At 38.3% G+C, this 72089-nt stretch overlaps 3 protein-coding genes across 6 annotated transcripts; 2 read left to right on the top strand and 1 right to left on the bottom strand.

Moving 5' to 3' along the window:
- LOC109242727 (rho GDP-dissociation inhibitor 1-like) lies at window positions 35079-39003 on the top strand. Its single transcript, XM_019409580.1, has 5 exons — window positions 35079-35719; window positions 36256-36322; window positions 37103-37321; window positions 37420-37544; window positions 38580-39003. The coding sequence occupies exons 1-5, from the start codon at window positions 35483-35485 to the stop codon at window positions 38655-38657; spliced, it is 726 nt and encodes a 241-aa protein (XP_019265125.1). The 5' UTR covers window positions 35079-35482; the 3' UTR covers window positions 38658-39003.
- Window positions 40596-46207, bottom strand: LOC109242702 (BAG family molecular chaperone regulator 5, mitochondrial). Of its 4 annotated transcripts, XR_002070429.1 has the most exons (4): window positions 45899-46207; window positions 43771-44135; window positions 41053-41124; window positions 40596-40976 (listed from the first exon to the last, which is right to left on the bottom strand). XR_002070429.1 is itself a non-coding variant. In XM_019409554.1 (3 exons), the coding sequence occupies exons 1-2, from the start codon at window positions 46166-46168 to the stop codon at window positions 43791-43793; spliced, it is 615 nt and encodes a 204-aa protein (XP_019265099.1). In that variant the 5' UTR covers window positions 46169-46207; the 3' UTR covers window positions 42957-43040; window positions 43771-43790. The 4 variants fall into 4 exon arrangements, 3 of the variants coding, with proteins under 3 accessions (XP_019265099.1, XP_019265093.1, XP_019265104.1); XM_019409554.1 differs by lacking the exons at window positions 40596-40976; window positions 41053-41124 and adding an exon at window positions 42957-43040; XM_019409548.1 differs by lacking the exons at window positions 40596-40976; window positions 41053-41124 and having other exon boundaries at window positions 43608-44135; window positions 45899-46206.
- On the top strand, window positions 41543-43046 carry LOC109242719. Its single transcript, XM_019409569.1, has one exon. It carries the CDS (start codon window positions 42712-42714, stop codon window positions 43024-43026), a length of 315 nt encoding a protein of 104 aa, XP_019265114.1. The 5' UTR covers window positions 41543-42711; the 3' UTR covers window positions 43027-43046.

Raw genomic sequence — 72089 nt, 5'->3', positions numbered from 1 at the left:
TTTTTTATATCGGGGTCGGATTTCGATTTTTGAAAGTTGATCAGGTCTGTAATGTCAACTATGGTTACGTGCAAAATTTGAGGTCAATCGGATGTGATTTGATAGGTTTCGGCATTGGTATGGAAGTTGAAGTTTTAAGTTCATTAATTTTTCAAATCGAGGTGTATTTCGTCATTTCGATGTTGTTATGTGTGTTTGAGGCCTCGAGTAGGTCCATGTTATGTAATGGGACCTGTTGGTATATTTGGACGTGGTTCCCGAGGGGCTTGGATGTGTTTCAAATTGATTTCGAATCATTTTCCCATGTTTCCAATGCTGAGGAGCTGCTGGTTCTAGTATGACCGCACCTGCGGCTGGTTTGCACAAGTGTGATGTCGTAGAAGCGTTAGTGGAGTTGCAGAAGCGAGAAGAGGCTGGGTGAGAAAAGACCACAGATGCGGGATTTGGATCGCAGGTGCGTAAGGCTTCACAAAAGCGGAATTCGACACCAGCAGGTGCGGGGATTTCTCGCAAGGCTATTATCGCAGAAGCGAAGTTTTTACCGCAAATGCGGTGTCGCAGATGTGACTGTTAGTCCGCAAATGCAGAAAGTGCTGGGCAGAAGTTATAAAATTGAGAGTTTTTGTTATTTTTCATATTTTGAGATGTAGGACTCGGATTAAGGCAATTTTTGAAGAAAATTTCATCACAAAGATTGGGGTAAGTTCTCTACTCAGCTTTGATTACATTTCATGAATCTATCTTCATTTTTTGGCAATTGGTTGAGGAATTTTAAAGAGAAATGGGGTTTTGGCCTAAAGTTTCATAATATGAATTTTGAGTTTTTAACCACTGATATGGAGTCGAATTTGGGTGTAACTAGTACGGTTGGCTCGTAATTGAATGGGTTGTCGGATTTTGGGAGTTTTGTCGGGTTTCGAGGTGCGGACCCGGGTGTGGTTTTTTGGCCGGATTTGGGATTTGATTTAGGATTCGATCTTTATCATTTGAAATTGTCTCCTTGGGCTTTATTTGATGTATTTGAGTTGATTATTGCTATTTGAGTCGTTCGTAGGTCGCCACGCGCATGATGGAATTCTTGGAGCATCGCTTGCTTGCTCGGTATTGGAATTGGCTTGTTCAAGGTAAGTAAATCTTCTAAACTTAGTGCTGAGGGTATGAAACCCCAAACTTGTGTTGTGTGATTTGTATTGAGGTGACGCACATGCTAGGTGACGGTGTGTGGGCGTGCACCCTGTGAATTGTGACTCAGTTGTTTCCATGGCACTGTATAGTGTCCCTATTTTTTTGATATAGGTGTTTTCACCATGTGTAAAGTAACTGAGCTGTCAATCATGTTAGATATCATGTTGAGGCTTTATGCTGATATTGTTAGGACCCATAGTGGTCGTTACTTGCTGTCATCTCACTGATTTTATTGATATTTCATACTCAGTAATATTCATGCATTCATATCATATCTCAGTCTCAATTGTTATTTATTGATACATCATATCATTGTTACGGGTTAGCTTTCATGACATTTGAGCCCATGGGGAGACTGGAGGGATTGATAACTGAGTTAGGCCGAGAGCCTGATTATGAGTGACAGCTATGGGATTGGGCTGCACGCTGCAACGATTATATTAATTTTTGATAGCGTTTGGGCTGAAGGAGCCCTCCTGGAGTCGGTAACACACCCTAGTGAGCGCGGATGATACTATTAAGGGATGGATTTCCCTGGACATGGATTTGGTCCGAAAGTACTTACTATCTGGAGATGGACTTCTCCACAGGGTTGATTGCCCTTTTTCTTCGGTACTGGGTGATTTATAGTCAGTGTTGTAAATGTTCCGGGATGGATTTCCCTGGGCTATATACACTATCGAGTGTTGAGCATGATGAGTGGAAAGTGTGAGGCAGTGAGATTGAGTACTCTGAGAGTGTGAGTACATGATTCATCTTGAGATACATGGCATTGGCATGCACACATGACATACAGGCACAGAGATGCATTTTTTCCTTATGATGTACGGTATCACATCATTCATGACTTCTTACATACATTGATATGTGGTCATAAAGAGGTATTTCACACTTGCTATATAGGAAGAAAATGAAACATCTTATTTACTGTGAATAGGATTTCTAGATAAATTTTAGTTTTCAAACTATCTCACATTTTATGAGGATTCGGTGAAGGATTTGAGTTTTCACTGATATTCTTGAAAAGCGGAACTATTTTCGAAAAAATTGTGAAAAAGTTGAGCATTCTTATCTTTGAGTTACTTCTTTATTTATGTGCCCTGCGTTGTTATGAACTGCCATTAGTTATTGGTGTTGGACCCGACTATGTTCCATCTCGTCACTGCTTTCAACCTAAGGTTAGGTTTGTTACTTACTCAGTACACGGGTCAGTTGTTCTGATACTACACTTTTGCACATTGCGTGCAGATGTTGGCTGCTGTTGTTGCTGTTCTCGATGGTTTGCCGGATTCGAAGATGTACCTGCGTCCCTGTTGTAGCTGCCTCTTGTTCATGGTAGCCTTAGATTTTAAAACTCTGTTTATGTACTTTTCAAACAGAAGATGTATTTAGTTCATATCAGCTTGTAAACTCTATTCTTAAAAGCTCATGATTTGTACTACCAGTCCTTGGGAAATGAATAAGATTCAGATAATTCCTTTATTTAATCGTCTTATTGATATTATTGAAATTAGATAATTATTAGCTGGCTTACCTGGCGGGTTGGGTTAGGTGCCATCACGACTGGTGGATTTTGGGTCTGTGACAGATTGGTATTGAGCTCTAGGTTAATAGGTTCTACAAGTCATGAGCAAGTGCCTAGTAGAGTCTTGCGATCGGTATGATGACATCTATACCTATCTTCGAGAGGCTATAGGGCATTTATGATATACTTCCCATCTTCTTTCTTATCGTGCGGCATTGATTCAGCTTGAAGCGTAATCCTTTTGAATTCGTTCCACGCATTCGTAAACGCACATGAGCGGTCGATATCAGTTGTGCATCGACGGCTTGTGATTCCATGGATGAGGTGTGAGATGTGATTTCTGTGTGTTGATGATGGGCCAGTCTGGAGGACTTGAGCCGAGTTTTGACTGTAGCTTGAGCACTAGAGGTGTTGATTGTGTGAGCACGTGATTTTGGACTTATATGTCTGGTAGTGTCCCTATTGGGGGAATTTGGTGTTGGACGGCTATGTAAGAGTATGATATGACTGCGGGAAGTGTTCAGATGGTTTGAATGTGACGAAAAGAGTTTGATTGAGATGTAAATTGGTGCTTGATTTCTGTCTTGATTTGACGTATAATCTCGAGTTATGGGTGTGTTGAAGACCTTTCATGTTGTTTAATTGTGGAGCGCGTTCGGATCGTGATTTGGAGGTCCATAGTAGAACTTGGCTTGGAATGGCGAAAGTTGGAAACCAAATAGTCAAACACAGAGTGATATAGCTGTTAGGAGAATTCAGAAGTTAATATTTTTAGTCCTCTTAGTATATATTATATAAATATATTCATAATATATATTGTAATTTAGTTTTTGCTATTATTCAGTTTAATCGTGTATACAATAACATACATATTACAGAATACAAGTATATACATGTGAATTCAGTTTTACATATGTATTCAGGATTATCTAAATACAGATTTTAAAACATCTTTTATTATTCTTCAGTTTAATCATGTATACAGTAACATACATATTACAGAATACAAATATATACATGTGAATTCAGTTTTACATATGTTTTCAGGTTTTTCTAAATACATTTTCTATAACAGCCTTCACTATTCTTTAATTGAACCATGTATGCATCAACATACATGATTCATAATACACTCATATACATCCGTATATATTAATAGAATACAAGTCTGAAAAACATGTGCTATATTAATATATTCTATTGGTTATATTATGAGGCCATGCAAACGAAGCTGAACACCGACATTCATGCCGATCAACACCCATATGCTTTTTCAACCGGAGACACGTTAAATGCATCTACAGAGGCTAATCCTACTTATGGTGAAGTAAGAAAGGAGGGACTACTACATCTGAGGTGTCATGTATCATACCACATATATCTGACAAGGGCGTATCCAGAGAAGTACATGTATCACAACTTGAGTTGGCGAATGATTTTCTTCCAAGTCAAATTCCATAAACAAGAATTGTGATACATCATGCAGCAAAAAATGTTGATTCAACCTCTTTACCCTCTCATAGGAATCGGCGTCAAAGTAGCTGTATTCTTCACCTTACGAGTCAAACTTCGACTCCGCCGGTTAGTAAATTATTATACAAAAAATATGTATTATAAAGTTATGATTCATTTCCCCATGATAACTATAATTAAATATCTCTATTAATGACTTCGATGAACAACAGGTACCTCAGTAAAGTTGACTCCAATATTTGACAAAAAATACCCCTTTGAAGATGATTTAATATTGGGGCCACATCCTATATTAGTCATTCAGGAATACGAGAAATGGGTTCGTGATGGTCTTCTTGCTAAACATGATCAAAAGTAAAAATAAATATCTGATATGTATAATATGATTTTATCAATTATTAAGTGGATATAATGTTTTTTCCAATTCCTTTTAGAAATGATAAGGAAGACCATTACAAGAAAAACAAGTCAACACTGCCTATACCGATGGATTTTGGAGTTGATCAAGTCACTTCAAAAAATTGGTTTTACCTTCTCTCATTTGACGGTAAACTATGGAATGGCGATGTAAGATATAACCCTTCTAGATTCACTTTAATTCATATTTCTCTATTTGGTTTGTCTAACTGTATATTTCACAATTTTGTTAGTGACATACAAATTCTGTATTCACTGTATTTATATTTTTGAACACAGTGTAGACAGATGTATTCTATATTAACAGAAATACAGTTAAATACTGTATTCACTATTTATGGGAAAGTTTTATCTGTTGCTAGTTTAAATCAATGAATTCTGCGTATTCAGTGTATTTAACTGTATTCAGATTTCGTTTTGTTTCACTATTTTATCTAGCAATTTGTTAAAAGCAGTATGTGATCTTCATTAGTTTTTTAACTGTACGACTTATTAAGAGCATTATTTTGGTTATCAGTATGTATTTAAGTGAATGCAATATTAAATACTCAAATGTATTCAGCAGTATATATCTAACTGTACACACTATATTCAATTTGTTTTCAGCAGTACTGACTTCTATAATCAGTTTCTTCAACATACAATAGCTATATATATAAAGTTTCTTCAATGAAGTTTGTTTTCCTCGATTTCATTCAATGTACTGACGCTATGTATTCAATTTTATATATAGCATATCGATGTCATATTTTACTATCTGAGAAAGAAGGGCAAGTACAACCAAACCACCACATTCAAATATAAAACTGTTCATTGTATATTCAAGACAAGAATTGCTGAAATCATCGACACGTATGCTGATACAGATAGTAATGCAAGTGTAGCCAAAGAAGAGGATGTGGTATGTGAGTACATAAGGGGCTACAGATTGCTAGCTAATGTACCATGGCATACTGTTGATAATGTCTTGATACCAGTCAACTTAAAGGACAAACTTCAATGGATATTGGCAGTTGTCTCATTCAAGGAGAGATGTATCAAAGTATATGACTCATACAGATCAGCAGTTCATGATGCCTATGTGGGTTCTGAGATAGATAAGCTTGCTAAACTTGTACCTCTGAATCTATCGATCAGTGATTTTTACAAAGATAAGCAAGGGATAGATTGGTCTCGTGACTCAACTGTAACGACCCGACTGGTCGTTTTGAGCATTTGCACTTCGCTCGGTTGTTTGGGGGCATGAGTAGCCCAGTATGATGTACTATGACTTGGGTGAATCGTCGGTTTTGATTTTCAGATTATTCAGAATTGATTTGCGAGAATGATTCTCAGCTAGAAATTTTTAATTTGAAAGGTTTGACCAAGTTTGACTTTTTGGTATTTGACCTCGAATTGGATTTTTGATGGTTCTGTTAGCTCCGTTGGGTGATTTTGGACTTAGGAGCACGCCTGGATCGTGATTTGGAGGTCCGTAGTAGAATTTGGCTTGGAACGGCGAAAGTTGGAATTTTGGAAAGTTTGGCCGGGAGTGGACTTTTTTATATCGGGGTCGGATTTCGATTTTGAAAGTTGGATCAGGTCTGTAATGTCAACTATGGCTTACGTGCAAAATTTGAGGTCAATCGGATGTGATTTGATAGGTTTCGGCATTGGTTATGGAAGTTGAAGTTTTAAGTTCATTAATTTTTCAAATCGAGGTGTATTTCGTCATTTCGATGTTGTTATGTGTGTTTTGAGGCCTCGAGTAGGTCCATGTTATGTAATGGGACCTGTTGGTATATTTGGACGTGGTCCCGAGGGGCTTGGATGTGTTTCAAATTGATTTCGAATCATTTTCTCCATGTTTCCAATGCTGAGGAGCTGCTGGTTCTAGTATGACCGCACCTGCGGCTGGTTTGCACAAGTGTGATGGTCGTAGAAGCGTTAGTGGAGTTGCAGAAGCGAGAAGAGGCTGGGTGAGAAAAGACCACAGATGCGGGATTTGGATCGCAGGTGCGTAAGGCTTCACAAAAGCGGAATTCGACACCAGCAGGTGCGGGGATTTCTCGGCAAGGCTATTATCGCAGAAGCGAAGTTTTTACCGCAAATGCGGTGGTCGCAGATGTGACTGTTAGTCCGCAAATGCAGAAAGTGCTGGGCAGAAGTTATAAAATTGAGAGTTTTGTTATTTCTTCATATTTTGAGATGTAGGACTCGGATTAAGGCAATTTTTGAAGAAAATTTCATCACAAAGATTGGGGTAAGTGTTCTCTACTCAGCTTTGATTACATTTCATGAATCTATCTTCATTTTTGGCAATTGGTTGAGGAATTTTAAAGAGAAATTGGGGGTTTTGGCCTAAAGTTTCATAATATGAATTTTTGAGTTTTTAACACTGATATGGAGTCGAATTTGGGTGTAACTAGTACGGTTGGGCTCGTAATTGAATGGGTTGTCGGATTTTGGGAGTTTTGTCGGGTTTCGAGGTGCGGACCCGGGTGTGGTTTTTGGCCGGATTTGGGATTTGATTTAGGATTCGATCTTTATCATTTGAAATTGTCTCCTTGGGCTTTATTTGATGTATTTGAGTTGATTATTGCTAGTTTTGAGTCGTTCGTAGGTCGCCACGCGCGTGATGGAATTCTTGGAGCATCGCTTGGCTTGCTCGGTATTGGAATTGGCTTGTTCAAGGTAAGTAACTCTTCTAAACTTAGTGCTGAGGGTATGAAACCCCAAACTTGTGTTGTGTGATTTGTATTGAGGTGACGCACATGCTAGGTGACGGTGTGTGGGCGTGCACCCTGTGAATTGTGACTCAGTTGTTTCCATGGCACTGTATAGTGTCCCTATTTTTTTGATATAGGTGTTTTCACCATGTGATAAAGTAACTGAGCTGTCAATCATGTTAGATATCATGTTGAGGCTTTATGCTGATATTGTTAGGACCCATAGTGGTCGTTACTTGCTGTCATCTCACTGATTTTATTGATATTTCATACTCAGTAATATTCATGCATTCATATCATATCTCAGTCTCAATTGTTATTTATTGATACATCATATCATTGTTACGGGTTAGCTTTCATGACATTTTGAGCCCATGGGTGAGACTGGAGGGATTGATAACTGAGTTAGGCCGAGAGCCTGATTATGAGTGACAGCTATGGGATTGGGCTGCACGCTGCAACGATTATATTAATTTTTGATAGCGTTTGGGCTGAAGGAGCCCTCCTGGAGTCGGTAACACACCCCTAGTGAGCGCGGATGATACTATTAAGGGATGGATTTCCCTGGACATGGATTTGTCCGAAGTACTTACTATCTGGAGATGGACTTCTCCACAGGGTTGGATTGCCCTTTTTCTTCGGTACTGGGTGATTTATAGTCAGTGTTGTAAATGTTCCGGGATGGATTTCCCTGGGCTATATACACTATCGAGTGGTTGAGCATGATGAGTGGAAAGTGTGAGGCAGTGAGATTGAGTACTCTGAGAGTGTGAGTACATGATTCATCTTTGAGATACATGGCATTGGCATGCACACATGACATACAGGCACAGAGATGCATTTTTTCCTTATGATGTACGGTATCACATCATTCATGACTTCTTACATACATTGATATGTGGTCATAAAGAGGTATTTCACACTTGCTATATAGGAAGAAAATGAAACATCTTATTTACTGTGAATAGGATTTCTAGATAAATTTTAGTTTTCAAACTATCTCACATTTTATGAGGATTTCGGTGAAGGATTTGAGTTTTCACTGATATTCTTGAAAAGCGGAACTATTTTCGAAAAATTGTGAAAAAGTTGAGCATTCTTATCTTTGAGTTACTTCTTTATTTATGTGCCCTGCGTTGTTATGAACTGCCATTAGTTATTGGTGTTGGACCCGACCTATGTTCCATCTCGTCACTGCTTTCAACCTAAGGTTAGGTTTGTTACTTACTCAGTACACGGGGTCAGTTGTTCTGATACTACACTTTTGCACATTGCGTGCAGATGTTGGCTGCTGTTGTTGCTGTTCTCGATGGTTGCCGGATTCGAAGATGTACCTGCGTCCCTGTTGTAGCTGCCTCTTGTTCATGGTAGCCTTAGATTTTAAAACTCTGTTTATGTACTTTTCAAACAGAAGATGTATTTAGTTCATATCAGCTTGTAAACTCTATTCTTAAAAGCTCATGATTTGTACTACCAGTCCTTGGGAAATGAATAAGATTCAGATAATTCCTTTATTTAATCGTCTTATTGATATTATTGAAATTAGATAATTATTAGCTGGCTTACCTGGCGGGTTGGGTTAGGTGCCATCACGACTGGTGGATTTTGGGTCGTGACAGATTGGTATTAGAGCTCTAGGTTAATAGGTTCTACAAGTCATGAGCAAGTGCCTAGTAGAGTCTTGCGGATCGGTATGATGACATCTATACCTATCTTCGAGAGGCTATAGGGCATTTATGATATACTTCCCATCTTCTTTCCTTATCGTGCGGCATTGATTCAGCTTGAAGCGTAATCCTTTGAATTCCTTCCACGCATTCGTAAACGCACATGAGCGGTCGATATCAGTTGTGCATCGACGGCTTGTGATTCCATGGATGAGGTGTGAGATGTGATTTCTGTGTGTTGATGATGGGCCAGTCTGGAGGACTTGAGCCCGAGTTTTGACTGTAGCTTGAGCACAGAGGTGTTGATTGTGTGAGCACGTGATTTTGGACTTATATGTCTGGTAGTGTCCCTATTGGGGGAATTTGTGGTTGGACGGCTATGTAACGAGTATGATATGACTGCGGGAAGTGTTCAGATGGTTTGAATGTGACGAAAAGAGTTTGATTGAGATGTAAATTGGTGCTTGATTTCTGTCTTGATTTGACGTATAATCTCGAGTTATGGGTGTGTTGAAGGACCTTTCATGTTGTTTAATTGTGGAGCGCGTTCGGATCGTGATTTGGAGGTCCATAGTAGAACTTGGCTTGGAATGGCGAAAGTTGGAATTTTGGAAAGTTTGACCGAGTGTGGACTTTTTGATATCGGGGTCAGATTTCGATTTCGGAAATTGGAGCAGGTCCGTAATGTCAAATGCGACTTGCGTGCAAAATTTGAGGTCAATCGGACGTGATTTGATAGGTTTCGGCATTGGTTGTGGAAGTTGAAGTTTCAAGATCATTAATTTTTTGAATCGAGGTGTGATTCATCATTTTGATGTTGTTATGTATGTTTTGAAGCCTCGTAGGTTCGTGTTATGTTATGGGACATATTGGTATATTTAGACGTGGTCCCGAGGGGCTCGGGCGTGTTCCGGATTGATTTCGGATCATTTTCTCCATGTTTCCATTACAGAGGAGCTGTTGGTTCTGGTATGACCGCACCTGCGGCTGGTTTGCGCAGGTGTAATGGTCGCAGAAGCATTAGTGGAGTCGCATAAGCGAGAAGAGGCTGGGTGAGGATGGCCGCAGATACGGGATTTGGATCGCACATGCGTAGGGTTTTGGACAAGCGGAATTCGACGCCCGCAGGTGCGGGGATTTCTGGGCAAGGCTATTTTCGCAGAGGCGAACTTTTTACCGCAAATGTGGTGGTCGCAGATGCGACTATTTGTCCACAAATGCAGAAAGTGCTGGGCAGAAGTTGTAAAATCGAGGGTTTTGTTCTTTCTTCATATTTAGAGATGTGGGATTCGGATTAAGGCAATTTTTTAAGCAAATTTTCATCACAAGGATTGGAGTTTTGTTCTTTCTTCATGTTTAGAGATGTGGGATTCGGATTAAGGCAATTTTTTAAGCAAATTTCATCACAAGGATTGGAGTAAGTGTTCTCTACTCAGCTTTGATTACATTTCATGAATCTATCTTCATTTTTGGCAATTGGTTAAGGAATTTTAAAGAAAAATTGAGGGTTTTGGCCTAAAGTCTCATAATATGTACAGCTGAAGGGACCTTTTTTTACGCTAATTTACGTTACTGTATTCACGAATACAGCTCACGAATACAGTTGAATACAGTCTATGCGTTAGCTGTAATGCCCTTTTTTCCGCCGAATTTTCCTAATGTATTCATGAATACAGTAGCTTAAATACATCGAATACACTCTATAACAAGTTAAAATATAGCTATAGGAAGTAATTTAGTAAATGGTAGCTATAGCAAGCTAATAACCACTAAACAATAGTGATTTCTGAAAATTTCTCAATTTTAAACTCTAGTATTAAAGTAGAAGGCTGAGGGTTTAAAATTTTAAATCCAAAAAGTATTGTTAAATCGAATACGTGCTACTGCAATAGCGTGGAAACATATACGGGAAGCTAAATGTGAAATTTGAAGTCATTTGGAAAAAATAACGTGGTTTGGATCGGATTTTGGTGGTTATGGTTGTTTTATATCTGTGTTGATCTCCATGTATTTCCAAGTATAACATATATACCCTTGTATATTCATGTATCTCATGTATATCTTTGCATTGAAAATCTTTGTAATATACACGTGTCGTAGGTGTTGTCTATTATAAGTGTAAGAGTGATATACATTATAATATTATACACTAGACATACATGTTATTGCCAAGATATTGACAGAACTCGTGAGACTGAATATTTGGTGAATAGTTACGAATTTTTTTGGACGAATTTGAATTTTGGAAGGGAACAAAGTGAAATTAGGAGTTGAATATTCAAATTCTCCTTTTTTTTTTAGTTCGTTTGGTAAGATTTAGCCATCCATTATTAATTTTTAGGTTTAGTTGGGGAAGTGCACAGTTAGCCACTAATAAGACATGTATTTATTTTTAAGCCACTGTTTAAAATGTCTTTAGTCTTTAGCCACTGCTTTAATAAACTTTACCTGCCCGGACAAAAATACCCTTCTGCTCATAAAGTTCAGGACCGAGTGTCCTTAACTTATGAGCTTGTTACTTTAAGTTCAAGACTATCTGTCCTTAATTTATGAGCTTGTTACTGTGAGTTCAGGACTAGCTGTCCTTAATTTATGAGCTTGAGCTGTTGCCGGTATTGGAAATGTTTTCAGTGTAAGTCTAAGTTCAGGACTACATGTCCTTAACTTTTGAACTTGGAACTCGAAGTTCAGGACTACTTGTCATTAATTTCTGTGCTTGTAACTCTAAGTTAAGGACTACTTGTCCTTAATTTTTGTGCTTGTAACTCTAAGTTAAGGACCAAGTGTCCTTAATTTTTGAACTTCCAACTCTAAGTTCAAGACCAAGTGTCCTTAACTTATGAGCTTGTTACTGTAAGTTCAGGACTAGTTGTCCTTAATTTATGAGCTTGTAAGTCTAAGTTAAGGACTACTTGTTCTCAGTTTTTGAACTTGTAACTCTAAGTTTAGGACTACCCGTCCTTAACTTTGAATTTGTAACTCTAAGTTCAGGACTACATGTCCTTAACTTTTGAACTTGGAACTCGAAGTTCAGGACTACCTGTCCTTAATTTCTATACTTGTAACTCTAAGTTAAGGACTACTTGTCCTTAGTTTCTGTGGTTGTAACTCTAAGTTAAGGACTAAGTGTCCTTAATTTTGAACTTTCAACTCTAAGTTCAGGGCCAGTTGTCCTTTACACATCTAACTCCTTAATCTGAATTTGTACCTCCAAATTCCAATAGTATAAGTTTCTCTATTGGCCACTCAGTTACTTGTTCCACTACAACCAACTATTACGTAACAGAAATGCCACTAATCATAAACAATTTGGCCCAAAACAGCAAGAAATCAGATTTGAATGCAAGTACTGGTTATTTATTACTACTAGTGTTCTTTGCTTCAGAGAGTAAGTTAGATTTGAAATGCTTTTCAGTAGCATAAGTACTCAAAAGTCGAATCGAACCAACAGCCAAGTAGGTAGGTGATTTTCAAAGTTAGCTTATCTATGAACATAGGCATGCATCGAACTGAAAGAGAAGCCATGGTTTGGAAAGAAAGGGTAAAAATATCTTTTCATATTAATTTTAATAGAGTAATGGCTATTTTTGCTCAACATTAGAATTGCTGGATAAAAAATAAATACCACCTCAAATAGTGGCTACCCCGCGCCATTTTTACTAATCTATTGCTAAAATCTTGCCAGTAGTTATTAGTGTATATTCAATTTCCAACTGTTAGAAATTGTGCGTCCACCAGACTGTATAGAGAAACGGTTTCTCTATGTGTTTCTTCTGAAAATACTGATGAATCAAACTGTATAGGGATCTGGTCCTATATCAGTTTGGTACAATGCTAATTTTGTGTGAATCCACCAAATAGTAGAGTACCTGGTCCTTTGTGGGGTTCTGCAGTGAATGCTAGTAAAGTTGTATGTAAATAAAGCCGAGGATTTTTACGTGAAAAAATTTCACACAAGGGGATCAAAAAACCACGACCTATACCGGTAGGCTTTTAACTTCACTAACTTGCAAACTCTCTGTTACAAGCCACTTTACAATAACCCTATTGCAAAGAATTCAGCTAACTTGTGATGCTCTCATCACAAGCCACTCTATAACTATCCTAGTTACAAAAAAATTGACTAACTTGTGGTATTTCCACCACAAGTCACTTTGTCACACTACAGTTACAAAGGCTTTGACTAACTTGTAATGTTTCTACCACAAGCCACTTTGTCACACTACGGTTACAAAGGCTTTTGCTTATGACTATCCCTAGTCACAACATAAACTCAGAAGTTTACGAATTCTGGTTTGTTCCTAAGACAACGCTTCTAAGAAAGCAAACTAGGAATTACAATGAAGAACACATAACAAAGACTCAACAACCTAAGCACTTAAGATATCTTCGATCTTAGATCAGGTCCTTGAGGTTGAAGCAGCTTTGTTCTTGAGAGAGGTTCTTGAGCACTTGAGAGAATTTTCGTTTTTGTATTTGCAAGTGTTGAACCAGAATCTTGTCCCTTGCATGAGGTTTATACTACACAAGACATTACCTTAGTGATGTCAATTCACAATGGTGATATCCAATCTCAATGGAAAGTGACTGCTGCACTGTCTGTGCTCTGTTTGCTGCACTATTGCAGGCAGTCACTTTCTACAGTTGCTTTCCAGCTGTAGTTGACTTTGTACTTATGTCAGACAACCCTAAGGGACCAGGTCCCTGTTGTGTTCCTCTTTGTATAGTTGCGGACAGTTACTCAGTTGTGTTCCAGTTGTATAGTTGACTCTTACTTCTGTCAGAGAATCCTAAGGGATCAGGTACCTGTTGTGTTCCTCTTTGTACAGTTACGGACAGTCACTTTCTGCAGTTGCGTTCCAGCTGTATAGTTGGCTTGTACTTCTATCAGGGGAGCACCAAGGGATCAGGTTCCTGATCTGGTACTTGTGCACACTGCCCAGATTGTCTTGAGTTGAGTAACTTGAATCATTGTACTTTAGTTGATCTAAGAATGAGTGGGCGCTGGAAACAGTGCAGTGCGGCAGAATCTTCGTTTCCAGCTGTGTCTAATTGAATTTGTACTGCCGTGAGGAACCCACAAGAGTATTAGGTCCTTGTCTGGGTTCCTACCTCCTGAAGCTGTAGCAAGTTCACATTTGGCTGGAATCCATTAGATGCAGTGTAATCCAAGTGAATCAGGTTCCCTATCCGGTTCTTGACATTAAGTTTGTTAGATCATCAAAACACAAGGCACGGATATTGAAAACCTATCAATTTCCCCCTTTTTGATGACGACAAACTTAGCATTGAAAACGAGGAGTTAGAGTTCAGAGAACCAGATGAATAACAGGAGACCACAGGTTCCCCCTGACTTTATGCTCTTATTTACACATGTTTCCCCATATGTTCCCCCTGACTTTATGCTATTATTTACACATGTTTCCCCATATATTCCCCCTGACTCTATTCTTCCCCTTTTTAATATCGTTCTTGGTCTTTTATCTGGTTCCATACAGAAAGTTTGTTAGATCATCAAAACATAGCTTAAAAGACCTTAAGCCCATCAATTTCCCCCTTTTTGATGATGACAAAGTTTTAACATTGATGACTATTTGACTTAACCAGATAAGGTACTAGTAACTGCATATGTTCCCCCTAACTCTATTCTTCCCCCTTTTGGCATCAACAAAAAGACACAATCAGACAAAAAGGCATAAAGAAGTCCAACAAGGCTAACTCATGCCACATATGTGCACACAATCATGATAGAAAAGAGAAGCAAAAGGGAAAACAAGCTTTGTACAAGCAAAAGAAGAGCTGTTTTATGGATAAGAGATTTGACTGTTTCAACAGGAGCAGCAACGGTGAAATCCAACATGCCATCACAAAAAGACAAACCAAAAAGAAAAACAACAGCCACAAAATTATCAGAGCAAAAGATAACTGGCCACTGAGAGGATCCTAGGGGGTACTAGAAGAGGGAGGCTTGGAAGAGGAGGCAGTAATGGTTTTGAGAACCAGGTCCATGCGGGCATTTGCAGACAGTTGTTAGTCAAGTAGTTTTTCCTGCTGGTTCTCCATTTGTTGCCTAAGTCCAGAACTTGTCGCATACCTGCCATCTCCAAGATTGCCGGGTCAAACGTGCGTCCCCACAAGACTTTCTGAGTGCTCAGACTCTCCTGCCCAAGGCCACTGTTACTTGGAATGGTCTTCATTGAACCAGGTCCTCCCATAGTTTCCCACTTTTGTTTACTAGACATTTCAACAACCTTCCCGTTCCTGCTTGCAACAGCCACAATGTCACTTTCAAACAAATCTTTCTCAACCACAGAATTTTGTAGATCTTTTCATTTAGGAACTAGGTTCCTCCATAGCATCTTTATCAACCTCAACCACTGGAATGTGTTTGTTAGCCACAACTTCCCCCCATTTATCAACCTCTTCTTCTTTTTCTTAATACTCTGCTTACTCTTCTGCAAGGCAGACTCAAAAGCCTCTTTCTTCTGCAACCGCCTGGTTTGTTTCAGCTGAAGGAGAATCAGGTTCTTCAACAGGTTTTTCTATGACGGTGTCATGAACCGGATACTCGAAAAGCACTAGAGTCCTTTTATCCCCTAAGAATGGAGTTTCTTCCCCCTGAGATTCAGGAACAGAGGAGAAGTAGGGTTTGCAACACATGGAAGTGAGACTGGAGATGAGGTGACTGGAGATGAGGAGGAAACCGGTATGGGTACAGTAGTATCAGGGAAAGTGAAGAAGTGGGTTCCGGTGATGGTGTTAAGGGAGGAGGAGATGTGGGAGTGATGTTGATGGCAAGAGAAAAAGACGATTATTTGTTGGCCATGGTGAGAGAAGTGGTAGAGAGTTCTGAAGGAAAAATTAAAGTGATGCAGAGGGAGACAATGGTTTAGAACTGCTGGCTCGAAAAGTCGGATGATGTGGCAGTTGAGTTAATTTTGCTATCCTTTTTCTTTGAACAAGCATGCGAAAAACACATTACTACTAACCTGTGGTGCAGGAACCAGGTTCCTGACCTATTTTTGTAAAAGGGTTTTTGCAGCTCTCCTCCAAAGTTCAACACTGTACCTTTAGCTTCTATGATCATCATGTGTGTTTACCTACAACGGCATAAATGTGAGTTAGGCCTAGTCAGAAAACACTTTAGCCAATTTTACCTTAGTGTGACTATCATAGTCATGTCAGCAGAACCAGGTTCTCAATTAGGTTTAAGTAATCACAGTGCCATCTTGTTTCTCAAAGTGTTCCCTGCTCAGAGCTTTGGTGAAGATATCTGCAATTTGATCTTTTGTGCAACAAAATCTTATCCAAATAAGACCTTTTTTCACATTGTCCCTGAGAAAATGGTGTCTGACATCAATGTGCTTGGTTTTCTTTTGTAGAACAGGGTTCTTTGCCATGTTGAGAGCACTGGTGTTGACACATAGAAGCGGTACACCATCAATGTATACACCAAAATCTTCCAATTTTTGTTTGATCCACAGTGAATGAGCACATCACGAGGCAGCTGCAACATATTCTGAAGGATAGTACAGAACCAGGTTCTGTGTGCCCTTAAAATATCTCAGAATTCTCTTAGCAGCCTTCAGATGAGATTCCTTAGAATTTGATTGGAACCTTGCACATAATCTTACACCAAATACAATGTCTGGCCTGCTGGCAGTAAGGTAGAGTAGAGATCCAATGATTCTCATGCTTCCATGTCAAACCCTTTAAAGAGTTCTTTGATGCATTTCTGCTAACTGATACACGTTCCCTTTATGGACTGCTTCACTTGAAGACCCAGGAAGACATTCAGTTCCCCCATAGTACTCATTTCAAACTCACTTCCCATGAGTTTAGCAGATTCTTCACATAATGAGTTAGTTGTAGCTCCAAATATGATATCATCCACATAAATCTGATCAATGAGCAGGTTCCTTTCCTGTTTCTTCAAAGACAATGTATTGTCAATCTTTCCTCTTGTGAAGCCATTTTCCAAGAAAAACTTGTATAGTCTCTCGTACCAGGTTCTAGGGGCTTGCTTCAATACGTACAGTGCCTTATCCAATTTGAATACATGTTCAGGATGTACATGACATTCAAAACCTGGAGGTAGCTTGATATAGACTTCTTTCTTGAGAAAACCATTCATGAAGGCACTCTTCACATCCATTTGGAATAGGGTGAATTCCATATGTGAAGCAAAGGCAATGTGGATCTTAATAGCTTCCATGCGAGCTACTGAAGCAAAAGTCTCATCATAATCGATCCCTTCCTCCTGATTGTATCCTTGGACAGCGAGCCTTGCTTTGTTCCTTGTAGTATTTCCATGTTCATCCAGCTCATTCCTGAATACCCACCTGGTCCCTATGATGGTTCTTCCTGAGGGTCTAGGTACCAGGTGCCATACCTTGTTTCTTTCTTTCAACAACACCATTTTGCTGTGGAGTCCTTGGTGCTGAGAGGTTGTGAGTGATCCCAATTTCGTTACAAACTCATCAATTTTGGCGTTTTTCAAATTATGTCTCGTGGTTAGATCTGATGCATGCTACCTTCAATTCCATCTTCACTTGGATCTTCTTGACAAAGCCCACAAATACCTCAAAAGTCTCATCCTTTGTTCTAAGAACCAGTGTCCAGGTGAATCTTGAATTTTGGCAGACCACGAACCAGGTTCTTCTGAATCAATTTATTCAGAAGTGAGAAGCTTGCATGCCCCAATCTTCTATGCCAACGTTTTGCGTCATCATCAACTGACTTCAAGCATCTCATATCACCCTCTTTTAGAGATTCAAAAGTTAGCAACGTAGATGTTCTTGTGTCTTTTGGCTACTAAGACCACTTCGCCAGTTACCAGATTGGTAACTGTGCACACTTTTGATAAGAACTCTACATTGATCCCTTTATCACAGATTTGAGAGACACTCAGAAGACTGTACTTCAGGCCACCCACATAGTACACATTCAATTGAGCGTCAAAGAGGCTTTCCAATTCTTTTTCAACACCGAGAATGTAACCTTCCTTTTCTAAGGATACATTCCCTTCCTGCAGGGCTTTCAGTGAGAGAGAGTCCATGGTGCTTCCATTCATGTGCTTTGAGCATACACTGTTCATGGTCCATTGTAGTCCGCTTCCTCCCATTATTCCCTGCACATCTAAATTATGGGTTAGATTTAGGAACCCAAACTAGTTTGGGTCCCTTGTTATGATAAAGGGGATGGATAAGGGCTTTTCCAGTCCATGCAGGTAATGTGTGTTTTCTGTGAGAGGAACCCGGTCCCTCTTTTGTAGTCACCTTTTCAGCAAACACCTTGTTTTCTTTTTCAACAGATTGATTCCTGGCCTGGCAATTTTCCTTGAAGTGCCCATTGTTCCCATAGTGGGTACACAGCCAGTTATCAGGAACTGTGACGTACTTGCTGTGAGGGTTGTAAGGAGTTTTCTCCTTTTGGAACCCGATTCCCTGCCTGTTTCCACTATTGTTGAAGTACATGGTAGTGACAGCATCTGAGGACCAGGTCCACTTGAGAGATTTCTCAAGGTCATTTTTTACTCTCTTCAATTCAGCTTGAAGCTGCTTATTTTTCTCGAGTTCACCACATATCCTAGTTCTAGCAGCTTTCAACTCATTTTCAAGCCTAATGTGTTCCTCACTGGCTCTCTCCTTTCCTTTTCCAGAATTTTCAGGTTTTGACTTAATCTCAGGTTTCACTATTGATTTCCTTAGGTCTGTAATTTCTGTCAAAAGATCATTCTTTTCTTTTCTGAAAGTTTTAATGGTTCTCTTATGGTCAGTCACTACAGCCACTAAGTCGTCGCTAGTTTGTTCAGATTCTACTAATTCTAAGGTCAAAGAATCCCTATCCTCCAGAAGACTATGAAAAGCATTGATTAATACATTAGCTAAAAACATAAGCTTTCTTGGAGAATAGGATTTCAGATTTCTCTGAACATCCCTGAAATTTGCCTCATCGTCTTCATCTTCTTCATCATCATCATCATCTGACTGAGCCATCAATGCAAAGGTTGAGTCATATTCAGCTGATCTTTTTCTCTTGAAGTTCTTGGAGAATTCTTTCTTTAAGAGAGGATAATTTTTCATGAAGTGTCCACCCTTTCCGCATTTTGTAATAAAGATCATTGTTCTTTGATCTGTTAGAGTTGTCCCTTTCTAGCACTTCTCCATTTCTTCTGACCATCTTCTGAAACCTTTTGGTTAAGTAAGCCATGTAACTGTCTTCCTCACTCGAATCATTGTTAGCAGCTTTAAGTACCCGGTACTTTTCCTTCTTTGGTTTTCTCCTTTCAAGAGTTGGTGGAGCAGCCATGAGGATCCTTCCTAGGTGTTAGCCTGATAGGAAGAACCTGCTCTGATACCACTTATTAGAGACTGTGCGTCCACCAGACTGTATAGAGAACCGGGTTCTCTATGTGTTTCCTCTGAAAGTACTGATGAACCAAACTGTATAGCGATCTGGTCCTATATCAGTTTGGTACAGTGCTAAGTTTGTGTGAGTCCACCAAATAGTAGAGTACCTGGTCCTTTATCGGGTTCTGCAGTGAATGCTAGTAAAGCAGAATGTAAATAAGGCCGAGGTTTTTTACGTGGAAAATTCCCACACAAGGGGATCAAAAAACCACGACCTACACCTGTAGGCTTTTAACTTCACTAACTTGCAATCTCCCTATTACAAGCCACTTTACAGTAACTCTATTGCAAAGACTTNGCTGCACTATTGCAGGAAGTCACTTTCTGCAGTTGCTTTCCAGCTGTAGTTGACTTTGTACTTATGTCAGACAACCCTAAGGGACCAGGTCCCTGTTGTATTCCTCTTTGTATAGTTGCGGACAGTCACTCAGTTGTGTTCCAGTTGTATAGTTGACTCTTACTTCTGTCAGAAAATCCTAAGGGATCAGGTACCTGTTGTGTTCCTCTTTGTACAGTTGCGGACAGTCACTTTCTGCAGTTGCGTTCCAGCTGTATAGTTGGCTTGTACTTCTGTCAGGGGAGCACCAAGGGATCAGGTTCCTGATCTGGTACTTGTGCACACTGCCCAGATTGTCTTGAGTTGAGTAACTTGAATAATTGTACTTTAGTTGATCTGAGAATGAGTGGGCGCTGGAAACAGTGCAGTGCGGCAGAATCTTCATTTCCAGCTGTGTCTAATTGAATTTGTACTGCCGTGAGGAACCCACAAGAGTATTAGGTCCTTGTCTGGGTTCCTACCTCCTGAAGCTGTAGCAAGTTCACATTTGGCTGGAATCCATTAGATGCAGTGTAATCCAAGTGAGTCAGGTTCCCTATCCGGTTCGTGACATTAAGTTTGTTAGATCATCAAAACACAAGGCAAAGATATTGAAAACCTATCACCAACCAAATCATTCTTTAGGTGTCGGCCTGGCCCAATAACATTGGAGTGTATTAGGTATAAAGGAAACATTTCAAGTAAGTTATTTTCTGATAACCAAACATTGAAAAGATATTTTTGTTCAGAAACATTTTACATCAAAAGGGACAAAATAGCTTTGATTTCTTATATTTTTCTTCAATAGTAAATTTGAAATAGTTTTAAAATTCTGAGAGAGTATTGAATATTGAGACAAAATTTCTTTGAAAAATGCAAGGTTTCTTCTCTATTTTTCTAGCCCTGGGTGGAGAGGTGTTATTACTTGGTATGGAGTTTTTCATCTTAACTCCTTTTAATTAAGAGAAAAAAATTGAGGCTTGTTAATTTTTTTGTTTGATATGGCAATGTTCCAATCTTTTAAAAGTGTAGATCTTCATTGCTTATCATATCTTTTGGTGTAGAAGAAAGGAAGAATGGACTAATCTATTTAATTTTCATAGATTAAATTCTGTTTATAGTACTACAATGTAGGTGTAATTCTGTTTGTTCCCTTGATTCTTCCTCTGGATTGTTCTTCGGGATAATACGGACCTCCCTGAGATGTATTTTATTTCCATGAAAGTCGAGCATTATTATATTGTATGGATCTTCTTCTTGAAGTATTTGATTATCAAGAAGCGTTCGGCCATCCGGCCAACCACATTTCATGTTAATTTTGAGAAAGAACGTCTCTTAATCACTTCGTCTTTAAGAAAGATATTATTTGATGTCTTGATTTCCTTATAAGTAACCCAAGAGTTTATGGAATTTTCGAGATAATCAAAATATTAGCTCATTGTACTATAATTAAATTATCAAGTACAAAATTATTGTACTAGGTTGGATAACCTTGCTCCCTAGGGATATTCTCCTACTGATATAGTCTTTAGCTCTCTTTACAACTAGCTTAATCTTGAAAAGTATTTTTTATTGATCGATTGATCAATAAATGAGAATGGGAGCGTAACTGGTAAAGTTGTTGCCATGTAATCAGGAAGTCACGGGTTCAAGCCATGGTAACAGCGTCTTGCAAAAATGTAGCGTAAGACTGCGTACAATAGACCCTTATGGTCCGACCCTTCCTCGGACATCGCGCATAGCGGGAGGGGAGCATTGGTGTAACTAGTAAAGTTGTTGCCATGTGACCAGGAAGTCACGTGATCAAGCCGTGAAAACAGCCTCTTACAGAAATGCAGGTAAAGCAGCGTACCATAGATCGTTATGGTCCAGCCCTTCCTCGAATCTTGCGCATAGCGGAAGCTTAGAGCACCAAGTTGCCCTTCTATTGATCAATAAATGTAATTATGTGAACGAATCAAGCAAACGAATAAAATGACAAAGATCGAAATGACAATTTACTGAAAACAAATATTGCAAATAACTAAACCAGAAGGAAAGTGAAAAGAAAAAAGAAATTGAAAAGAGTTCTATGAAATGACAATCTACTGGATACTAATTAGCGCAAACTAACTAATCATAAGGAAAGTGAGAAAAGATTGAAATGACAACATAAACAAAATCATAATGTTCTTGCATCCAATGATAAACAAGAAATCGATCGGTGTCAGTACGGAGCTAGGATTTAAAGCTTATGGGCTCGAGATTTTAATCTTTTTGAGTTATTGGACTTTAATTTAATATTTCATACGTATTCAATAACTTTTTTAAAGTAAGTATAAAGCTTGAACCAATACTATGGGTTCGGCCGAACTCGTAATCGATACTCTTGCTATGTCCCTGTCGGTGTAATGCATAATTTATGGGTTCGTTCCAATACAATAATTTTGCCTCAAACTCTATACATATATGTATTAATGAAATTCGTTAAATAAATATAAATAATAGATTAAACCTAATAATAGAATTTTGAACTCGAATCTACGACGTTTAAATCTTGAATTCGCCTCGAACAAGCTTGATCACTTAAGTTTTATGCAATTGCTTGATCACTAAGATATGAAATTGAGGCCATGTTTTGGATGTGTTTAATGGTATATATCCCCATCGGTGACAATTGCATGTCATCTATTTTATACTCCCTCCGTTTTATATTAGATGAGGTACTTTCCTTTTTAGTCTGTTCCAAAACAAATGACACATTTCTAAATTTGGAAATAATTCAACTTTAAACTCTTTCATTTTACCCATTTACCCTTAGAGAAGCTTTTATAGCCACACAAATGTCATGGCCCCACAAACCTTTTACCTCTTTATGCTTTTAAGACCATAAGTTTCAAAAGTATTCTTCTTTTTTCTTAAACTCCGTGCCGAGTCAAACTACCTCATCTAATATGAAACGGAGAGAGTAGTTTTTAAACTTCTGTTAATATTTTTATGGTTTCTGCTGATGTTACTGATGAATTGTCTCTTCTTGTTTTATTTTCGTCTTCTTGAGCCGAGGGTCTATTGGAACAGCCTCTCCGCCCCATCGGGGTAGGTTAAGATTAGCGTACGCTCTACCCTTCTCTGACCTCACTTTGTGGGATTTTACTGAATCGTCATTGTTGTTGTTGTATCCCATCGGTGACAATGAGATAATTTAAAGCTTTGTTTCTGTTTAGTCATCTAACTGCCAACATAACCACAATCATTAGTGACGTCAATCATCTAAAACAAAAAGAAGAAAAGAAGATAGTGTTTCTAGACTTATTTTCTTTCTGAGTTAGGAAATTTTTATTAAAAAAAAACATATCTGCAAAATATTCCCTTATTAATGTTACCGTATACATTTATATATATGATTATTTCGCATCATATCATGCATAAAATAATATATGTATAAACTTTCAAATAGTTTATTGCAAATATTATTTAATGCTGTTAACTAAAACTATGCGAAAATTATTTCTTTCTTATGAAACTAATCAATCACTATAAATTATGCTGCATTTTATGTTGCGATTAATTATAAAAATACAACTAACCAAACGACCCCAAGATTCACAAAAGCCTTAATCATGAACAAATGTTGAATTAATAATAAATAAACGATTGGTTATGCAATAAATCCTAAGGGGACCCATTAATTATTATAATCACGTTAAACTCCTAGTCCCATCCCTATCTCCTTAACCTCCTAATTATTTCCCTATCGCTTTTTTTTTTTTTTTTTTGGCGTGACAATAAATTAAATAAAAAGGCATTTTAATCTCTAACATCTTATTAACAAAAAAGAATTGTGTTACATCTCGTAAATAATTTGATTAGTTAGCAACCAAAAAATTATAATTGACCCCGCTTGCTCGTAATTGATGAATTATCTCAATTCTCAGCTACAATATAACTCAATTCAATTGAGATAATTTTCTTATTATTGAAGATGGATGCGTTTAAATTGATTGAAATAAATATTAAGTATTCATATTTGATATTACTGACATTAACTTGCTTGTGAATGATTTGCAGTCATTGTTATCGTTGTATGCAACTATTTTATTATCACATTGTATAAAAATGTATATGGCATTGTCAAATAAGATTGTGGTTGTTATAATTCCTTTCTCCATTATCGCTTTTTTAATTGATTTCTTGGAAATTTTGTTTCTCCGGTGAAAGACGAAAATATATCACCTAATTTAGTAAGATCTCAAACACAAAAGAACCAAAATGAATTTAATTATGTTAATTAGTTTGGGATAAATCTTTGTCTTGAGTCTCTGGATAACAATTCTCTCAAATGGGAGGTCACGTGAAAAGACATAGATTAAGTGGGCGTTTGGACATAAGAATTCTAAAATTTCGAAAAAAGTAGAATTTTTTTTTCAAAGAAAAATGATATTTGAAAATTAGAGTTGTTCTTGGACATAAATATAATTTTGGATTATTTTTTAATTTATGTGTGTAATTTACAATAACAACAATGACCCAGTAAAATTCCACAAATGGGATATAAAAGTTCAGTTTAGTGTACCTACTATGTAAGACAATTCAGCTACCAAAGGATAGTCTAATTTAACTTTACTGTATATTATTATATCATAACTTTCGTTTAAAACTGAAAACAGAAAGAAAAAGATAAGTCCTAATCTAGTGTCGCTTTGCATGTAAATCTGAAAACAACGGGCAGAAAAAGTTGAAGTAACGGTTTGCCAAAGTAACGGCTTATTAGAGTTATAAGAGCTGTGGTATGGGTTACTATCCACTTATAAAAAATTACTAGTATTAGTACTCGCGCGATGCGCGGACATAAAATATATAAAATTATGATTTGAGTTATTTAAATTATGTGCAAATAACCTTAAATTAAACCTTCTATTTATAAATTATAAATTATAAATTATAAATTAAATTTTGATATTAATTAAGAAGCAGGACATGAAACCATTTTTCAAATCTCATAGTGGATAATTTATTTTCTTTTTCTATATCTGTAATAATCCAACCCCTTGATTTTGACACTTGTATTATATTTTACGGTCAATATTAAAGAATCTATACATGTAACATTGTGATATGTCTTGTTTGAGCATATTAAATTATATTATTTTAATAAAATTCTTACTACCACTTTATTTTTCATCTCAAACTCAAATATCCTTATCCTTCTACATTTTTAGATATAAATTTTTTCTCTTTTTTGTTCCTTGCTTATAGTTTTTGCATTATTTTATTACTTAATATTGTAATACTATAATGTGATCTTTTATTATCTTGTTTATTACCCTTTTAGTAATCATCAATAAATGAAAAAAAAAATTATTCTTGAAATTTAATGTATTTTTACACTTTTATCCACTTACTCGGATCTCTTTCATCATTTAAATGTATTAATAATATTTTTACTACTATTTAATAATTTAATTTATTTATTTTTAATAAATTTAAAAAATATAAGTATCCTCGTACTATCTCTATTTTCCTCTTTATACATAATTTCTTTACTTATACTCAAAATAAACAGAATTTCAAATTTCTATTCAATTAAAATTCAAACTGAAGTATGATACTTTTCTTATATTTGATAGTTCTCTATCGGGAACATACATATCACATTTTGTTTTAAAATATAACGTTGAATTAGTCTATATATATATATATAAAAGTTCTTTTATAATGTTTTCAAATCTATTGAATTTTCTTATAATTATTTTTTGTATTACGTGCATTTATTTTGTAATCTATTGATACAAATTTGGCTTTNTTAGTTTTTGATTTTATCTATTAGACTTGAGTTACGTGAATTTATCCATATTATGACTTTTCTTATCATAATATAAAAACTTTCTCATCTCAAATTTAAATTAGTTTTTACCCTTTTTCTCTATGATAAAAAATCTGAATTTTTATTATTTTCTCTATTTATTATTTATTTTTGATATTATATTATTCAATTCCTAATATTATTACACTGTCATGTGAATTTTTATTATCTTGTTTGAATTTAATATGTATTCTACCTCACTCATTCTAATATAATATAGATAAAAATTAAATAACTTTCTCATCTCAAATTCAAATAATTTTATCATTCTATTTTTTAAATTGGACCGTATTTTCAAAAATTTATGTTATGCTTTCAAACTTAAATTAACAGCACTCAATTTAAATATTAATCAGACAAAAATATTTTCTTAATTATTTGAACACATTATATCTAAAAGTTATAATATTTCATATAAAATATTTGTTTGCCCGATTTATCAATATTAATATGACTTTATTATTCTTGTTATTAAAATAGTTTTTACTGATTATTTAATTTTTTTCTTAACTTATAAATAATTTTTATACTTTATGTAAGATCTTATTTTGCTGCTTGAATTTTTTTAATTTTAAATTCAATAAATCTTTAACATCTTAAGTAAATTTTAGTTTTATTTTATATTTTAACTTACTCCAAAATATAATAGTCATAGGTTTCAATTTACGTATTTTTATATTTTTTATTTTTTATTATAGTTTTTAATTAATATTTTCCCCATATTTCTAGCTAACATAAAAGAAAATCTATGACTGGATCAATATATAGATATAAATATAGATATAGATACAAATATAAATATAAATATAAATATAAATATAAATATAAATATAAATATAAATATAAATATAAATATAGATATATAAATAGATTTTTCTAAGATCTATTTAGATTATGTATAAGATTCATTTAAACTACTTCCATTAAATATGTTTCCATTTATAATTCAAATTTTTAATGTTGTCTTAAACTTGCCAAGTGGGTTCATTTTAGCTTGCCACTTGGCTTAACCACATGCTTCACTCTCTTCTTTTAATATAATATAGATTACTCCTGATGAAGTAAGATAATTTTGTATTATCTATCTATATAGAATAGGAGAAGCAAAAGCACTACATTAAGACAAGTGTCTTAACTACAAAAAGCCAAGTGGCATTGTTGAGACAAATTAAACTACTTTTCAAAATAATTTTTTTTTGAATTTTAAATTTGAATTAATTGGTTACACTACTTAATTTATAAATATAGATATCTTATAATTATCAATAAAAAACGAAAAATACAAAAAAATATTCTACTCATTCAAATTGGAGTTTTAAAATTATTTTACAATAAAAAATAAAAATAACATATACACATAACTAAAATCATAATAAACAAATAGTCATAAAATGAAGAATACTAAAAAAAAAATCAAATGATATAGTAAAAATACATCTACTAATTAAATTGCTCATGTAGGAAAATTTAGTTAATAAATAGTACTCATAATTTTATAATGAAAAATATAAAAATATAAAGAAACTATTAGGATATTATACATAAGATAATATATTATATAAAAGACATTTTATTAATTTTTAAAAATATTAGTACGTTTTTTATAAAAATAATAAAGGCTTATCTCGTTATACTTTTGATGAATTAAAAATTATAATTTAGGAAAATAAATTATATTATTTGAATCTTCAGTAAAATATAAAATGAAACAACTAATCACATATTATAGTAGAAAAGAATGTACGAAAAGGGGTGGATAAAGATAATTTTATAATATTTATATTTTAAATTAATTAATAAACAAAATATAAATAAATAACACTCAAGAAATTATTGATAAATTTAGATAATTGAAGAATTTTAAACCGTATAACATAAGTATAAAAATATATATTTCCAAAATAAGAAAATATGTATGTATGTTCTACTAGAAGAGAAGTAATATCAAAATATTAAGCCAATTGATAAATTAATAAAAAATCACATTAGTAAATATATAGTATTAAGTACTTGCTAATTTAATAAAGAATAAACAAGGAATAAACAATTTATTTGATTACTATAATGCTTTGTGTCCTTTGATTTTGTATAGATTTTATTATATTTATGTACACTACATTAAATAATAAAATAGTAACTAATATTTATTAAAATATTATAATATATTGGATCATAATTTTATAAGATTAATATTCCGTCAAATTATCCGCGCATCGTGCGGGTTCTAGCACTAGTTAAGTGATAAAATTAAGGTGAAAACATATACTATTATTTAGCTACAGTTATGTAATAATGATAACAATACATTAAGGTGTAAGTAAATATTTTTGGACAAAATACATAATCAGGGGTCGACCGTAACTAATTACATTTGCTAGAAAAAATATATATATATAAAAATTATATATTTTAGCAGTTATTATTTTCGAGAGCGGATAAAAATATACATTTCTTAATATTTTTTCCATACTGAGCAAAGTTACTTGGCTCACAATGGTGTATATACAACCTTACCAGGCAGTAGATACTATGTGTCCACTACTTTTAACTTAGAACTATATATAAAACTAAATATTCTCCTCAAAAGAGTTACTTTATATTTATATTTAGTTTGCATTCAATATTGCAAAGAAAAAATATATCTATTGACATTTTGTATTAGTAATTTAATATTTTGAATCTTTCCTAGAATAATTGTCCAACGAGAAGACGTCAAAGGGGATATATTATATATCATCCACCAAATTCTAGGCTGTATCATGGAAGCCATTTCTGTTCTCCCTTCTTCTTTCTCCTTATTATTATTATTATGAAAATTTGTACTTTAGTCCCTATCAGACTTCTCAATGCAACAGTAACTCAAAGCTCAACTGAGCTTCAATGGTGATGAAATCTGAACCTCTACGCCATGGGAGGTTATAGTGAAGAAAATGATGAAGAAGAAGATAGAGAGAACCTTCTGGAATTTCAATTCTCTGAGATTAAAAAGTGAGTGGAGAGTCCACTATATACAAAACAAGAATGAGAAGTAAATGAAATCAACTAACTAAGGCTACTACAACTGTCACTTAACTAACTACTAACTACTCCACTAACTGACAACTAACACGAACAACTCTGCTCCAATGACTAAGCTAATGACTAAGCTAAGCTAAGTGAATAATTAATCTTAACACCCCTCTCAAGTTGTAGGTGTGGTGAACACAGCCAACTTGCCTAATGTAGCACTGTGCTTGATCCCAGTCAAGACTTTAGTCAAAATATTTGCAAGCTGATTGTTTGTTGTGATATGGTGGAGAGAAATTAAGCCTGCTTGTAATTGATCACGCACAAAATGGCAATCCACTTCTATATGCTTGTCCTTTCGTGAAATACTGAATTCTTTGCAATGTGCAGTGCAGAGTGGCTGTCACAGAAGACTGGAATAGGCAAGGAAAAAAGGACAGTCAGTTCCTCAAACAGTCTGCTCAACCATACTAGTTCTCCCACTACTTTCCTCGGAGCTCTATACTCTGCTTCTGCAGAGGATTAGAGATATAGTCTCTTGTTTCTTAGATTTTCAGCTGATAGGACTGTTGCCCAGTAGCACTAAATAACATGCAATGGACCTCCTAGAATCCGGGCAGGCTGACCATTCAAAATCACAATAGGCTTTAACTGTGTGATCTCCATCCTTTGACATGAAAATTCCTAAAGTAGGGTCATTTCTCAGATATCTGAGCAGATAAAATGCTGCTTTCAGATGAGGTTCTCTGGGCTCTTGCATAAACTGGCTCAAGTGTTGAACACTATATGCAATGTCCAATCTGGTGTTAGTTAGAAAATTCAGTTTACCTACTAGCTTTCTATAATAGGTAGGATCCTGTAGCATTGTGCATTCTGTGGCCTTCAACTTTATAGTGGGATCCAAGGGTGAAGAACAAGGCTTGTAATCCAAATTGTATTCTTTTAACAAGTCTAGCACAAACTTCCTTTGAGATATAACAACCCCATCATCTTTATACATAATCTCCAACCCCAGGAAGTGGTGCAGCTGCCCCAGGTCCTTGATCTTGAATTGTTCGTGTAGGAATGTTTGAGTTGTGCAATTTCCTGTTGGTTAGTTCCAGTGAGTAGTACATCATCCACATACACTACAACATATACTGAGGACTCTCCATTTATTTTGTAGAAAAGTGAGTAGTCATACATGCAATGTATATAGCCCTTTGAACACAATACTTCTGTCAATTTTGCATACCATTGTCGACTGGCTCGTTTCAAACCATAAAGAGATTTGTTCAGTTTACAAACCAATCCTGGTTTATCTACAACAAGCCCAGGTGGTACTTGCATATACACCTCCTCATTGAGGTCTCCATGGAGGAAAGCATTGTTCACATCCAACTGAGATATGGACCAGCCTTTCTTAGCTGTTGTAGCTATCAAGGACCTCACTGTTGTCATCTTTACCACTGGTGAGAATGTTTCTGTATAATCAATTCCTACCTGCTGAGTGTAGCCTTTAACAACCAGCCTGGCTTTGAACCTTTCAATACTGCCATCTGCTTTGTGCTTCACCTTGTAGACCCATTTGCAACCTATTTCTTGCTTCCCAGGTGGTAAAGTTACTAGGTCCCAAGTATGATTGGAATATAGTGCTTCAAATTCCTGTGTCATTGCTGCTTGCCATGCAGGATCAATGGTAGCCTCCTCATATGATAATGGTTCCCTGTTATGACAAACATTTCTCACAAGAGTCTGACTATTGGAAGTTAGTAGATCAGAGGCAATGTGGTGATTCATAGAGAATAAGGCACTAAGGGAAAAAAGATTTATTTTAAGGCGAGGAAGGGAATGTACATAATCTTGCAAATAGATAGGTGGTTTATGAGTTCTTTGAGATTGCCTCAGTTGGATAGGTTCTCCATGGGTCTGTTCAGTGTAGTAGTGTTGTGGTGAATCAGACAATGAAGAAATGGGTACTGCAGAAGGTGATGGGGAAGCTACATGTACAGGTGACATAGGATTAGATGTGCTATCAGAACTCCTTTGATCATTCAAATTCTCAGACAATTGTGTGATATTTGTATTATCAGAGGGTTGCTCACATAGAGACTCAATGAAGGGAATTGGATGAGGGATAGAAGATTGAGGAGATTTGTTCATATTGACTGCAAAAGGAAAGATGGACTCATACATCTCTGGAGATATGAATCTTCCTGGTGGCTAGACTCAAAACTTTGTACCCCTTTGTGTTGAAAGGATAACCAACAAACACGTGGTGTTGTTTTCGGTTCAAACTATGGGTGTTTATCGGGTAGGCTGGGACGGGTTGAATAAAAAAAAACCAGCCTGTCCGTTATCGGACCGGGTTGGTTAGCGGGCTGGGATAACGAGCTGGTAGCGGGTTGGGAATATTCGGGTTATTGTGGGCCCGTTCGGGTTCGGGCTTAACGGGTTCGGGCGGGCCGGGCTAGTGTAAAATTTTTTTGTTGTTTTTTTAATTAAATCAATGGTCCAAATAATATTTAAAAAAAATTGTAACGGTAACCGAGCTGATAACGGGTTGCAGCCCATTAACAACCCGTTAACGGTCTTAGCGGGTACGGTGCACCGTTATCCAAAATATGTTCGTCCAAAATCCGCCCCCCGACCAACCCGTCCCAGCCCGCACATTAAGCTACAGTAACAGGCTGAACCGGGCTGACCCGGGGTTGAAAACGGATCAGCCCGGCCCGATTAACACCTATAGTTCAAACTTGTCCTTGTGTGGTATTGGTACAGTAGGATAGCATAAGCAACCAAAGCTCTTTATGTGAGAATACTTTGGCTTTCTTTTATACAGTAGTTCATATGGAGTTTAATTGTTAATAGAAGTAGAAGGCAATCTGTTTATAATGCTTGTGGCACAAAGAACAGATTCACCCCCAGTATCTTAAAGGAAATTGTGATTGGAAGAGAAGTGCTCTGGTTGTTTCAAGGAGATATTTATGCTTTCTTTCCACCACACCATTCTATTGTGGTGTGTAGGGTCAGGTTATTTGATGGATGGTGACTTTAGATTGAAACAACATACTTGCTTCTGTGTTAGTGAACTCTAATCCATTGTCTGACCTTATGAATTTGATGGTTACACCAAACTGGTTTTCTACTAGATTCATGAATTCTTTGAGTATTTGAAGGGCATTACTTTTCTTGGATAAAAGGTAAGTCCAAGTAGATCTACTAAAATCATCCACTATAGTTATGAAGTATCTATATCTATCATGTGTAGGAACATGATATGGACCCCACAAATCAACATGTAGAAGTTCAAAAATTCTGTTGGTTGTACTGGTTTTCTGAGGGAATGGCAGTCTTTCTTGTCTAGCCATTGGGCAAATGGTGCAGTTGAAGGGTTGTTTGGGAGAGAAGTTGATAGGAATAGAAGTAATGTTTTTCATTTTGACAAATGGGACATGTCCAAGTCTATTATTTCACAATACATCTATATTGCCTTTAGCACAGAAATGAGAAATATACTAGGAACCTTAGAAGATGGACTTGTAAAAGAAAGTTGTTCTTCAGTATTTGCACATGGACTATTTACAACTGGATAAGAGGAAACACACTTATTGACATGCAATGACCTATTTACAGTAGAATGAGAGGGACAATGTGTGTTACAAGTGCAACAAGTAGAAGTCGTGGACAAGGCATGAGTGGTCTTTACTGCAGGGCTTGTACTGTTCCTCTTCAGGCAGCTTGGGCACAGGATGTACCGCCCATCTTTCACTCTACCAATCACCAGACACCTCTTCATTGAAGGGGCCTACAGTATGCAACAATGTTTAACAAAAACAACAAGACAATTGAGATGAGAGGCCAAAGAGTGAACAGAGATCAAATTGTATCTAAATAAGGGAACAAACATCACTTTGTCTAGAGTGATCTTAGGAGTGAGCATCACACTATCAACTTCTGTCACCTTTACCTTGTAGCCATTTGGAAGTACAACTAATAAAGGATAGGGTAAAGCTATTATGTTGGTTAATAGGGATTTGTTAAAAGTCATGTTGTTTGATACCCCTGAATCTATAATCCATGAGTCAGCTTTGTTTTCGAAACATTCACAGGACATTTTACCAAAATCAATGGAGGAAGTACAAGCTATAATAGCCGCAAAGTTTGCTGCTCCTGATGCAATATTAGCACTAGTTGTGCAGTCTCTTCCTCCTCCTGATTTAAACTGCTGCAGTAGACTCACTAACTGGTTGTATTCCTCTTGGGTGAGACTCACACTTTAAGTATTATCATGAGCAGCATATTTCTCAGTCTCAGCAGGTTGTGTGTCAGTGGTTGCTACAAATGCATTAGCCACTGCTATATTTCCTATATTGAACCTATTATTTTGGTTGCTGTTGGAATTGTGGTTGTAGTTGAAACTTTGCCTAGGATTTTGATTGAAGTTGGATGTCTGATTTTGATTTGTATTTGGATTCTGATTCTGACTGAAACTTTGAGGATATCCATGAAGCTTATAGCATTTCTCCTTGGTGTGCCTTGGTCTCTTACAGTAATCACAAAAAGGTTTGTTCCTGTTGATGTGATTGTTACTGGGAGAATAATTTGTCTTGAATGACCCAGGTCTGTTTGTGCTAGCACTCAAGGCTGATGACTTTAGAGCCAAATGACTATTTGGCCTGATTTCTCTCAGCCTTTCCTCTTGAATTAGTAATAAAAAGGCTTGGGCAATTGTAGGAAGAGGATTCATCATCAGTATACTACCTCGAACTACAGTGTATGTCGCATTGAATCCCATGAGAAACTGTATCAACCTCCTATCCTGCTCAGCTTTGTGCATGTTTTCCTTATCTCCACATGTGCAATTACAAGTGCAATTAGATTTGACAATCAAAGTGTTGAGTTCGTTCTATAGCTTCTTCATCTTAGTGTAGTAACCAGTGATATCAAGGGCTCCTTGGGATAGATCATTGATTTCCTTTTGGATCTGGTACAGTTTTGTTCCATTTGTCTGATCATATCAATCTTCAAGTTCTCTCCACAATTCAACTGCATCTATTACATACTCAACACTATATGCAATCTCCTTAGCTAAGGAATTCAGGATCCATGAAGTGACCATGTCATTGCATCTTTCCCATAATCAAAATTTTGATGAGTCTGGATCTGGTCTCTTGCATTCCCCGTTGATGAATCCCGGCTTATTTTTCACTGATAGGGCTCGCATTACACCACTTCTCAATGATCGATATCCAAAGCCATCAAATGGAACAGGAACCAACGATGCTCCAGGATTATTAGATGGATGCATATACAAGGGACTACTGATATCAACACTTGACTGATTAGGAGACTCAACCATGGATGATGTAGATTGATCGTCATCTTCGACAATAGTCATCTCGTACAGGATGAAATTTCTAAGTAATTGAGGACTAGAAAACAGCGATTACAGATCTAGAAGCAATTTCCAAGTGATTACAGATTCAGAAGCAAAGTATAGCCTTTTCAAAATTGTAGCTTGAAATCGATGGAAAAATGAACTTGCATGTGTGCGATCTCTAATTGAAATCGAGATTGACGGAATTGGAACTAACAACTTCTGAGAGACGAGTCCAAACTTGTGCTCCTCGCTCTGATACCATATTAAACTTCTCAATGGAACAGTAATTCAAAGCTCAGCTGAGCTTCAATAGTGATGAGATTTGAACCTCTACGCCATGGAAGGTTACAGTGAAGAAAATGATAAAGAAGAAGATAGAGAGGAGCTTCTGGAATTTTAATTCTCTGACATTAAAAAGTGAGTGGAGAGTCCACTATATACAAAACGAGAATGAGAAGAAAATAAAATCAACTAATTAAGGCTACTACAGCTGTCACTTAACTAACTACTAACCACTCCATTAACTGACAACTAACACTAACAACTCTGCTAGAATAACTAAGCTAAGCTAAGTGAATAATTAATCTTAACAGTCCCTAAAAATATCGACAACTTTTAATTTTAATCCTCATAATATATATTTAAGCACATTTAACATTCAAGTAGTTGAGATGTGCACTTTTGGTTCTTCTTCATCTCTTTAAAAATTTAACGAATTATTAACCGTTATATCATTTAATTATTCATGCATTGTGGTAAATCAGTATTGTTACTCCATATAAAGCACACATTTTAATTAACTTATGGTTAAATGCTAAGTGAAATTCCAAGGACCAAATTAAAATTTATCAATAACTAAAAGATAAAATATATGAAGGGGAATTTTGGTGCAATAAGTTATCTTTAGGACATCGGTTCGAGCCGTAAAAACAACCATTAATATCTACATTAGGTTGGATGGCCTATATCATACCTCTTAATATGTGGTCTTTCTCTGGAAGACGAAATAACTTGTGTACCGCTCTTTTAACTGAAAGATAAATATGCAATTATCCATATTGTTATTATATTATTCGGATTTTCATTTTAGTTATTCTCACAATACACGAATCACCACATGACCATTTCCTTTTTATGTTCCTCTAACTTCCTCAAACTAACCCCTCATTTCTCTCTCCTCATTTCTCTCTCTTTCCCTTTTCATCTATTACAATATTATTTTTTCTTGGTGTCTTTTTCCTCTTAGCAAGTTTTATCCTTTTTATGGGTATTAGTTTTATTTCAGATTCTTTTTGACCATTTTTTCCTCATCCTATACACTTTTCCATAATCACCCCACTTCTTGTATTTTAATAAAGATTGATTCTTTTTAGGTTTCTTTAATTTTTTTTACCTTCCTTTTTGGAATTTTCTTGTTCTATTCTCTTCCTGTCATATCAAATATAACATCTTGAGTACTGAATTAACGAGAAGTGGTAATAGGCCTTTTATTTTCTGGTGTAATTTCTTGTCAAGAACTTGTTTTGGTTCATGTCAAGAACTTGTTTAGTGAATAATTAGATTAGCAGAATGGGATTTGAGGATAATAAAGAGGAATTAGCACCTGTTAACGAGGCTAATAAGAAAGGAGGAATTGCTGATTCTGATTCTGAGATAGAGCATGAGGTTAATGAGAATAGAGTTAGCAGACAAATGAGCGAGAGTTCAATGTATACTACTGATCAGGAGGATGATGAAGATGAAACTACTAACAAGATTGAGTTGGGTCCTCAATGCACTCTCAAAGAACAATTTGAGAAAGATAAGGTGTGTGTGTGTGTGTGTGTTTTATTTTTCTATTATACCTTCTGTTTCTGGTTTAAAAAATGCATCTTTTTGTCTTTTTGGTGCTTAATTGTCATCTTTTTCTTTGCATCATTCCTTTTGTTTCTAAGAAAAAAATGAATCTTGATATCTTCTTGGTGCTTAACTATGTGCCTTTCATATGTTTTTGCTTATAAGCTATGATTTCTATGTTCATTTATTTTGTATAATGTTGGACTGATATTGGTTGAGTCGGGGTCTAACGGAAACAGCTTCTCTACGTTCGTAAGGTAGGGGTAAGGTCTACATACACTCTACCTTCCCCAGACCCCACTTTGTGGGATTTTACTGGGTTTGTTGTTGTTGGCCTGATATTGGATTTAAATGGGGAACATGATCAGTGAGGATTCTTATAGCTGAGCTCGACAATGTGTTATTGTTGTTGTTGTTGTTGTTGTTGTTGTTGTATCATCCCTTTTGTTTTCATATGTTCTTTGTTTATAAGATATGATTTGTATGTTCATTTTTTGGGAATTTAGGATGATGAGAGTTTGAGAAGATGGAAAGAGCAGCTTCTTGGAAGTGTGGATATTAATGCTGTTGGAGGTAATTTAACCATCTTTTTATTTCAAGATTTGCTTAATCAACTTTCATGGGTTTATGTGCATTTAGAAATTTATGGCTTTTCTTCTGCCTTTTTTTAAATAGATTTTTTGTCATTACCCCCTTTTAATCCTTCTTCATGAACAAGCCTATGAAATTTGAGATTCTTTTGCTGGTTTCTCTAATCAGTCAAAGGATGACAAGTAATATTAAGAAGTACTGTCAGATCGACTAGTATTGAAACAGCATATCATGCTATATGAGAGTTTAGTAGTAATCCTCTTTTCTTTCCTGCATTGATCTTTCTTTGGTGCGAACGGTACATGGTAAAATTTTAACTTTCAGATCTTGCCTTACATCAGAGTGAATTTTGGAATGTCGTAATTAGATTCAAATCTTATGTATCGATACTGGTACGAGGATGGAGGGACTCGGTGGAATAGTTGAGGTCGGTGAAAGCTAACCAGACACCACAGCTAATAAAAAAAAATATACTAAGATATAATCTTGTGAAATTTGACATCTTTTAGATTGTTCTTTTAAACAAGATCCCAGAGTTCATTTCTCCTTATGGGTCGTCTGAGAATTCTTAATTGTTGAATTTGAAGAATGCTATAGAATGTGAAAGAGTTCGGCACAAACTTTGTCTATTCCTGAGTTTCAATAAAAGGATATCCATCTCAATGAATTTGGTTACCAGATAGGATCTAGTGATGGAGCATTGGACGACTGTTTGATAGAAAATGCTGACATTTTTCTCTACTGTCTGCTATAAAATTGTAGAGTCACTGGATCCAGAAGTGAAGATCTTGAGCCTCGAAATTAAGTCCCCGGGTAGACCTGATATTGTTCTGCCAATTCCAGAGGATGGAAAACCCAAAAGTCCATGGTTTGTCCTGAAAGAAGGGAGCAAATACAGCCTGAACTTCAAATTCCAGGTCAGCAATAATATAGTAACAGGTCTCAAATACACGAACACAGTTTGGAAAACTGGTATCAAAGGTATCTATCTCTTTGTGAAATGTCATTTTGAGGCCTAAGAAATTTGTTTATATGATGTTTCTGATTAATGTTTTCTTTTTTCAAAAACCTTATCTCAGTGGACAGCATGAAAGAAATGATTGGGGCGTTTAGTCCTCAATCCGAGCCGTATACACACGAGATGCCAGAAGAGACTACCCCTTCTGGCATTTTTGCGAGAGGATCTTACTCGGCAAGGACAAAGGTGATTATCAGCTTTCTCATTTCATGCTTTTAACATATTCTCATCTACCATTCAACAGAGCTATGTTGCTCTGACACAGCAGTTTAGGTGCTGCATCTGTATAGACACAACACTAGTATGGGTGTGGGTATGGGATTCGTACCGGATTTGGTTAAACAATTTTGGGTACTTTGATCACGACGGACGAAAAAATTCGAGCCGAGATACAATTTGATTCCCGAAATCAGAACCAAAACTAGGTTAAATTTGAAAAAAAAAGCATATCTTATCTAGGAAATCAATCATTTACTTATTTATAACTTTAGAATAAAAAAGAAATTCACACTTTACAAGTTATACGTAAGTATTCCACAAAAGTTCTCATAATTTAGAGATATTTTATTTTTTTGAATTATTTTTAGCCAGATCCCGCGCATAGCGGGAGCTTAATGCACCGGGCTGTCCTTTTTTTTTAGCCAGGTCCCCATACCCGTATCCCGTATCCGTAATAGGATTCGTATCCCCGAATCTTAGAACTTACATGTCAAATGATCCGACCTCTTGATCCGCACCCGTGACGGACACCCTTAGCAGCAGAGTACATCCTGTATACCCCAGAAATTGAATGTTGAAGCTTCTGCTAGGGTCATGGCTTAGTTTAATGACAATCAACAAGCGCATGTATTTAATTTGGTGAATAGTCTTTTCTTCAATATGATAGACTGATTCTGATGTTGCAGTTCATTGCACATGGTCCTTATCTTTACCATATAGTAGGGGACCATTTGAGCTTCATTATCTTTTGTTTTCTACTACTCTTTAAGTAAGCATAGGACCACAATATGAAAATGCCAAATGAAGCAGAGTCTTGGATATGGTTTCAATAAGCAACATTAAAATTTAGGCATTCACCTGTTGCTGAATTTTGTAGCACTCTTGATGCTTTCACATGTATATGTTTTTTCAAACCTGGGAGATATATGCATATTTCGTCGCACATGCTATTATGCATATAAACTAAAAAAAAATTGTCGTGTTTCTTGTTTTGCTTTGCAGTTCCTTGATGATGATAACAAGTGCTATTTGGAGATCAACTACACATTTGATATTAAGAAAGAATGGCAGGCAACATGAAGAAAAATTATTGTTGCTCGAGTCGTTGCCCCAGATCGTCTTGTTTTCGTTCTTCATTTTTGTCAGTTCTCTCTAGTAGTTTTTCAAAAGAGGAAAAAGAAGGAAAAAATTGATGATATCCTGCTTTAGTTGACTGTTGAAATATGAAGGGGGAGGGAGTGGAAGGTAATATTAGCAGTTAGGTTTTTGTTTGATGAGTGTGATTTAATAAAGCTGAGCTTTGTCTATGCTAGATTAACCAAGAATTTTCTCATTTTATATGTGCTTAGGTGTGTGATTGGTTCCTTTTGAATGTCAAGAAACCAAGAAGAGATTTCAAGAAATAGAAAAGTTTCATTCATAATGATATTGCATTCTTTTGCTTTCCTTCCAACCAAAGATGTTCAGTTTAGGAAACTTTGGCTACTTTTCTCTTTAGCCTTTAGTATTTTATATGTTTTGCTGGTTCAACCACTCGTATGATTGTTCATGATTTCTGAGTTGAAAACCTACCAAAGATTGAAACTTGCTAAATATACTTGGCCAAGATATCATGGGAAACCCCCCCCCCCCCCCCCCCCCAATATCATGATAATAAGTAACAAATGGTTATTTCTTTTTTGCCATTGAAATGTTATACTATCCTAACAACTTAGTTCTAAATAATGATATTTACTTTGTGTAATTCTTGAGATATTAGGTTTAGTAAATGGGCTATTAGTGCCTTTCTATTTTCATACTATACTTCCATAGTTCCATCTCTCCTAAATCTAAAGTGATCACGGAGCTACTTTGTTGAAACTAAAGGTGGCTAACGGGCCGGGCTGCCCGTTTCTGGACCGGAACGGTTTCCAATTGGACCGAATTAGCCCCAGTGGTTAAAATAGCACAGTATGGCCAGTTTTCGGACTGGTCATTCAAAAATAGCCAGCGTTTACCAAGTCGATGAAAAATAGCCACTATTTTGCTGCGGCAGAGACCGGTCCAGCATAATATACTGGAGTTCGGTGCACCTGTATATGAACTCCAGCATATTATGCTGGACCGGTATACTTTGCTGGCTCTAGTACAATATACTGGAGACTGGAGCACCGGTGTTCCAAACTCCAGTATATTATGCTGGGACAGTATACTTGCGGGAACTCCAGTATATTATGCTGGAGTTCTAGTGTACTTATGCTGGAACTCCATCATATTATGCTGGAGTTCCAGCATACTTATCTTGGAACTCCAATATAATATGCTGGAGTTCAAGTATACTTATGCTGGAACTCCAGCATAATATACTGGCGTATTTTTTCGGGTTTTGAACAGTGTTTTCACTCAGATTTTTCTTTACATGAAAGTGGCTAAATTTTGATTACTTTTGAAATTGGGCTATTTTTGAACGAACAGTTGTAAATCTGGCTATTTTTGAATTTCGGATGTATAAGGGGCCGGACAGGGGTGGGCTGGCTAGGGAACCGGTCTGTGCCGGTTGAAATTTGCTTACCGGTGGACCGGACCGATAAAGTCACATCAATGGGTTACTAGTTACCGGATCTGCTCGGATTGGCCTGGATCGGTTCAACGGCTACAGTTTCGACCTTTTTTATATTTTTTATATGTAATTGAACGTTGGCAGCGGTCAGTTCCTTTTCACCGTTTCCCAACGGCTGGAATTGCAGAAACAGCCCCCTTTTAGGGCTTCTAAAAAAAATATTAATAATACCTCCATTAATTAGGGCTGCTTATCGGGCGGATTAGGCGATTTTTTACTCTTAGCGGTTTGGCTTATCGGTTATCGACTTTTAAATATATTAATCCGCTAGCCACCCGATAAGATATCGGGCGGATTGGTATCGGTTTAGCTCTTATCGGACGGTTATCGGGCGGTTTATCGGTTCGGCATCAAAACATATCAATATGAAGTATACATGCTCATTTTGGTCAGTGAAAAGGTTCCTGAATCTTGGTAAATAAGACACAAGGGAAAACATGCATTCAAGTCCTTATAATAATTGACTGGTTACACTTGCTACAAACTTGCTGGGCCTTTCCCTAAAGCTACAAACTGCTGTTGCAAACTAATCGGTCTATTACATTATAGAGAGTGAAATCTTCTATTATGCTACATAGGTGATTTCAACTTAACTTTTACATTGTTAACAAAAGGCAAGCTGTCTCTGTTTGATACTGCAGGAGAAGACATGATTCTTAAGCAGTATCAAACCTTACACGTTATAACTTGTGCTTTACTTACAAAACAGAGGACAAAACTAAGAAACTTGTCATGTCTCACCCTTATAATGGTGGCACATACTCCCAAATCTGAGGCCTAGCATCCTTATCCTTGCATATCTGGATTAGATTTAAAAGTTCGACTTAAACATGATTAATATCTATCTAGAAAGTTCGAAGTTTTCTGATAACTTACCTGAAGGACACAGACATCATCTGTGGCCAAAAGAGTAATCAGACCATAGTCAGTATGTGCACAGTGCACCAGCTGCAAAAATTTCAGTTGATGGATCAGAAAGTTTGCCTAGTTTGACATGAAATCAGAATAGATCAACCAGCTAACAGGTCCAGTGGACTCTCAAGTAATGGCTGTCAGTGACTCATGGAGAGGCGAGTCAGCGAGAGGGAGACGGCAAGTCGATGAGACACGGCGAGTCGACGAGGCTGCTCTGGGCTCTGGCCGTTAGGGTTTCTAATTTTCTACAATCTAAATGTCTAATAGTAATAGAGATAAAGTACTATATATATATTCTTAACGGGTTAACGGAACGGATTATTCGTCAAGGAAATTGAATAATCCGCCCCCAAACCGATAAGCCGTTAATGAAAAAATTTCAATCCGTTCCTCATCCGTTAAACCGTTAACTCGATACCAATAAGCCATTAAGCTTCGGTTTCGGTTTGGTTTTCGGTTTCGGTTTGGTTTTGAACACCCCTACCATTAATTACTAATTTAATCCTTTGAAAAACTATGAATAAATTTTATTTCTTCATTCACATAACATAACTCTCTCAATTGTTCTCATAGCAGAATATTGTTGTTTTCCAAATTTCCAACTAAGAAAAGTTGCCCCAATTAGCTGGTTATATTCACTTGGAGATGACATTTTGCCCTAAGACAAAAAATCTCAGTGAGTGAATGCATGCTACCCCATATGGCATTTAGATTCCGGGAAACTTTGCATAGGTAGAAGCAAAAGCTGTAGGCAGAAAAGGTCAAGGATGTCAATCATTTAAAACCATATGGTAACGAGGAGATGAGGCACTATTGAGCAACCCAAGACAATAGCCAACTTTAACTGCAACACATTAAATAGAACTTAAATGCTGATACAAACCAGGACCAGAGTACTAAATTTTAGGTAGAAATCTGTGCCAAACCATCCATGAATTCTGTCTAAGAATTCTCCCAGTTTTTCGAGTAGACAACAGTAGATATATATGAAGTCAAAGAATTGAATTCCGGTATATCTAAAATCTATCCCCTCCTATTTACTTGTTACTATAGCCTTTTGTTACGCCAATTAAGAAAACATTAGCAATAGGAGTTACTCGTATTTGACTAGATTGCTCGTATTTGTTCTTTTATCTCTCAATCTTTTTATTACTTCTCTAAAACATTTGTTATAGTAGTATATGCAAAATTGAAAAACATAATTAATAATTTCTTGGTTCACATAGATGATAAGTATTTTGGAACAACTATTTTTTGCAAATGTAACAAGTAAATTAGATTGGAGGGAGGAATTATGTGTCTTTTAAGGTTTTTGCACACCCCTTAACTTTAATCATTAGATGTATTTGTCTAAACTACCTTATCTCCCCCTTAAACGTCTCACGTGATTAACACTCCACTACAGTAAGATATATATGTTGAAAAAGTTTAATAATGACTTCTCACTTTTCTAAAATACCAATATTTTAAAACAAATTCAGTCGGCCATAAACGACTGATATTTTGAATTGAGTTGACTACCCTCTATAAATAGAGCTCTTGCCTCTACTCGCCCTCTCATCACAAGTCACAAGAGGTGTCTACAAGCAAGGACATATATAGAGTGTATAGAAGATATATATGGGACAGGGGAAAAGGCTGTCATCAAAGACACTCTTTGGGTGTCTGTTAATGCTGATGATAGTGTGTGAGATGACTTCTCCCAGTTTTGGGTGCCCAACAGATGGTGATGGCTGCAGAAATTGCATAGTAAATCACATGAAGGTCGACTGTCCAAAATGCGCGCCTATCATGCGTTGCATGGCCAAATGCTTGTGGGGCGGAACTTCTCGCACCAAGTGCACGAAGAAGTGTGATTGCAAAGGTGTCTACCCAAGGCTTTCTGATTGCAAGAATTGCTTGTCACAATGCAAATGTAGTTGCAGCTCTGTCTAATGCATCATCTCGTTCTGCATGTAAGTTCTATGTTTTATCAAGTATAGAGAGATCAAGAGAAAACAAAGGTCGTTTTAGTGGGGTTGCTGGGGGGGGGGGGGGTATTGGAGGGGTTAGTTTGTCATGCTATTCACTTGAAGGAAATATCAGTAACTGCTAAGTGTAGAGAATTGATGTAAGCTTGAGAAGCTGCTGTATTAGTAATAAGAACTTATTATTTCATTGAAATGAACTGCACACATGCTTTTGCTAGAGTACTATATATGTATTACAATTGTTACATAGGCGAATTCAGGATTTAACGTGATGGATTCATCAACTTTTAAAGTTCTTGCCACTTAACAGGTTCATATTTCTTCGTACACTCCATCTTTCTTCTTTTTTACCAGATTAGTGTTAGCACTTTTTCTCAAAATTTTACGACAGAAAACGCTCTTAGGACATATATACCATAACACCTTGTTTATGCAATATACTTTTAGAATATCCTTGACAGAAACAGGGAACTGAAAGAAAAATATACATCTACACCTAATCGATCAAGTTTAATTTCCTAACGTAGCAAAGAATTTAGATCAATGTTTCCAGAAAACCTATAGAAAGCAAATGTTACCAGATGTCATTAACACAGAACGAAGACGAGAAGGAAAGAGAACTCTCATATGCAGTATACAACAGGATTACAAGTCAGATACATGTATAGATATATATAATGTATTAACAAGAAAGGAAAGATGACATTACATTTCTGAGGGTTCGTATCATTATTGGTCGCGGAGAAATCTTTGTAGGCACCGAAAACCCAAATGCTCAGCACAGAACGTCTCCAATTCATTACCACCTCTTTCTTTGCAAACCTCCATTTCCATCCTCTCTACAACATCATCCCAGTCCATCAAAAATCCATCCCAGTTTTGAATCTTAGTGTCAGAAACAGCATCTAGTATCTCTTGCAACCCCACGATCCGGCGGCTCACATGTCGCCTCAGCTCCCTGACTGTTGGATCAACTCCTGGCACTGAGTCTAATCTCAATAGCAGACCCATTAGTGCCTCGTTCATCCTGATTCTCTCTCGCTCACTGGACCGTACGGCATCAACTGTATCCTGCTATCAACAAGTGACATGTCACAGACGTGATTTCAGTGAGATCATGTACCATTCTAGCTAGATGGTTTGTGTACTTCACAACAATAGTTGATAAGATTTAACTTTGATATGGACTAATTGTACCTGACATAACAACCAGTCATGACCCTGCATGCGGTTCATGTCATGTCTGGCGGTGCTAAGTAAGACCAAGCCACCTAGCAAGCCTACCAACGATAAGAATCCGGTAGAGTATCCACTGTAGCGGTAGCAAACTACAATTTCAGCTCCGTCATCATTCAATCATCTCAAATCGCGAATAATTTGGGATAGAGATGTAGTTGAAAATACACGTCAAGGACGCGATTTCAGTGGTCATCTACCATTCTAGCAAGTAGCTAGATGGTTTATGTGCTTTCACAACAATGGTTGATAAGATTTAATGTTGATATGGTCTATTTGTACCTCACCGACATAACAACCAGTAATAGGAAATGCCATCACTACACATGAATCGCTAAAACTTACAATTTGGTATTATGTGCATACATATTTATATAGGAGTAACCCCTACTAATTCTATTGGAAACAACCTCTCTACCTTCGTAAGGTAGGGGTAAGGTCTGCCTACACTCCACCCTCCCTAGACTCCACTTTGTGAGATTACACTAGGTTTGTTGTTGTTATTGTTGTAGTAACCCCTACTAACTAAAGGAGTCTTATACTTGCACAAGGTGCAACTGGAGTTTTTACAACTCCTCTTACCTTAATAATTAATATGACTATGTTACGTTGTAGTTACATACTCCTCTCTGCAACCTGAAAATTTTATGTTATTCCCCTCGCTCACATGTAACTCTCCTGCCATGAGGTCTGGCCTTGTCGGTTTCTTAGCTCATACTCTATCAATCATTTCTGTAGTTGAAATTTTATGGTTGGATTTTTATCATATTAAGGGGAATCTCCACTCACTGCTTCCCCAAATATCCTCTCTTTACGACCTCGTGGGAGTTGACAATATTTAGATTGATTGAAAACTAACTGATGTTGCATCAAAGTAGTTCTTGGAAATGTAATCAGCATACAGTAGCACAAGGAATAACACCGATGAAACACATACAAACATCCACTAGATAGGTTAATACGGATATTTTGAATTAATGGGCAAACAAATAGAAGCTAAAGTAGATTTAAATTGTCAAGAACATCCACTGCCAAGAGGTCTGGCCTTGTCTTTCTGGTCTCAGAAAGACGCCTTTTATTATCCAACCTTCTTCGACATTACTCTTAACATGAACAGTGTGCTTAAAGGGCAGCTCGGTGCACTAAGCTCCAGCTCTGCGCGGGGTTGGGAAGGGGTTGGACCACGAGGGTCTGTTATACGCGGTCTTACCCTGCATTTCTGTTAGATGTTGTTTCCACGATTCGAACCCGTGACCTCCTAGTCACATGGCCTATGGCAGCAACTTTACCAGTTAACCCAAGGCTCACCTTTAACAATGTGCTTAAAATCATGAGAACATATACTATGTGAATTAGATAAGGTGAAATTGTTCGAAATCCATATACTTATTTATTTTAGAATTTAAGCTCTAAGCATTCTCAGCGTATCACTTATTAGGTAATTACAGGTAAATCTCTTGATAAACATCAATCCGTAATCTGATAAGAATAATAATTAACCATTTACGACAGGTTAAAGTTTTAGATCCATAAGAATTAATAAACTGAAATTCAGAGAGCAATTTAGTAAAGCGCACAGTTAAATGATCAGTCAATTATACCTGTCGTTGGATAAGTCGCTGTAAATAGTTAGCTTCAGAATTGACGGCCGCGATCTTCTTTACAAGGGTACGAACTATGTAAGACCTATAAGCTGACTGTATTTTAACAGCAGCCGTACCGGTCGGAGCTGAGAGGTTTGGGAGTTCATTTTCCGGCGGGGACTGAACGGCAATTTGGATAATCTCCGGGGTAGATTGGTCATTTTCCATAAAGCAGGTGACGGTGGAAGAAGAAGAAGAGTAAAAGCTGCTTCTGCGACAAGACTTCATAGCTATAACTGAAAGAGTCAGAATAAAGAACCCTCTTTATTTATTTTTAGCTCGAAAATATGTTAGTAATAAAAACAAGGAAAAAAAAATACAACGAATCTACTAATTATAATTAAAAAAAAAATTGGAATTAGTTGTGTATTTTATCGTTAATCTGTTACTAAATTGCTCGTAGCTAACAAAATTTTTTAATAATTTATTATTAAATTAAATTAATTATTTCTGTTTAGCTGTAGAATTATCAGTCGCTAATTTTTATTTTTTTTAGCAGTGGATCAACCTCTAAATATAAAGTGAGGAAAAAAACAATAATAGTAAAGTGGAAAGTGGGAAGTAGTAAAGAGTAAATGGATATAGTTTGAGAACTGAGATCATATACTTTGGCGGGTATTGCGCATTGCTGCCGTTAGGGGACCCCGCCTTTTTTCTTTTCTTTTTTTAACTTTAACGGTCTTTTTTGTGGCTTTTTCATACGTTAGTGGGTTCCATGTCTAGGAGGTGTCGGCTGATTTTTTTGGGTATTACTATTACTTTTAGCCTGCGCCAAATTATTTGTATTAATTATTTAATGAAAACGAGTATAAAATTCGTATAATTTTTATATATGACGTACAGAATTTATACATATAAAAAATATATTTTTTTCGACTATTATTATAAAAGCGGTTATATAGTGTCATTCCCTCCCCCCTCCCCCCGTTCATTCCGTTGGGGCCACAATCCGGAAGTTGAGTAAAACAGTGAGTTATATATTCTCATAGTATAAAAGAATTATACTATGTATAAGTTACTAGAGCAATTTGGTTAATTATAATAAGTTGTTACTTTGCTTTTTAATTATCATATTAGATTTCTTATAAAGACCTAAATATTGTTGTCAGTTAATTAAACATGATAGTGTAAAAAGTATATATATGCCGAGTGCACGGAATTAGAGGCGGATCAAGGATTTGAACTTTGTGGGTTCAGATTTGTAATTCTACCACATCTCATCTAATTTAATGGGTTCAGAATTTATTATTTGTATATATTTAATAATTTGTTAAGCAAAAATATAGGGTATGAGCCAAACTATTACATTGGATACGCCTTTGCACGGAACCTAAACTTTGTGATGACCCGATAGGTCATCTTATGATTTAAAACTAAACTCTGTGTTCCGAGTCGTTAAAAACCTCATTTTATCCCTCCTCAATTTGCGTGCGCAGTCCGCGCGTGTTTCCGGAAAGCTTTTGTGTTGAAACTTGATAAAAAAAAGGATTTTTTATTAAAAACTTCATTTGAGTTGACTTTGGTCAACATTTTCGGTAAACGGACCCGAATTCATACTTTAACAGTCCCGGTGGGTCCGTATCGAAATATGGGACCTGGGCGTATGCCCGGAATCGGATTCGGAGGTCCCTAGCCCGAGTTATGAATTTTTGATAAAAATTGAAATCTAAAAAGTTATTGATTTCCAATCCCACATAAAAGAAAGGCTACTGACTTTGCTGCTTCAACAAGGGAAAAAGGCATCCATTCTAACTGCATTGATGTTCGATCTTGTTGGAATCGGGTCCGCATTTTAGTTCCGGAGCCTGGTACAGGTTCAATATAATATTTAAGACATGTCTGTGAAATTTGATGAGAAAGGGAGTTGGTTTGACGTGACTCGGACATCTGGTTGTGAAAATAGGAATTTCAAAGTGTTCTTGAGAATTTCATTTGATTTGGTGCTAAATTTGTGGGTTTAAGTGTTATTTTGGTAATTTGATCGCATGAGCAAGTTCGTATGATGTTTTTAGACTTGTGTGCATGTTTGATTTGGAGCCTCGAGGGCTCGGGTGAGTTTCGGATAGGCTACAGAGTGATATTGGACTTAGGCATTGCTGATATCTGCAATTTCTAGGAATTGGCCTCTGATCTCGCAATTACGAGATCAGAGTTCGCATTTGCGAGCATGACAGCTTCGCATTTGCGAGCTATTCATCGCAAATGCGAAGAGTAGCTGGGCCAGGCAGTCCTCGCATTTATAAACATCACTGTTCAAAGCTAAACATCACTTGTCTGAAGCACAACCTTTTTTTCCCTTTTGGCATCATCGAAAAGTTGCATAAAAAATATGCAATACCCAGATTTTAAAACTTACTCATGGCCACTGAGGCTATCCCAAATACAATCATAGATTAATCATCATTGATCAAGCTAAGAAATTCAACCATCAAAGAAATATAAACAAATAGTTAGAATGTTAGTTTCATCAAAAACCACACGAACACTTTCTTTTACACACATAGTTCTTTTGTTTTATACTTTATAAGCTTTACTATGTGAAGAATATCCCAAGAATACTCCCCCATCACTTCTGGGGTCAAACTTACCTAGGGAGTCTTTACTATTGTTGTGCACAAAGCACTTGCATCCAAATGCCCTAAGATGGGATATATTTGATTTTCTCCCTTTAAGTAACTTATAAGGAGTCTTCTCTACAAGAGATCTAGTCATGCACCTATTGATGATGTAGCATGCATTATTAACAGCTTCTGCCCAGAAACTATGGGGCAGTTTACTAGAAAGAAGCATAGTCCTAGCCATATCTTCAAGTGTTCTATTCTTTCTTTCAACTACCCCATTTTATTGTGGAGTCCTAGGAGCAGAAAAATTATGATATATGCCATGCACATCACAAAATTCAGCAAACTTAGCATTTTCACATTCAGTTCCATGATCAGATTTAATTGATGCAAGTTGATTACCTAGTTGTTACTGAGTTTTTCTAACAAAAGAAGTAAATATGTCAAGTGCTTCATATTTAAATGTTAAATTCTCAATAGAGTGAGAGTTTGTCTTACCTACCTTTCCAACCCTAATGATCTCACCTTTCTTTCCATTTTCAAAGGAGACATTTACTCCTTTGAGGTCCTCAAGTGAAAGGAACTGGTTCTTGCTTCCTGTCATGTGCTTTGAGCAGCCACTATCCATGTACCATATTTGGCTGCTCCCCTTCACTTAGACGTGCAAAAGAAAATTAGGGGTTAGTCTTAGGAACCCAAACTAGTTTGTGTCCCTTTCTATAGTCAAAAGGGTGAATTAGATTCTTTTTGGCCCATCCTGGCAGCCTATTTTTCCCTTGAACAAATATTTTATTCTTTTGACTAGCCTTTTCTTTTGCAGTACATTCACTTTTGTAGTGACCACTCTTACCACAGTGTGTGCAGATTTTGTTCTCAGGAAGTGTGATGTACTTGCTTTTGGGATCCCACTTAGGTGCAGGGGTCCCGTAGCTAAGTCCTCTCTTATTGCTACTATGGTGTTCTTGTAGCCATGAAAGTGCATCTGAGGACCTATTCCATTTACAGGTTCTGTCTAGCTCGTGCTTAACCTTGCTTAGATCCTCCTTTAGGACTCTTATCTTCTCATCTCCTTTGTACAACTCATCTTTCATTTTTCCTAGATTTTTTTCTAAAGTGAGTTATGTGTGATCAGCTTTCTTTTTACCTGTTCCTAATTTTAGTTTTAAATTTTCAGATCTAAGCTCTAGGACAGTGGTGTCAAGTTCAAGAACCTGATTTTTTAACTCAGCATTTTTACTATCATTTTCACTAGCCCTAAGCTACAGATTTTTGTACTTAGATTTCAAAATCACACACTCTTTAGATAGCTATTTCTTTTCATTGTTTAGATCCTCAGATTCATCAATGAAATCCGGGAGTAACTCAGATAGCCTTTCTTTAGACAAAAATTTAATCTTGTCTTTTAGATGAATTACACTTACCTCAAATTCCTCATCAGATTCTCCAATGGACGTAAGTGCTTGTTCATCTCCATCTTCATCCTCTGAGGTCCTCATCTGAGCTTTTTCCCCAAGCAGCAACCATAGCCGTTGTTGATCCTTTGTTCTTCTTGGGATGAACCTGTTCCTTCTTCCTGTTTCTGCATTCAGCTCTTTCCTTCTTCCATTGAATTTCCCACCGAGGGCAGTTTTTGATGTGGTGATCAGTGTTCCCACACTTGTTACATCCCTCATTGGTTTGTTTTTCAGGAACCCTTGGTTTGTTGTAGTTTCCACTTCTGGAAGGACCATTTCCTCTCATTAGGTATTTCTTGAAGTCCTTTGTGATCATGGCCATTTCATCCATCACTAGATCAGCACCTTCAGTGATTCTGAGTGACAGGCTCCTTTCCTTCTTGGGCGCATCCATCTTCATGGTTTGCCTTCTAAGTTCATAGGCAGTGATATTTCCAATTAGCTCATCCAACTTAAGAGTGGCAATGTTCTTTGATTCCTGAATAGCAGTGATTTTGCTTTTCCAAGAGACTGGCAGAACCCTTGTCAAAATCTCCGAGTTATCGAAAACTCGAACTCATAAGACCTCAAAGAGGCATCCCCTCGATACAAAGGCCAAGGCCATCATACTCGGGGACTAACCTTTCAAACAAGTTCGAAAGGTTATCGGGAACAAGTCCAAGAGACATACCCGAAGGCTACGGCCATATTAAAGGCTACGGCCATATCAAAGGCTACGGCCATATTAAAGACTACGGTCATATAAAAAGGCTATGGCCAAAATAATGCAGCTCGGAGACGTCCGACTTCCGCATAAATTAAAGGCCTTCAAACACTTTGAAAAACTAGTTAAATCAGGCTACCCTCGGCAAAAGCAAATGATAAAGGGCTTCGATAAAATCAGCCCTCGAATAATTTAAAGGCTTTAATAACATCAGCTTTAGAAAAAACCTCAAAAGGTATTCGATTGTCGTTATACAAACGAATTACAAATTAGGTTCCAATCGATCGAACCTTCGAAAAAACCAACGGGTACAAAAAACACATGCTAAGGCATAGAAAAATTTTCACTAAGTCTTTTAGTCAAAAAGAGGGAAAAATTATAGCCGCTTTAGAGGCTGAATTGGCCCAACTTAAAAGAGACTAAGGGCCGACCCAAAAGAGCCTAAGGGCCAACCTAAATTAGCCTAAGGGCCAATCCAAAAGAGCCTAAGGGCCAACCTAAAAGAGCCTAAGGGCCGATATACAAGAGCCTAAGGGCCAAAAAATATAAGGTTCGAGACCTTGTTCTCACTCAACTCGGACTCAAGAGTCCCATCACCCGAGCTCGCGTCAAATCAACTTAAGCTTAGCTCGAGGATTAGCAAAAACCTTAAGAGGTATTCTATTAAAAAGATCGCCCATTGATCAATAAAAAACCTAAAGGTTTATATTCTGAGTCCACCCCAATATTCGGACTGATCAGTAGAATTATAACATCAAATTTTTTCACAAATGAAGACGAAACGAAATTCAATGCAAATCGAAGATGAAGCAAAGAGATTCTTTATATTTATAAGAGATATTTACAATACCCACAAGGGGCCCTTACACAAAAAAGAAACAAAAACAAAGAGGCCAAGAACCTAATCTACTTTGGGGGCCACATCCCCGGGAACCACATCTTCGGGAGCTGTATCCTCGATAGCCGCATCTTCGGGAACTGATGACTTCCAAATCCACTACTAAAAAGTAATAGACACGGTCGCATGCAATATAATTTACCCAACTATGAGTCGGGGTCGAATCCCACAGGGAACAATGTGTAGGCAATTAGGAATGTAAGAAAGTTATCGCTTATCGCGCAATGCCAAACAATAAGAACTTGGTTTTGAAAATGTTTTATATCTAAATGCGGAAATGTAAACTAACCTAGAAAGCAAGTAAAATGATCAATGGCTACAAGTATGGTTGCATCGGGAATTACACTCAAGTAACGATCCAATGTATTTCATGATTTTACAAATATGAGCGAGTTTATGTTAATTAGCCACGGATAATAATTCTTAATTAGCTTCTTCCAAAGACTAACAAGACTTCCTAATTGAATTATCCCTAAAACAATTAGAAGATTAAGCACACCCGGAATGGCTACAAGTAATTCAATCCTATCCCTAGGTAGAATCTATAAAATGAGGGTTAACGCCTCAAGTTCTTGTTAATTAATCTTTCCCAACCCCAAATTATCTTTTCCAAAATTAATTCGGAGTTAATGGGTGAGTCCTAGGGTTAGCTAATCCCTTTGGAAACATTAAAGAACGAGAATAATTAAACTAACAATAACTCACTTTATAAATAAATAAAAATCATTCAATACATAAGCACAACAAGGTATTTAATCCACACTTTAAACATGAATATTTCCATAAACAAGATTTAAGTGTTGAATAAAATACTACACACTTAGATATACAATACAAAGCAAGGAAATGAAGAAAGCAACATAAGTGGGTAAGAAATTCTCAACCAAAAGCTTCAATCTTCAAAGCCAAAAGTGTAGTGTGCAAAGCCCTAGCTTCCAAAACTTGTTCTCTCTAGCCCTAAGAACTAGAAAATAAGCCAAAGATATGCCAAAGATATCTAAAATGTCTCTGCTTGGATGAGTATAAAAATGATTTGGTATAGAAATTAATGAAATGTCCATTCTGCCCCAGGTCTGATGCTCGATTTCCCGCATAAGCGTAGATCTCATCGCAGAAGCGAAAATGGAAATCCTGCAAAGCTCCGCAGAAGCGATGCCGAAGTCGCGGTGGCGACATCGCTGAAGCGATACAATAACCGCAGAAGCGGTTTCCTCCATTCTCAGCCAATTTTTGCAAAAGCGGTTTGCTCTTCGCAGAAGCGTGATCGCTTCTACGCTTTTTCCTCCGCAGAAGCGGAATTTCTCGATCCATACCTGAACCGCAGAAGCGTTTGTATATACGCAGAAACGGGTTCGCTTCCTGCGAGCAAACTTCCGCAGAAGCGGAATCACTGGGAAGTTTTTGCATTGTTTCACTCTTTTAGCTTCTATTTCGCTTCAATTCAACTCAAATCATCTCGTAGCATCATGTACTGAAAATATAACAATAACACCATAAACACACCTCATTTTATAATTAAAAGGACATAAAAGCTAAGGAAAAGAGGCTAGAATGAGTGGTAAAATCACCACTCATCAGGAACCTCCTCCTCCGGGACTCCATCTTCATCTCTCCGCTCTCGGAGCCACTAGCAGAATCCTCGTCATCAAGAAGCAAAGAGGAAGCCAACTTCCTCCAAAGTCTTTGCTTCTTCAATATCGGCGGAGAGGTCAAAGCCACGAGCGTGCACCTCCTCGAGGTTTCTCTCCGGGACTGTCGCCTGGCATGGTCCGAGATCACATGATAACTTAACTTCAGCCGTAGTGGAGATCTCTTGTGCCCGAATGAGCGGCCTCAGCGTCAGCTCGGTACGAAGACAACAAATGCCCCTGCATCAAATTTGGCCTTTGCAAGCTCAACAGCGGATTTAGCTTCGAGCTCCTCGATTTTGTGGCTTCGGGCCAGGCTTTCCTCCTTTACACTTTGAAGCTGGCGTTCAATTGAAGTCAGCTGCTCCAAAGAGTATCTTTCCTCGGAGGCGAGACGGTCCATACATTGCCTCCATCCCAGGGTCTCGGCATCCTTCATCTTGAGCTCCTCTCAAAGCTGCTCCACCGACTCGCCCTTCTGCTGGGCCTGCAAAAGTTTAAGTGTTAGTCACCCAATCAGATTGATGTTCTTAACGTCAATACCGCACAAGAGGGGGGGTGATTTGTGTGGTACCCAATTTTCGCTCTAGAAGAACCTGGTTCTTCTAGGTGTACTTACTACTACTGTTTGCGGGAATTAAGAGTGCATAAAATAAAGAACACAGAGATTTTTACGTGAAAACACCTGGCTCAAAGGGTGAAAAAATCACGACTACTACTCAGTAGGATTTTCCCAAACTTCCACTAAAATCACTGAGCCAAAACAGCATTTACAAAATCTCTTGTAAACCTAAGGATTAAACTCTAATCCAGTGTAGCACACAGCCTCAATGTTGCGACACCTTCAAGTTAACTTCAACTTGAATACTCAAAGACCTAATACATTAGCTTCTATGAAAGCTGGAAAAGGTACGAACTTTAAAACACCTACTACAATTGAACTAAAATAAAAGAAAGACACAATGGAATTGGTTCTTCTATCTTGTCCAAGTAGCTTCAGGAATGCACTCTTGAATCTCACATAAATTGCTTGCAAAATTGCCTCGCTAATTTTGCTCTCAATTTAGTTTAACTTCTGCGTTTGTGCAATTCCTGTAAAAGAGAACAATCACTGTTATTTAATGAGTTAGTAATCAAAGTTTGATTGAGACTCAATTGGTGATCTTCCATCGAAGTTGAGTCCTTGAACAATACAAACTCCAACCCTATCCTTTATCCGGATTGTGTCCTCTTCTCATGAGAAGACTTTCTCTCCTCATCCAATATGCAACATTTTCGATTAGTTCAGGAGATATTGCTGCTTGATCACTGAGACTTATCTCCTTCACGTGTATCTCACATGTCTTGGTTGATAGATATTGTGCCTCACATGATGGACCTGGTCCATGACTGAGTTCATTTGTCATTCTTCAAAACTTCACCTGAACTTGGGCCAACAAATTCCCCCTTTTTGATGATGACAAACTCTGTGCTTTTATGGATAAAAAATCTGTAAGAACTCAGCTTAACCATAGCTTAACCATCAACACTTAACTTAGAATTTTAACTTATCATCAAGGACCAGGTTTAATTAGGTTATAAATATCACATTATTCAGAATAAAGATTAAAGCACAATATCTCTTCCTCCTTTTGGCATCATCGAAAAGTTGCATACATTGTGAATCCCAGAATTTAGTAATTACTCATGGCCACTTGGCAACTGCAAGATTAAATCATCAATAATCAACAAACACATTCAACTATTAAGAACAAAATCTTCATAGAACAAGAGAAACAGCAGTTGTCATTGATAAGATATGTTTCCACCTACAAACCACAAAAAGAAAGAAAAAACTTCCAATCATGAGCAAAAACAGAAAAAGTCCCTAATCTGGGTCACTGGGGGTAGTAGACTGGTTCAGAAGGCAACAACTGGAGGACCTAAGGCTTGGAAGAACTAGAGGGCTGGGTTTGGAGAAGGTTGAGCATATTCTGAAGCATCCTATCACTTTTCTCCTTTTCTTTTGCTAGCTCAGCTCTAAGGCCATCTCTTTCAGCTTCCAATTCAGCAACACGAGCCTGAAGCCTAGCAATTTTAGCATCCTTAGTTCCACACTCTTGAACCAAAGCCCTAACCTTGCTGTTCACAGGTGTCTTCAAAAATGAACCAGGTTCAACTGGGATGGCATTGACAGGATAGTCACAAGCCAATAAGGTCTTAATACCAAAATGCTCCTTGCTTGATGCCATCTCCCATTTCTTCAAAGGCACCCTTAGCCTGTCCAGCACAGTAATCAGTATGAACCCATATGGAGTTGCATGTGCCTTGGAGCCATTAATGACCCTGTCCAGTAATTTGACAATAAACGCAGGCCAATTTATCTGCATTCCTCTCACAAGGCACTCCATAAGAACCAGGTCCATGTAGTTGGCAGTGTGCCTCCTCTCCTGTCTGGGCAACAGGCACTTGTTAACAAATTCATACAAGACCTTGTGCTCAGGTCTCATCTCACTTTTCTGCACAAACCTGGCTTCAGGTACATCTTCAGCAGTTGCAGCATCACAAAAATTTATAGTAATTTGAAGAGCAGTGGGAGATTCCAGACATGGCCACCTTTTCCTTGTATAATCAACATACCCTTCACTAGGTATGCCCAGAATCTCACCCAGTTTGACTGCATCAAACTCCACTTTTACTCCTCTCACCAGGCTGGAGACTACCCCATTTTTCACAGTGGCATTTGCCATAAACTCAATTAGTTCATTCCTGGCCAGCCTGCCATCCAATTCAAGGACCATGTCCTTTCACCCTTGTGCAGTAAGAGCATCTACCAACCTCCTCATTCCTGGTTCATCCAGGTCTTTCAGCAGCCTTCCTTTCAAAAAAATTCTTTTGCCAAAGATGGCAAACCTGTCTTGTTCTTTCTCAGATTCTTCTTCTTCTCCACGACTCCACTCTTCATCTTCTTCAACAATTTTCTTTTGTTTACCCTTCATAGCAGACCTAGTTCTTTTGGCTAAAGAAGATTTAGCAGGTACAGGTACAGAGGAAGACTTCTTGGAAGAAGTCTTGGAACTTTTTGGTTTGGGTGTTGTAACCTCTTCAGTTGTTCCTCTTTCTTGATGGACCAGTTCCATCTCCTCTTCTTCTTCTTCTGCAACCTCAGAACTCTCCACAACCTTTCCTTTTCCCTTCTCCCTCTTTTTCTTCCTGCTCTCTTCCTGAGCTTTTTATAATTCTGCTTCACTTTGTTTGACCCTGCTCCTAGTAGCTCTTCCCTTAGGTATTGAAGGTACAGTAGGTTTTGGGGATGACATTTTGCTTTTCTTTGTTGGCTTGGAAGCAGTTGGAGCCTTTTGTGTGGAAGCTTTACGCTTCTTTGGATCATAACTGGCCCCAACCTTCTTCAGAAGATCAGCCAGAGTCTCTTCAGCAGATGAACCAGGTTCATCTTGTTGCTTGCTTAAATTAACAAGCCCTTCAGCCGCCTCTCCAAAACCACTTCCCCCTGACTTGTTGCCACCTTCTTCAACACCTCCACAGATAGCCAATACTTTTTCTTTCTTATTTCCCCTCACATCACCACTGACTCCCTTTCTCTCTTTTTCTTTCTTTTTACCTCCTCTTCTACTAGAATCAGCCCCCTTTACATCTTTAACAGGACCAACCAAGACAAACCTATTTTCTACACTTTCAACATCATCAGAGAATACCAAGCAAGAATTTACCTCACCAGGAGTTTCTTGAATATTTTCAGTGTCAGAATACCCATGTCCTTCTCCTTCGCTAGCAGAAATAAAATTATCAGACTCAGAGCTTGAGTCAGATTCTTGAGCATGACTTTCCTTCCTCTGACTAGCCTTCAATTTCTTACTTAGAGCTTTCCTTAAAGCTCCAGAGGCTACAGTTTTTCTAGCTAACATTTTCTGCCTGTGAAACCTAGGTTTTGGGTTTTCAATAGGAGTAGATGAGGATGTGTTAGAGGGAAATGCTGGTGGGGGAGTGCCAGGATTATCTTGGGGTTTAGACATGGTTCTTCGACTATGGAGGAGTTTTGGGAATTTCTGAGAAGAAAGAAGATTTGGGATTTCTGGACAAGAAGAGGGCGATCAGAACTGGAGAAGAGTTTTGACGGTTATGGACTAATGAAGGAGGGGTGTGGTGTATTTAAACGTGATTCGACTTAAATGCAGTAACGACAGCTTTTCAGAGGTCAAGTAGAAGTCTAATCAAGGTGTAATTCCGGCCTCTTAGTGATTATTAGGCCTCGCTAGATTTTAGGCAAAAATCCCGATTTTTAGAGTTCTAGGAGAACAAAACTGGTTCAATGCTCAACGAATAGAATTTCTGGGAATTTGATGAATGTAGGACTTCTGCTCATGATTGGAAAAATAATCTTTAATTTTGCAGAGTATAGAAAACACACCTGAGCTTTTCATATGAACACATACTGATGAACCAGGTTCTTCATTTAGAACTCTCTTGAACATGCCTCAAATGCCAAAGTAGAAGAAACTTTGTAAGAGATCAGTGAATCATATATATACACATGTCACAGGAGTATACTAATTAAAGTATGAAACTGAGTAAGAATTGATCTAGATATTTACACAAAATTAGAACTCCTAACTAAAATAAATTTTTTTTTCAATTTTTTTTCATTGTGCATTCTGAACTGGACCTATTAGGTGATCTTAATCATCCCTAATTCCAACATGTTCCTCTCAAAGTTTTCTCTACTCAGTGCTTTAGTGAAAATATCAGCTATTTGTTTATCAGTGGCACAAAATTCTATTGAAATCAATCCTTTCTCATAGTTATCTCTTAAGAAGTGGTGTCTAACATCTATGTGCTTAGTCCTCTTATGATGAACAGGGTTCTTTGTCATACTTATAGCACTAGTGTTATCACAGAATATTAGAATACATCCCACTTCAATTCCAAAATCTACCAGCTGTTGTTTGATCCATAGCAGTTGAGCACAACAAGAAGCAGCAGCAACATATTCAGCTTCAGCAGTAGATAGGGCCGCAGAATTTTGCTTTTTGGTAGCCCATGACACAAGGCATGAACCAAGGAAGTGTGCCATACCTGAGGTGTTTTTCCTGTCCACTAAGAACCCTGCATAATCAGCATCAACATATCCTACTAGATCAAAATTACTACCTTTAGGATACCAAAGGCACAGATCAGTGGTGCCTTTCAGATATCTCAGTATCCTCTTGACAACAGTCAAGTGAGACTCCTTTGGATTTGCCTGAAAACGAGCACAAAGCCCTACACTGAAAACAATGTCAGGTCTGCTGGCAGTGAGATACAGAGTGAACCAATCATACCCCTATACAACTTTTGATCAACTGATGAACCAGGTTCATCAACATCTAATTTAGTGGCAGTTGCAATGGGTGTGTCTATTTCTTTAGATTCCTCCATTTTAAACTTTTTGATTAGCTCTTTTGTATACTTCTGCTGATGGATCATGGTTCCATTTGGACTTTGTTTGATCTGTAAGCCTAAGAAGAAATTAAGCTCACCCATCATGCTCATTTCAAACTCACTCCCCATTAATTTTGCAAAGTCCTTACTTAGCTTGTCAGTGGTGGCCCCAAAGATTATGTCATCAACATATATTTGTACAACAAGGAGATCCTTACCTTTTTCCCTTAAGAATAAGGTACTATCAATTTTACCTCTCTTGTAACCATGCTCCAGTAGGAATTTTGACAGTCGTTCATACCATGCTCTTGGGGCCTGCTTGAGTCCATAGAGAGCTTTGTCTAACTTGTACACATGCTCAGGACATTCCTTGATCTCAAACCCTGGAGGTTGTTTCACACACACTTCTTCTTTCAGGTAGCCATTTAGGAAGGCACTTTTGACATCCATCTGATGAATAGTAAATTCCATATGTGCTGCAAAGGCTATGAGAAGTCTGATTGCCTCTAGTCTTACAACTGGAGCAAAAGTCTCATCATAGTCTATGCCCTCTTCCTGGCTGTAACCTTGGACCACCAATCTTTCCTTGTTTCTTGTAACTGTTCCATCTGCATCAAGTTTGTTCCTGAAGACCCATTTGTACCAATGACTGATCTGTCCTTGGGTCTTGGAACTAGATGCCAAACTTGACTTCTTTCAAACTGGTTAAGTTCATCCTGCATTGCATTCATCCAATCTGCTTCCTGCAAAGCCTCAACAACATTTTTAGGTTCAATCATAGATAGAAAAGCATCAAAAGCACACAGATTCTTTAATTGTGATCTGGTTTTGACTCCAGATGTTGGATCAGTGAGAATGTTCTCAATGGGATGAGAACTTTGATACTTGTGAGATTTCACAACCAACTGGCTTCTGCTAGATGTTTCAGCCATTTGCTGAGGAACAAGATCATGAACAGGTTCCTTCAAAGAATTTATTTCAATTCCTCTTTGATTAGTTCCCCCTGTCAGGTTGCCCTGTATGGAAGAACCTGTTCCATCACCTGTTCCTTCTGTTGGTCCCACTTTGACCTGAGTTGATGCTTCAGTCAAGTCCTTCACCAATCCGATGGCTTCATCTTCATGTTCCTGTCTCTCAGAAAGAATGTTAGTTTCATCAAATACTACATGCACACTTTCTTCTACACACAAAGTTCTTTTGTTAAACACTTTATATGCTTTTCTATGTGAAGAATATCCCAAGAATACTCCCTCATCACTTCCGGGATCAAACTTACCTAGGGAGTCTTTTTCCATTATTGTGCACATATCACTTGCACCAAATGCCCTAAGATGGGATATGTTTGGTTTTCTCTCTTTAAGTAACTCATAGGGAGTCTTCTCTACCAGAGGTCTGGTCATGCATCTATTGATTATGTAACATGTAGTGTTTACAACCTCTGCCCAGAAGCTGTGAGGCAATTTACTAGAAGCAGCATGGTTCTAGCCATGTCCTCAAAGAGTTCTATTCTTCTTTTCAACTACTCCATTTTGTGTAGGGGTCCTAGGGCAGAGAAAATATATCTATACCATTTTCATCACAGAATTCAGCAAACTTGGAATTTTCAAATTCAGTTCCATGATCAGACCTAATGGATGCAAGTTGATTTCCTAATTGTTTTTTGAGTTTTTCTAACAAATGCAGTGAACATATCAAATGCTTCATCTTTGGAGGTTAGAAATAGAACCCCAGGTAAATCTAGAATAATCATCAACAAGCACTATTACATATTTCTTTCCACCTCTGCTCATGGTTCTCAATTGGACCAACATAGATCCATATGGACCAGTTCCAACGACTTTGTTGTACTTACCATTTTCTTGCTTTTGGAAGGATGATCTTACCTGCTTCCCCTTGCACACTGCCTCACAAACTTTGTCTTCCTTGAACTTGATATTAGGTAACCCTATCACCAAGTCTTTAGAGACTAATTTTGTTAAGCTGATTTAGACTTGCATGACCAAGTCTTTTGTGCCACAGGAGGGGATCATTTAACCAACACACTTAAACAAGTGAGTTCACTTTCTGAGGAGTAGAACAAAATCTACAATGTAAATATTGTTAACTCTTTTTCCCTGCAAAATAATCTTGTTAGTGGTAAGGTAATCACAAAGCATTTGGTGGAGGTAAAAGCCACAAGGTTACCTCTGTCACAAAATTGTGACACACTTATTAGGCTATATTTCAACCATCTATCAGGTAGACCATTCTCTATGGAATGAGAACTCTGTCTTTCCTAACCTTTCCCACCCTAATGATCTCACCTTTCTTTCCATTACTGATCGCTGCCGTGACTCAAACACTACACTAAGGTAGGAAGAGCGGGTTTGCAATAGCTTTTACCCGAATAGTGGTTCGGGGATCGAATTCCACAGGGAGCTAGTAATGGAGTTTGTATTGTCTGTTTAGTCTAGAGTTGCAGTTGTGCTTCTAATGTCACTTCTACATCTTGGTTTTGAATTTTTAATACTACTATTATACAGACTAATTTTTGAAGCTAAATATGCTTTTACGGAGATATTGCTAAGTACTAATTAATCATAGAGAAAGGCACTAGGAATCGGTGCATTGCTCTAGGTGGCTAAACTAACCGGGTAGATGCTACTAGGGTAAAATTGACAATATTTGGGTGGCTTATGCTATAACACGTTGCCAAATTGTACCAGCACTCTCAAACCTCTCGGTAGAGAAGAGTGAATTTTTGCCCAATTGACTCTCTCGAGACCAATTGGGTAGGCCAATTAACGACCAAAGCAACTAGGTTTCAAGTAAGGGGTAAATTAACTCCGCTCGAGGTTTAACCGTTAATCTGGAACTAACCATTTCTATGTGTCCATCCAATTCCCTGTTGGGTCTTTAAGGGTCATAGACTCTCTTTCCTCAAGAAGAAGTTAAACTCCACCAAGTTAGAATTAGTGTTTGCAACCACGCAATCCTTATTAAAAACTAAAATTAACCCAATAGCAAACAACTCAATATCAATCTATCCTTAGATGGCAACACGCCACACTAGGGTTGAGCACAACCCTAGCATGAGTTTAGCTACTCATGCTAGATGCGAAATTAAAGAAATAGATGAAGAAGCAAACATATTAAATTGATTACTAGAGAACAATACAATATGAAGTCAAAAATGCCAAAAATGGCTAATCCCATGTTCTACTGAGGCACGAGCTCAGCAGCTTCAGAAAACAAACTAACTACAAAAATGGGAAAAAGGATCCTATTTACTAGTGCTAAAAAAACTGGACAAAAAACCCCTGCGGGTCAGCGCGGCCGGCCGCGCAAAAAGGAGCGCGGCCGCGTTGGTCTTGAACTCTTGAAATTTTAACTCTCTGAAGTGAGGGACGCGGACCGCACGATAAGTGTAGCGCGGCCGCGGCACTCCTGGCGCGGACCCGACGTAAGTGTGACCGCGACCGCGTGGCTTGCTCTAGTCCCAATGGCATCCTCTCTGAATCTCTTTCAGGTGTGGTCTGCATGAAAAAGTGCGGCCGCGTGAGCTGAACAACGGCGCATAAATCCAACCGCGACTGCGTTGTGAGAGCCCTGGAATTTGCACTTCTCTTGTGAATCTCCTAGTGCACCGGTGCACTTTTGTGCGGTCCGCACTAGCTCTTTTTTTCCATACTTACTTGGGCTTTGATACTTGAGCAAGGTTTCAACTTCCATTTGAGCCGATCTTTTGACATTTCGTCACTTTGTCCGCTCAACCGGCAATCAAGCAAGAAACCTGTGAGCATTTTGGGATTATTTCGTATCAAATTATACTCAAAGCATAAGGTCAAGTAGGGGAATAAAACACTCGTTTAAAACCTACTTATAACTCCCTCCCAACTTAAACCTTTGCTTTGTCTCTCAGCAAACAAAATAGAACTCACCTCTAAAGGAACATCCAAGGTAATTCAGCTATCCTACAAGTATAACCTCAACAAGCATTCAAATTGGGACTAACAATTGCCCCTCAATACGAATGCAATCATTAAGCAGACCACGTTTTAAACTTCAAAAACTATGGGTTAAGTGTGACACAAGAGCATAAGCGTTGACACATTTCATCAAGAATGAACTTTTCTCAAATCACGCTTGGTCATGTGGAAGCCCAAACTCACGTCAATCCTCAACTCTCCCTATAGCGAACCTCACCTTTAGAGTATTGACACACCAAACGCAGGTTGAATGGACTTTCACTCATCTCTCTCAGAAGAAAGGCCACAATCCGGCTCTGAGGTACCATATGCCTTCCTTATGTAAGTATTCACTAATGTAGGCTCCCTTCTCAACTCGAAACTCAATAGGGCTTTTGCGGAGTCATTGTGAAGGCTTTGTTGGATAAGGGTAGGACATGTTTTTAATTCAATGGGTTCAATCTTTCCTTAGCACTTTCCTTTGGATTCATTTTGGCACACTTTCTTGACTCATTTGAGTATTTCACTTCTTTCAAAGGGGTTAGAGGGACACATTGTCGCTATTTTCTTATGCAATTTCAAATCATTTCTCCCTTTTGTTCTACTTTTTCCAAACGCCTTTTCAACTTTTGTCTTCTTTGATTCCCCTTTTATTCTTTTCCACATTGGTCTTTCTTTTTGTCTTTTTCTTTTCTTTGTCTTTTTCATTGCTTTCCTTTCCTTTGCTTTTGTACCTTTAACACTTTGTTTCCTTTTGTCTCTCCTCCCGCACTTAGAGACAATTTGCCATAACTTTTCCAGGGAAGATTTGGGTGTGCAAGAATAGGGTATCTTTTTAGAATGGGTATACGGCTGTAACACGGTTCTTGAAAGAAAAAGGTTTCAACGGCTCGAAAGGGTTAACTAGGGTCATTTTCATTGTAGGCCATTCGAATTGTTCAACTTAAACATTGGGAATCAAGGAGAGAACCTATAATCACTCTCTCAAGTCAATATTTCACCTAGGATTTCGCCTCAAACAAACATTCAGGGCAAGTTTTAGACCATTGGCCTCTGACCTTGGATCTCACAATTCGATTCCTCACGCAAACACATGCAGGGGATTGATGCCTAAAGAACACATTTTGTCGAGGGCCAACAACGAACCTCGTTATGATGTCCACGCGCACAATGGTCCCAAAAAGACCACATGTGATGTTTGGTCAATCACAAGAGTTCTGAAGGCCACACTTTCACCATCCAAACACAAACATTCATGGTCTTGGGTCCATCGGATCGATACGGCAAATGTGTTAGGGCCCAAAGTGAATCTTTGCCTGAGTGCCTTAAACTACGAAATAATCAAAAACGGACTCAAAACCCATAAGAAGTTGTCACGAGACCATCATCATCATTGGGAAGAGCCACCGGTTTGCAACTAATAACTCTCACTTGAAAGAAACCGTGGCTTAAGAAAACTAAGGGCTTATTGAAAATGCCAAAAACAAAATAAAAGGCTATCGAGCCTAAATCTAATGAAGCTAAAAAAACCGAAAAAAACGAAATTTTGCGAAAATAGAAGCAGAATACAATTATGTAACAAATCGGGGATGAGTAGAAATATACCAATAAGGGATGCAAATATATTCCTGAATGTAACTTTATATACAGACAAAAGAGAAATAAAAGGTAAAGAAAAGTAGCGAAAAAGTAACGGGAAAAGTAGCTAAAAAAAAAATGTAAAGTTATATACAGACGCAAACTAGAAAATCAAAATCAACAGACATAAATGAGAAAATCTATATGTACATAACAATCCCAGATAATCCAAAAAATGTAGGGGCGACACCCCACTGAATAAGAGCTGGCATTCGTCCACAATGCCAAACTACACACATAAGCACAAAAAGATCAATGAAAAGGTATATAGAAGCGACCCCTACGGCGGCCTTGTCCGTCTGCATTGGGATCCTTCAGTGGTTCCTGATCCTCTGATGAGCGGAACTCAACTAGTTCCGGCCGCTGCTTGCTCTGCTGCTGGACAGTGGCCTGTCCTGACCGGCTGAATATCGGGTGCAATCACTTGAGGGAATCGCCTGAGTCTTGCAAGCTCAATCATTACACCACTTCCCTTCCTGTATCCGGGAGAGCTTCCCTCTTCTCCTTGGAGCCTGGTGCCTGCTCCTGTTGTGGCTCTGGTGTTGCTGCTGGGGGATGCTTGAATCCTGCAACTAACAAGTCAAAAGGCATCTGACCTGCAAATAACTTGTCCACGTCCGCTCTAAGCACCTTTCACCGACTCCTTAGACCCCTTGACCTTTCTCCATACTTTTTGTGCTTCCTTGGCAAGCTCCTTCAGAGCTTTGCCCATGTGAATCAACCGCCTTAGTCAAGGCAAGCCTGAGTCTCCATAGATCTTCTCCTGGTTGGCTAAGGAGCTTCCTTCAATGTATCCTCAATAGACTGAGGAATCTTGAACAGTGGGTTGGTGCTGATTGGGCTCAACTAACGTAGCCAACGTGGACAACTTGGATGTTGCAATCTTGACACCAGATGTTTAACTGGCCAAAGTCTTTGCCAATGATGGGCATGTGAAAGGGTTGGTCTGGGAAGAAGGGACTGTCGGCCAGCTGAAGAACTAGGAACCTGCAGAAGAGGAGGGCACATCGCCAATAATGGTGGTTGCTGGAAATGGAGGGAGGCTCAGTAGAAGGCTCCACAGGCAGAACTCTTTTTCCGCAACTGGCCCTTCAGACTGGCCCAACTCGGGTAGAGTGGATGCCTTGTTTTCTTGTCTTTGGGTGTCCACGGCCCCCTGAATGCTGAACGCATAGAACGGGACACTGTGGCGAACTTTCAACATCGAGGGCTTCATCTTTACTTTGGCATCCCAGAAATACATGCTGAGCAGTGTTGGATATGGATAGTTTCCCAATAACCCGCAAACCCCATTCGAAGTGATCGTCTTGTAACATCAACATTCCCCAGCATTGAATAGGGAAGCCCAGCCATAAATAGAGGCAATCAGCCACGCACGGGGAAAGTGGGATAGTCTGGTCACAGGAAGTGGGGTCGAGCCTGTTGCAACACAAATGTAGCCCCCTCTAAGCTTCGAAGTTCAAATTCTTCCTCAAATCTTCACCCCCCGCCTGTATCCAATCCGGAACAGTACCCGGATGAGCCACAAATACTCAGCCAAACCATGGACCGAACCTCCTCCTTCCATTCTCCAATTCTCATTGTATTGGGTTTCGCTTCATCCTCAATAATCCAAAATATTCATTGAACGCCTTCCCAGAAAACACTGATTCCTTGTCTCGCACTTTGGTCGCAATTGAGCCCTTTTTAGTGGTGGGCCTACATGCAATAAAACTCCTTTACCATGTGCTCGTGGAACATCTATCAAGTCATTCAGCTAAAAATGCTCCCACCCTACTCTGTATGAAATTGGTTGTGTACATTGGGGAAGTAAGGGCAATAAGTCTCGGTGATTATGCTGCCTCTCTGGCAATCAGTTTTCTTTTTTGGCCACAATTCCCTAAATTTGTGAAGGCCCTTGGCTAACAAAACGGCTGCCAAACTCAGGTTTTCTGTTCTTCCAATACCACGGCAAATCTCGGGCCCCACTATCCGGAACTTCTCATCATCAGCTGTTGGTCCCCCTGATAGCATCTCCCCAGATACCTGAAGGCTGAGGGGAGGTGGAGTATTCGCCGCTGCTTGCTACTGAGCCATCAGACGAGTCAGACCTGTACCAATGTTTATGGAGCTTGGCTGTAGGTGGAGCTGGGACCTGGAGGGGGCTTGTCCCTGAGTCAGTTGAGATGTCCTGAAAAGGTAGGTACTCACATCCCTGACTGGTCGTCATCACTCCACTACTACTTGCTTTCTTTGTTTTCAGTTTTGGTTCGGGAGTGAAGTTTTGTTGTTTCCCTTTTCCTCCCCGGGAGAGTCCACCTTCGTCCGGGTTGTTTTGCACTTCGACCTCTTATTTTACCATTTCCTACAAAAAACATGTCTAACTTTGTTAGTTGAAGCACAGGAGTGTATAGAGTTGATGAAAATAATTGCAGAAATATTAGGCAAGAAAGTTGCAGAACTAATTTCAAACAGGCCACCGCGACCGCACCATCAGGGGTGCCGCCCGCGTGGAGGCACACGCGGCCGCGTGAAACGACACCGGGTCGGCACTGAACCAACACTAGAAGAAACACAACCTCTTTGAATCTCACAAACTGCGGACCGTAAATGGGGCGCGGTGCCGCGTTGAGCGCATGCGAGGACCCGCACAATTAGGGACGCGGCCAGCCGCGCTGGAGGAAGTTACTTTACAAGGGCAATGGGCCACCGGCGGACGCCGCACCATCCAGTAGTGCGGTCGCGTCATGGCCATTGCGGATACCGCGGGCGCGCGCTGAGGCAAAGGTAGGACATTGAAGTTAGGGTTTACCAAACTTGTCCATTTTTGTCAAAATTCTTGAGTCCAGTTTGTCCCGCTACTCAATTACCCAACATTGGAATTCATAACACAGCACCCAAAGCAACATATAAACTAACGCTAATTCATTGAATCCAAGAAAAAAAACGGAAGAAACAAAAGAAGCTACACTACTGGGAGATAACAAAATTAAAAATAACACTAATTAATGAATAATTGTAAGAATGTTACAGGAATACTGAAGAATCAAGCACTTGATGCAACACAAAGAAGGTTCCAGAGATGAAACAGCAAAATTAGGGTAGGTGTTTCAAGAGTGCAAAAAGTGTAAAATGAGGCCCTAAAGTCCCTATTTTATAGAGAACTGTGGGGGCCCCGTACTTACCCACCGAGCCGGAGCAGCGTGAAATGACCCGCGGACCGCGCTGGGTTAAATTTATGAACCCTTGAAGGAAGCAGCACACTGCGGACCGCAACCCAAATGGACGCGGCCGCTGTGAGACCCAACCGCGGACGCAGTAAACTGACCGCACCGCAGTGAGCAAAACTTCAGAGAGCATGCATTTTAGCTCATGCCAGTGGCGGACGCGCACAAAGCTTTACCGGGCGAACGCACTGGCAATCTTCAGAGACTGCATTTTCTTTTGCAGCTTTATTTTGCACTGCTTCAACACAATCCCCTTGCAACATCTCACAAACAATTAGCTCAAAATCTAATCTAACAAATAAAATCAAAGAGAAATAAAAAGACATGGGTTGGCCTCCCAATGAAGCCTGATTTAAAACGTCGGCGGCACGACGCATGTTTACCATCATATCACTTCAATTGAATGAGTGCCACCACGTGGCTGTCATCAAACTTTCCAAATAATGCTTGACACGATGCCCATATGACACCGGAATACTCGCCATTCTGTCTTGAGATCAAGAGCACCAAAAGGAGTCAACACATAACCACTTCAAATGGCCCCTCCACTTTGACTTGAGTTTTTCCCCCGGAAATAACTCAACCGGGAGTTGAAAAGAAGACCAATATCACCAACCTTGAATTCCTTTCCCCGAGCAATATTTGTTGTGAGGTACTTCATCTTGTCCTTATATAAGGACGAGCTGGGTAGGCAATGAAATCTTATAACCATCAAGCCTCATTTAAGGTTGCTCAACCCGGAAGATTGCGCACATCCCCATTCCAAGTTCAACTTTCTCAATGCCCACATAGCTTGTGCTCCAATTCACCGGAAGATGGCAGCTTTAACCAAACAGCCAACCGATACGGAGACATACCGATTGGGGTTATGTAGTAAGCTGTCGCGGTAAGCCCATAAAAGCGTCATCTAACTTTTTCGACCAATCGGTCCATTAGCATTTACCGTCTTGGACAAGAATATTCTTTATTTCTCGGTTGGACACTTCCACTTGACCACGTGGCTTGAGGATGCAATAGGGGGTAGTCCTTTGTGATTAACTTCCATATTTAAGCAGCAAAATGAATCAAAAGCCTTGTTGCAAAAGTGAGCACCCCCGTCACTAATGAAGCACGAGGGTACCAAACCTTGTGATAGATACTATTTTTCAAAGAATGCTACAACACTTCGGGATTCATTGTTGGGTAAAGCCAACCTTCCACCCACTTTGAGAACATAATCCACCGCCACCGAGAATATAAGTGTTCCCACAAGAAGCTCCATGAACGGACCCATGAAATCGATGCCCAAACATCAAAATCATCCACTCGAGAAATCGTATTGAGAGGCATCTCATCCCTTTTTGAAATTCCCCGGCCCCTTGGCAATGCATCACATCTCCTTCACTCACTAAGCATCTTTAAACAACAATTGCCAATAGAAACCGCAACTCAAAGATCTTTGAAGTCCGTCCTCACCTCCATGATGGCCACCATAAGGGGAAGAAGTGACAAGCCTCCAATTATGCTCATGTTCACACTTCCGGGACACATCTTCTAATTACACCTCTGTCACGTGTAATTTCGTTGAGCTTCGTTCAAAAGTCTTAACTTGCATAAATAAACGGGATGGAACATTTTGTTAACACACCGCCCCCACTGCAACATCCTAAGCATCACACATTAGTTCAAAGGGCAAAACTCCAATTAGGTGCAATTATGATAGGGGTAGTGGTCCAACTTGCATTTTAAGAAGTTCAAAAGCGCTCCCATACACTTTTCCCTAAAAAAAACAAACTTGGCATCTTTCTCTAAGTAAGCTTGCAACAATGGATTCACAACCTTCGAGAAAGTCCTTTGATAAACCGCCGTAAGACCCGCGTGTCCAAGAAAACCTCCTCACCCCTTTGACAGTAAGTAGGGGGAGGGAGCCTGGAAATCACCTCAATTTTCGCGCTTATCAACCTCAGTCCCATTTTTGAAATTCTTGTGGCCCAACAACTATACCTTCTTCAACCAAATAAATGGCATTTTTCCTAATTGAAAATGAGGTTAGTTTCTTCACAACACGAGCCAAGACTTTAATCCAAATTCACCAAGGCATGCATCAAAAGAGTCACCCAACCACACTAAAAGTCGTCCATAAAGCCTCCAATCATGTCTCCATCATATCGGTGAAAATAGCTATCATGCCAACGTTGGAAGGTCGCCGAGCATTGCACAATCCGAATGCGCACCGAAGAAAAACAAATGTTCCATTAGGGGCAATGTAAGTGTCTTTCTTGGTCCTCCGAGGAAATTAAAATTGATTGTAGCCCGAGTACCCATCCAATGAAACAATAGAAGCTTCTCCCCGCAAGACGATCATAGCCATTTGGTTCGAGGGAATGGCAAAGGAAATGATCTTGCGGGTCACATTGTTGAGCTTGCACCCATGCAAACTCTCCACCCGGTAAATGGTGTCGAAGTGGGGAAATAAGCTCATTGTAGTCATTGGTCACCACCGTCATTCCCTCCTTTCTTTGGCACACATTGGAAACCGGAGAAGTCAACCGAAACTGTCAGAGATTGGATAAACCACATCGGCGTCAAGCCACTTGATAACCTCTTTTCTTTACCACTTCTTGCACTCGCCGTCATTGAGTCTTCTTTGAATGTCAGGGACGGCCTTGCATCCTCCCTCCAAGATGATCCTTATGCATGCAAATGGGGGCTTTTCCCCTAATGTCCGCCAAGAGTCCATCCATTACCCTTTTTTCGCCTTGAAAGACCTCCAAAGTGGGCCTCCACTTGCAAGTTAGTAAAGGCAAGAAGAAAGAATAACTGGTAGAGTTGAAATTAAGAGCCCAAAAATTCATACCTGAGGTGTGGAAGGAAAGTTGGCTTCAACTCCAACATTGTGGCTCCCTCAATGGATGGCTTAGTTTGGTGGTGTTTTGCGGTTTTTCAAGATCCAAAGATAACTTCCTAGGCTCATATTGAATATGAACCCATCCATGTCATGCATTCACAACACTCCACTCTGCTAGCATCCATCTTCTACATCCCATGCCAAGAGTACGAGCCTAAAAGAGGATCTTCAACATTCATCATGGAACTTGTGTCATCCCCAATGTGAACAATGTCCACATGACCACTCCGTGCTATTGGGTTGCCTCATTGTTTGCAAAACATGAAAATACCATCTTCTCAATCTCCACTCGGAATGTCAATCCACCTGCTCAACTCAACCAAAGCCTCCCCGTAGCTAGGAAAAGGTCTCCCAAGAATAATAGGCACTTCAAAATCCACTTCACAATCCAATATGACAAGTCGGCCCGGCAATAATGAGTTTTTTTTTTGTCTACCTTGACAAGCAAACATGCGTCAATTATAGCCCAAAGGTCGCTTCATCGAGCCCGTCCGCCATTTTGAAGTCTCATAAAGGTTGGCCTAGGTTGCCCAAATTCCCAAAAGTTTGAAGACTGAATACGGCATCAAATTAATGCTAGCCCCCAAGTCCAAAGGGCCTTAGCAAACTCCGCCACTTCCCGATAGTGCAAGGAATAGTAAAGCTCCTCCGGTCTTCAAGTTCGGGGCCATAGAATGCACTATAGCACTAACTTGTGCGTCATCTTTATTGTTTCACAATCCATGGACCGTTCTTTGTGACCAAATCCTTCATGAACTTTGTATATTCCCGGCATTTGTTCAAGTTGCCTCCACCAAAAGGCACGTGATTGTAAGTGGCTTTTCATCATGTCTATGAATTTTCTTGAACTGATTGTCATTCTTTGGGCTTTTCTAACCGCTGAGGATAAGGTGGAGGTGGTCTAAGGCAAGGGTGTCTTGGCTTTTGCACCAGACGCGGAATATCAATTATGTGCCTCCCTAGACGGGTCACGGCCCTCTTGAGTTTCCCCTCGGCTCATCAATATCTATTCTCACTTTCTTGTTCCACATTTGTCCCTCAACCAAATCTTTCAACAATCAAAGGATCCACATCTTCTTGGAGCTCAACATCATCATTCACACTCGATTTCATTTGAGAACTTGCACTCAACCGCCTCTTTCCGCTTTCTCGTTGTGACTGCCATCACATGATTTATACCTCTCTTTGGGTTTCACTACCGATCACCTAATATGCTCTCTTAAGGTCGGGTAATTCAACGCTTGAGAAATTTGCCCTATTTGCACTTCTAGGTTCCGGATAGATGTGTTGTGTGAAGCCAATTGGTGCATCCGAGTCTTGGTTCTTTTTCATCAATCTGCTCGAACATTATTTTATCCGTCCCATATCACTTCCGGAAGAACAGATCCTTGACATTGAAAGGGGGGTGGATTGTTTGGTTGTTGGAACATAGGGAGGCCTTTAAAGCCTTTGCCCCCTACACCCATTATTCCACCCCTCCTTGATTGTTTTGTTGTTGCTCCATTAATTGTTGTTCCCGTTCCAATTGCCCTTGATTGTTAACTTGATTACCCCAATTGTTGTTCTGATTGTTGTTGTTCCAATTTTGTACCCCGCTGATTGTTGGTTATTGTTATTCCAATTACCGCCGCCTTGTTGAATTGCCCCAAATTACTTTGGGGACGGCCATTGTTGATTCCCCTTGATTCCTCTATTTCCTTAGTAGTTATTACATATTGGCATTCCCCTCACTTTATATCATAGCATCATTCGAATAACCACCACCATCATTGTTGTTGTCAAATTACTACCATTACCTTGAGGTTGTTG

The sequence above is a fragment of the Nicotiana attenuata genome, chromosome 2 (assembly GCF_001879085.1).
Source record: "Nicotiana attenuata strain UT chromosome 2, NIATTr2, whole genome shotgun sequence".
Classification (NCBI taxonomy): Eukaryota; Viridiplantae; Streptophyta; class Magnoliopsida; order Solanales; family Solanaceae; genus Nicotiana; species Nicotiana attenuata.
The sequence above is the reverse complement of the archived record's forward strand: the minus strand, read 5'-3'. Positions and strand labels throughout refer to the sequence as shown.

Excerpts from the sequence above, each read along its gene's own strand:
- LOC109242727 (XM_019409580.1), top strand. The coding sequence starts at position 35,483 with ATGGGATTTGAGGATAATAAAGAGGAATTAGCACCTGTTAACGAGGCT. Across the intron at positions 37,322-37,419 it reads TTGGAAAACTGGTATCAAAG|TGGACAGCATGAAAGAAATG; the intron begins GTATCTATCTCT and ends ACCTTATCTCAG. Across the intron at positions 37,545-38,579 it reads CTTACTCGGCAAGGACAAAG|TTCCTTGATGATGATAACAA; the intron begins GTGATTATCAGC and ends TTTGCTTTGCAG.
- LOC109242719 (XM_019409569.1), top strand. The coding sequence starts at position 42,712 with ATGGGACAGGGGAAAAGGCTGTCATCAAAGACACTCTTTGGGTGTCTG.
- LOC109242702 (XM_019409554.1), bottom strand. The coding sequence starts at position 46,168 with ATGAAGTCTTGTCGCAGAAGCAGCTTTTACTCTTCTTCTTCTTCCACC. Across the intron at positions 44,136-45,898 it reads AGCGACTTATCCAACGACAG|CAGGATACAGTTGATGCCGT; the intron begins GTATAATTGACT and ends ACTTGTTGATAG.